At 49.4% G+C, this 71,494-nt stretch overlaps 2 long non-coding RNA genes across 4 annotated transcripts; one reads left to right on the top strand and one right to left on the bottom strand.

Annotated features, from left to right (window-relative positions):
- The first annotated feature begins 47,133 nt into the window (after window positions 1-47,133).
- Window positions 47,134-54,493, top strand: LOC139064770 (uncharacterized). Its single transcript, XR_011517776.1, has 3 exons — window positions 47,134-48,011; window positions 49,491-49,654; window positions 54,269-54,493. It is a non-coding gene; the product is annotated as an uncharacterized lncRNA (long non-coding RNA).
- Window positions 54,494-54,564: 71 nt separating this feature from the next.
- On the bottom strand, window positions 54,565-58,802 carry LOC129166785 (uncharacterized). Of its 3 annotated transcripts, XR_011517774.1 has the most exons (8): window positions 57,398-58,802; window positions 57,270-57,311; window positions 56,986-57,190; window positions 56,594-56,750; window positions 56,430-56,532; window positions 56,202-56,346; window positions 55,663-55,787; window positions 54,566-55,338 (listed from the first exon to the last, which is right to left on the bottom strand). It is a non-coding gene; the product is annotated as an uncharacterized lncRNA (long non-coding RNA). The 3 variants fall into 3 exon arrangements; XR_011517773.1 differs by having other exon boundaries at window positions 54,565-55,338; window positions 56,594-57,190; XR_011517775.1 differs by having other exon boundaries at window positions 54,565-55,338; window positions 56,630-57,190.
- Window positions 58,803-71,494: the final 12,692 nt, after the last annotated feature.

Below are 71,494 nucleotides of genomic sequence, written 5' to 3'. Positions count from 1 at the left end.
AAGACGCTCCTCGGGGCGCATCTTGCTTGGGCTTCTCTCCTGGAGGCCCTCAGTCAGACCCAGTGTTGACATGTGGCAAGACGCTCCTCGGGGCGCGTCTTATTTGGGCCTCTCTCCTGGGGGCCCTCAGTCAGACCCAGAGTTGACATCTGGCAAGACGCTCCTCGGGGCGGGTCTTGCTTGGGCCTCTCTCCTGGAGGCGCTCAGTCAGACCGAGTGCTGACATAAGGCAAGATGCTCCTCACGGCGCGTCTTGCTGGGGCCTCTCTCCTGAAAGTGCTCAATCAGATCCAGTGGTGACACGTGGCAAGACGCTCCTCAGGGCGCGTCTTGCTTGGGCCTCTCTCCTGGAGGAGCTCAGTCAGACCCAGTGGTGACACGTGGCAAGACGCTCCTCGGGGCGCATCTTGCTTGGGCCTCTCTCCTGGAGGCGCTAAGTCAGACCCAGTGTTGACACGTGGCAAGACGCACCTCGGGGCGCGTCTTGCTTGGGCCCCTCTCATGGAGGCACTCAGTCAGACCCAGTGTTGACATGTGGCAAGACAGTCCTCAGGGCGCGTCTTGCTTGGGCCTCTCTCATGGAGGCCCTCTGTCAGACCCAGTGTTGACATGTGTCAAGACGCTCCTCGGGGCGCATCTTGCTTTGGCCTCTCTCCTGGAGGCGGTCAGTCAGACCGAGTGCTGACATGTGGCAAGAAGCTCCTCGGGGCGCGTCTTCCTTGGGCTTCTCTCCTGGAGGCCCTCAGTCAGACCCATTGTTGACATGTGGCAAGACGCTCCTCGGGGCGCGTATTGCTTGGTCCTCTCTCCTGGATGCCCTCTGTCAGACCCAGTGTTGACATGTGGCAAGACTCTCCTCGGGGCGCGTCTTGCTTGGGCTTCTCACATGGAGGCCCTCAGTCAGACCCAGTGTTAACATGTGTCAAGACACTCCTCGGGGCATGTCTTGCTTGGGCCTCTCTCCTGGAGGAGCTCAGTCAGACCCAGTGGTGACACGTGGCAAGACGCTCCTCGGGGCGCATCTTGCTTGGGCCTCTCTCCTGGAGGCGCTAAGTCAGACCCAGTGTTGACACGTGGCAAGACGCTCCTCGGGGCGCGTCTTGCTTGGGCCTCTCTCCTGGAGGCGCTCAGTCAGACCCAGTGTTGACATGTGGCAAGACTCTCCTCAGGGAGTGTCTTGCTTGGGCCTCTCTCATGGAGGCCCCCTGTCAGACCCAGTGTTGACATGTGTCAAGACGCTCCTCGGGGCGCATCTTACTTTGGCCTCTCTCCTGGAGGCGCTCAGTCAGACCGAGTGCTGACATGTGGCAAGAAGCTCCTCGGGGCGCGTCTTTCTTGGGCTTCTCTCCTGGAGGCCCTCAGTCAGACCCATTGTTGACGTGTGGCAAGACGCTCCTCGGGGCGCGTATTGCTTGGGCCTCTCTCCTGGATGCCCTCTGTCAGACCCAGTGTTGACATGTGGCAAGACTCTCCTCGGGGCTTGTCTTGCTTGGGCTTCTCACATGGAGGCCCTCAGTCAGACCCAGTGTTAACATGTGTCAAGACGCTCCTCGGGGCGTGTCTTGCTTGGACCTCTCTCCTGGAGGCGCTCAGTCAGACCCAGTGTTGACATGTGGCAAGACGCTCCTCGGGGCGCTTCTTGCTTGGGCTTCTCTCCTGGAGGCCCTCAGTCAGACCCATTGTTGACATGTGGCAAGACGCTCCTCGGGGCACGTCTTGCTTGGGCCTCTCTCCTGGAGGCGCTCAGTCAGACCGAGTAGTGACACGTGACAAGACGCTCCTCGGGGCGCGTCTTGCTGGGGCTTCTCTCATGGAGGCACTCAGTCAGACCCAGTGTTGACATTTGGCAAGACGCTCCTCGGGGAGTGTGTTGCTTGGACCTCTCTCCTGGAGGCGCTCAGCCAGACCCAGTGTTGACATGTGACAAGACGCTCCTCGGGGCGCGTCTTGCTTGGGCCTCTCTCGTGGAGGCGCTCAGTCAGACCCAGAGGTGACATGTGTCAAGACGCTCCTAGGGCCTCTCTCCTGGAGGCGCTCAGTCAGACCCAGTGTTGACATGTGGCAAGACGCTCCTCGGGGCGCGTCTTGCTTGGGCCTCTCTCCTGGAGGTGCTCAGTCAGACCCAGTGTTGACATGTGGCAAGACGCTCCTCGGGGCGCGTCTTGCTGGTTCTTCTCTCATGGAGGCACTCAGTCAGACCCAGTGTTGACATGTGGAAAGACGCTCCTCGGGGAACGTCTTGCTTGGGCCTCTCTCCTGGAGGCGCTCAGTCAGACCCAGAGGAGAAATGTGTCAAGACGCTCCTCGGGGCGCGTCTTGCTTGGGCCTCTCCCCTGGAGGCGCTCAGTCAGACCGAGTGCTGACATGTGGCAAGACTCTCCTCGGGGCGCGTCTTGCTTGGGCCTCTCTCCTGGAGGCCCTCAGTCAGACCAGGTGTTGACATGTGGCAAGACGCTCCTCGGGGCGTGTCTTGCTTGGGCCTCTCTCCTGGAGGCGCTCAGTCAGACCCAGTGTTGACATGTTGCAAGACGCTCCTCGTGGCGCTTCTTGCTTGGGCTTCTCTCCTGGAGGCCCTCAGTCAGACCAATTGTTGACATGTGGCAAGACGCTCCTCGGGACACGTCTTGCTTTGGCCTCTCTCCTGGAGGCGCTCAGTCAGACCGAGTAGTGACATGTGGCAAGACGCTCCTCGGGGCGCGTCTTGCTGGGGCTTCTCTCATGGAGGCACTCAGTCAGACCCAGTGTTGACATGTGGCAAGACGCTCCTCGGGGCGCGTGTTGCTTGGACCTCTCTCCTGGAGGCGCTCAGTCAGATCGAGTAGTGACATGTGGCAAGACGCTCCTCGGGGCGCGTCTTGCTTGGGCCTCTCTCCTGGAGGCGCTCAATTAGACCCAGTGTTGACATGTGGCAAGACGCTCCTCGGGGCGCGTCTTGCTTGGGCTTCTCTCCTGGAGGCCCTCAGTCAGACCCATTGTTGACATGTGGCAAGACGCTCCTCGGGGCGCGTCTTGCTGGGGCCTCTCTCCTGGAGGCGCTCAGTCAGACCCAGTGTTGACATGTGTAAAGACGCTCCTCGGGCGTTTCTTGCTTGCGCCTCTCTCCTGGAGGCGCTCAGTCAGACCCAGAGGTGACATGTGGCAAGACGCTCCTCGGGCCTCTCTCCTGGAGGCGCTCAGTCAGACCCAGTGTTGACATGTGGCAAGACGCTCCTCGGGGCGCGTCTTGCTGGGGCTTCACTCATGGAGGCACTCAGTCAGACCCAGTGTTGACGTGTGGCAAGATGCTCCTCGGGGCACGTCTTGCTTGGGCCTCTCTCCTGGAGGCGCTCAGTCAGACCCAGTGTTGACATGTGGCAAGACGCTCCTCGGGGCGCGTCTTGCTGGGGCTTCACTCATGGAGGCACTCAGTCAGACCCAGTGTTGACGTGTGGCAAGATGCTCCTCGGGGCACGTCTTGCTTGGGCCTCTCTCCTGGAGGCACTCAGTCAGACCCAGAGGAGACATGTGTCAAGACGCTCCTCGGGGGGCGTCTTGCTTGGGCCTCTCTCCTGGAGGCCCTCAGTCAGACCCATTGTTGACATGTGGCAAGACGCTCCTCGGGGCGCGTATTGCTTGGGCCTCTCTCCTGGATGCCCTCTGTCAGACCCAGTGTTGACATGTGGCAAGACTCTCCTCGGGGCGCGTCTTGCTTGGGCTTCTCTCCTGGAGGCCCTCAGTCAGACCCATTGTTGACATGTGGCAAGACGCTCCTCGGGGCGCGTATTGCTTGGGCCTCTCTCCTGGATGCCCTCTGTCAGACCCAGTGTTGACATGTGGCAAGACTCTCCTCGGGGCGCGTCTTGCTTGGGCTTCTCACATGGAGTTCCTCAGTCAGACCCAGTGTTAACATGTGTCAAGACGCTCCTCGGGGCGTGTCTTGCTTGGGCCTCTCTCCTGGAGGCGCTCAGTCAGACCCAGTGTTGACATGTGGCAAGACGCTCCTCGGGGCGCTTCTTGCTTGGGCTTCTCTCCTGGAGGCCCTCAGTCAGACCCATTGTTGACATGTGGCAAGACGCTCCTCGGGGCACGTCTTGCTTGGGCCTCTCTCCTGGAGGCGCTCAGTCAGACCCAGTGTTGACATGTGGCAAGACGCTCCTCGGGGAGCGTGTTGCTTGGACCTCTCTCCTGGAGGCGCTCAGTCAGACCCAGTGTTGACATGTGTCAAGACGCTCCTCGGGCGTTTCTTGCTTGGGCCTCGCTCCTGGAGGCACTCAGTCAGACCCAGTGTTGACATGTGACAAGACGCTCCTCGGGGCGCGTGTTGCTTGGACCTCTCTCCTGGAGGCGCTCAGTCAGATCGAGTAGTGACATGTGGCAAGACGCTCCTCGGGGCGCGTCTTGCTTGGGCCTCTCTCCTGGAGGCGCTCAATTAGACCCAGTGTTGACATGTGGCAAGACGCTCCTCGGGGCGCGTCTTGCTTGGGCTTCTCTCCTGGAGGCCCTCAGTCAGACCCATTGTTGACATGTGGCAAGACGCTCCTCGGGGCGCGTCTTGCTGGGGCCTCTCTCCTGGAGGCGCTCAGTCAGACCCAGTGTTGACATGTGTAAAGACGCTCCTCGGGCGTTTCTTGCTTGCGCCTCTCTCCTGGAGGCGCTCAGTCAGACCCAGAGGTGACATGTGGCAAGACGCTCCTCGGGCCTCTCTCCTGGAGGCGCTCAGTCAGACCCAGTGTTGACATGTGGCAAGACGCTCCTCGGGGCGCGTCTTGCTGGGGCTTCACTCATGGAGGCACTCAGTCAGACCCAGTGTTGACGTGTGGCAAGATGCTCCTCGGGGCACGTCTTGTATGGGCCTCTCTCCTGGAGGCACTCAGTCAGACCCAGAGGAGACATGTGTCAAGACGCTCCTCGGGGCGCGTCTTGCTTGGGCCTCTCTCCTGGAGGCCCTCAGTCAGACCCATTGTTGACATGTGGCAAGACGCTCCTCGGGGCGCGTATTGCTTGGGCCTCTCTCCTGGATGCCCTCTGTCAGACCCAGTGTTGACATGTGGCAAGACTCTCCTCGGGGCGCGTCTTGCTTGGGCTTCTCTCCTGGAGGCCCTCAGTCAGACCCATTGTTGACATGTGGCAAGACGCTCCTCGGGGCGCGTGTTGCTTGGGCCTCTCTCCTGGATGCCCTCTGTCAGACCCAGTGTTGACATGTGGCAAGACTCTCCTCGGGGCGCGTCTTGCTTGGGCTTCTCACATGGAGTTCCTCAGTCAGACCCAGTGTTAACATGTGTCAAGACGCTCCTCGGGGCGTGTCTTGCTTGGGCCTCTCTCCTGGAGGCGCTCAGTCAGACCCAGTGTTGACATGTGGCAAGACGCTCCTCGGGGCGCTTCTTGCTTGGGCTTCTCTCCTGGAGGCCCTCAGTCAGACCCATTGTTGACATGTGGCAAGACGCTCCTCGGGGCACGTCTTGCTTGGGCCTCTCTCCTGGAGGCGCTCAGTCAGACCCAGTGTTGACATGTGGCAAGACGCTCCTCGGGGAGCGTGTTGCTTGGACCTCTCTCCTGGAGGCGCTCAGTCAGACCCAGTGTTGACATGTGTCAAGACGCTCCTCGGGCGTTTCTTGCTTGGGCCTCGCTCCTGGAGGCGCTCAGTCAGACCCAGTGTTGACATGTGACAAGACGCTCCTCGGGGCGCGTCATGCTTGGGCCTCTCTCCTGGAGGCGCTCACTCAGACCCAGAGGCCACATGTGTCAAGACGCTCCTCAGGCCTCTCTCCTGGAGGCGCTCAGTCAGACCCAGTGTTGACATGTGGCAAGATGCTCCTCGGGGCGCGTCTTGCTTGGGCCTCACTCCTGGAGGTGCTCAGTCAAACCCAGTGTTGACATGTGTCAAGACGCTCCTCGGGCGTTTCTTGCTTGCGCCTCTCTCCTGGAGGCGCTCAGTCAGACCCAGAGGTGACATGTGGCAAGACGCTCCTCGGGCCTCTCTCCTGGAGGTGCTCAGTCAGACCCAGTGTTGACATGTGGCAAGACGCTCCTCGGGGCGCGTCTTGCTTGGGCCTCTCTCCTGGAGGCGCTCACTCAGACCCAGAGGCCACATGTGTCAAGACGCTCCTCAGGCCTCTCTCCTGGAGGCGCTCAGTCAGACCCAGTGTTGACATGTGGCAAGATGCTCCTCGGGGCGCGTCTTGCTGGGGCTTCTCTCATGGAGGCACTCAGTCAGAGCCAGTGTTGACATGTGGCAAGATGCTCGTCGGGGCACGTCTTGCTTGGGCCTCTCTCCTGGAGGCGCTCAGTCAGACCCAGAGGAGACATGTGTCAACACCCTCCTCGGGGCGCGTCTTGCTTGGGCCTCTCTCCTGGAGGCGCTCAGTCAGACCGAGTGCTGACATGTTGCAAGACGCTCCTCCGGGCGCGTCTTGCTTGGGCCTCTCTCCTGGAGGCGCTCAGTCAGACCCAGTGTTCACATGTGGCAAGACGCTCCTCGGGGCGCGTCTTGCTTGGGCCACTCTCCTGGAGGCGGTCAGTCAGACCGAGTGCTGACATGTGGCAAGACGCTCCTCGGGGCGCATCTTGCTTGGGCTTCTCTCCTGGAGGCCCTCAGTCAGACCCAGTGTTGACATGTGGCAAGACGCTCCTCGGGGCGCGTCTTATTTGGGCCTCTCTCCTGGAGGCCCTCAGTCAGACCCAGTGTTGACATGTGGCAAGACGCTCCTCAGGGCGCGTTTTGCTTGGGCTTCTCTCCTGGAGGCCCTAGGTCAGACCCATTGTTGACATGTGGCAAGACGCTCCTCGGGGAACGTCTTGCTTGGGCCTCTCTCCTGGAGGCGCTCAGTCAGACCGAGTAGTGACATGTGGCAAGACGCTCCTCGGAGCGCGTCTTGCTTGGGCCTCTCTCCAGAAGGCCCTCAATCAGACCCAGTGTTGACACGTGGCAAGACGCTCCTCGGGGCGCGTCTTGCTTGGGCCTCTCTCATGGAGGCGCTTAGTCAGAATAAGTAGTGACATGTGGCCTGACGCTAGTCGGGGCGCGTGTTGCTTGGGGCTCTCTCCTGGAGGCGCTCAGTCAGACCAAGTGGTGACATGTGGCAAGACACTTCTCGGGGCGCGTCTTGCTTGGGCCTCTCTCTTGGAGGCCCTCTGTCAGACCCAGTGTTGACATGTGGCAAGACACTCCTCGGGGTGCGTCTTGCTTGGGCCTCTCTCATGGAGGCCCTCTGTCAGACCCAGTGTTGACATGTGTCAAGACGCTCCTCGGGGCGCGTCTTGCTTTGGCCTCTCTCCTGGAGGCGCTCAGAAAGACCCAGTGTTGACATGTGACAAGACGCTCCTCGGGGCACGTCTTGCTTGGGCCTCTCTCCTGGAGGCGCTCAGTCAGAACCAGAGGTGACATGTGGCAAGACGCTCCTCGGGGCGCGTCTTGCTTGGGCCTCTCTCCTGGAGGCCCTCTGTCAGACCCAGTGTTGACATGTGGCAAGACGCTCCTCCGGGCGCATCTTGCTTGGGCCTCTCTCCTGGAGGCGCTCAGTCAGACCGAGTGCTGACATAAGGCAAGACGCTCCTCGGGGCGCGTCTTGCTGGGGGCTCTCTCCTGGAGGCGCTCAGTCAGACCCAGTGCTGACATGTGGCAAGACGCTCCTCGGGGCGCGTCTTGCTTGGGCCTCTCTCCTGGAGGCGCTCAGTCAGACTGAGTAGTGACATGTGGCCTGACGCTCCTCGGGGCGCGTCTTGCTTGGGCCTCTCTCCTGGAGGCGCTCAGTCAGACCCAGTGGTGACATGTGGCAAGACACTCCTCGGGGCGCGTCTTGCTTGGGCCTCTCTCCTGGAGGCCCTCTATCAGACCCAGTGTTGACATGTGTCAAGACGCTCCTCGGGGCGCGTCTTGCTTGGGCTTCTCTCCTGGAGGCCCTCAGTCAGACCCATTGTTGACATGTGGCAAGACACTCCTCGGGGTGCGTCTTGCTTGGGCTTCTCTCCTGGAGGTGCTCAGACAGACCCAGTGTTGACATGTGACAAGACGCTCCTCGGGGCGCGTCTTGCTTGGGCCTCTCTCCTGGAGGCGCTCAGTCAGAACCAGAGGTGACATGTGGCAATACGCTCCTCGGGGCGCGTCTTGCTTGGGCCTCTCTCCTGGAGGCCCTCAGTCAGACCCATTGTTGACATGTGGCAAGACGCTCCTCCGGGCGCATCTTGCTTGGGCCTCTCTCCTGGAGGCCCTCAGTCAGACCCATTGTTGACATGTGGCAAGACGCTACTCGGGGCGCGTCTTGCTTGGGCCTCTCTCCTGGAGGCGCTCAGTCAGACCGAGTGCTTACATAAGGCAAGACGCTCCTCGGGGCGCGTCTTGCTGGGGCCTCTCTCCTAGAGGCGCTCAGTCAGACCCAGTGTTGACATGTGGCAAGACGCTCCTCGGGGCGCGTCTTGCTTGGGCCTCTCTCCTGGAGGCGCTCAGTCAGACCCAGTGTTGACATGTGGCAAGACGCTCCTCCGGGCGCATCTTGCTTGGGCCTCTCTCCTGGAGGCCCTCAGTCAGACCCATTGTTGACATGTGGCAAGACGCTACTCGGGGCGCGTCTTGCTTGGGCCTCTCTCCTGGAGGCGCTCAGTCAGACCGAGTGCTGACATAAGGCAAGACGCTCCTCGGGGCGCGTCTTGCTGGGGCCTCTCTCCTGGAGGCGCTCGGTCAGACCCAGTGCTGACATGTGGCAAGACGCTCCTCGGGGCGCGTCTTGCTTGGGCCTCTCTCCTGGAGGCGCTCAGTCAGACCCAGTGTTGACATGTGGCAAGACGCTCCTCGGGGCGCGTCTTGCTTGGGCCTCTCTCCTGGAGGCGCTCAGTCAGACCCAGTGGTGACACGTGGAAAGACGCTCCTCGGGGCGCGTCTTGCTTGGGCCTCTCTCCTGGAGGCGCTCAGTCAGACCCAGTGTTGACACGTGGCAAGACGCTCCTCGGGGCGCGTCTTGCTTGGGCCTCTCTCCTGGAGGCGCTCAGTCAGACCGAGTAGTGACATGTGCTAAGACGCTCCTCGGGGCGCGTCTTGCTTGGACCTCCCTCCTGGAGGCGCTCAGTCAGACCGAGTAGTGACATTTGGCAAGACGCTCCTCGGGGCGCGTCTTGCTTTGACCTCTCTCCTGGAGGCGCTCAGTTAGACCGAGTAGTGACATGTGGCAAGACGCTCCTCGGGGCGCGTCTTGCTGGGGCCTCTCTCCTGGAGGTGCTCAATCAGACCCAGTGTTGACATGTGGAAAGAAGCTCCTCGGAGCGCGTCTTGCTTTAGCTTCTCTCATGGAGGCCCTCAGTAAGACCAATTGTTGACATGTGGAAAGAAGCTCCTCGGGGCGCGTCTTGCTTTGGCTTCTCTCCTGGAGGCCCTCAGTCAGACCCATTGTTGACATGTGGCAAGACGCTCCTCGGGGCGCGTATTGCTTGGGCCTCTCTCCTGGATGCCCTCTGTCAGACCCAGTGTTGACATGTGGCAAGACTCTCCTCGGGGCGCGTCTTGCTTGGGCTTCTCTCATGGAGGCCCTCAGTCAGACCCAGTGTTGACATGTGTCAAGACGCTCCTCGGGGCGTGTCTTGCTTGGGCCTCTCTCCTGGAGGTGCTCAGTCAGACCCAGTGTTGACATGTGGCAAGACGCTCCTCGGGGCGCTTCTTGCTGGGGCTTCTCTCATGGAGGCACTCAGTCAGACCCAGTGTTGACATGTGGCAAGACGCTCCTCGGGGCGCGTCTTATTTGGGCCTCTCTCCTGGAGGCACTCAGTCAGACCCAGTGTTGACATGTGTCAAGACGCTCCTCGGGCCTCTCTCCTGGAGGCGCTCAGTCAGACCCAGTGTTGACATGTGGCAAGACGCTCCTCGGGGCGCGTCTTGCTGGGGCTTCTCTCATGGAGGCACTCAGTCAGACCCAGTGTTGACATGTGGCAAGATGCTCGTCGGGGCACGTTTTGCTTGGGCCTCTCTCCTGGAGGCGCTCAGTCAGACCCAGAGGAGACATGTGTCAAGACCCTTCTCGGGGCGCGTCTTGCTTGGGCCTCTCTCCTGGAGGCGCTCAGTCAGACCGAGTGCTGACATGTTGCAAGACGCTCCTCCGGGCGCGTCTTGCTTGGGCCTCTCTCCTGGAGGCGCTCAGTCAGACCCAGTGTTCACATGTGGCAAGACGCTCCTCGGGGCGCGTCTTGCTTGGGCCTCTCTCCTGGAGGCGCTCAGTCAGACCGAGTAGTGACATGTGGCAAGACGCTCCTCGGGGCGCGTCTTGCTTGGACCTCCCTCCTGGAGGCGCTCAGTCAGACCGAGTAGTGACATTTGGCAAGACGCTCCTCGGGGCGCGTCTTGCTTGGGCCTCTCTCCTGGAGGCGCTCAGTCAGACCCAGTGTTGGCATGTGGCAAGACACTCCTCGGGGCGCGTCTTGGTTGGGCCTCTCTCCTGGAGGCGCTCATTCAGACCCAGTGGTGACATGTGGCAAGACGCTCCTCGGGGCGCGTATTGCTTGGGCCTCTCTCCTGAATGCCCTCTGTCAGACCGAGTGTTGACATGTGGCAAGACTCTCCTCGGGGCACGTCTTGCTTGGGCTTCTCTCATGGAGGCCCTCAGTCCGACCCAGTGTTGACATGTGTCAAGACGCTCCTCGAGGCGTGTCTTGCTTGGGCCTCTCTCCTGGAGGCGCTCAGTCAGACCCAGTGTTAACATGTATCAAGACGCTCCTCGGGGCGTGTCTTGCTTGGGCCTCTCTCCTGGAGGTGCTCAGTCAGACCCAGTGTTGACATGTGGCAAGATGCTCCTCGGGGCGCGTCTTGCTGGGGCTTCTCTCATGGAGGCACTCAGTCAGACCCAGTGTTGACATGTGGCAAGATCCTCGTCGGGGCACGTCTTGCTTGGGCCTCTCTCCTGGAGGCGCTCAGTCAGACCCAGAGGAGACATGTGTCAAGACCCTTCTCGGGGCGCGTCTTGCTTGGGCCTCTCTCCTGGAGGCGCTCAGTCAGACCGAGTGCTGACATGTTGCAAGACTCTCCTCCGGGCGCGTCTTGCTTGGGCCTCTCTCCTGGAGGCGCTCAGTCAGACCCAGTGTTCACATGTGGCAAGACGCTCCTCGGGGTGCGTCTTGCTTGGGCCTCTCTCCTGGAGGCGCTCAGTCAGACCCAGTGTTGACATGTGGCAAGACGCTCCTCGGGGCGCGTCTTACTTGGGCCTCTCTCCTGGAGGCGCTCAGTCAGACTGAGTAGTGACATGTGGCCTGACGCTCCTCGGGGCGCGTGTTGCTTGGGCCTCTCTCCTGGAGGCGCTCAGTCAGATCAAGTGGTGACATGTGGCAAGACACTCCTCGGGGCGCGTCTTGCCTGGGCCTCTCTCCTGGAGGCCCTCTGTCAGACCCAGTGTTGACATGTGTCAAGACGCTCCTCGGGGCGCGTCTTGCTTGGGCTTCTCTCCTGGAGGCCCTCAGTCATACCCATTGTTGACATGTGGCAAGACGCTCCTCGGTGCGCGTCTTGCTTTGGCCTCTCTCCTGGAGGCGCTCAGTCAGACCGAGTGCTGACATGTGGAAAGACGCTCCTCGGGGCGCGTCTTGCTTGGGCTTCTCTCCTGGAGGCGCTCAGAAAGACCCAGTGTTGACATGTGACAAGACGCTCCTCGGGGCGCATCTTGCTTGGGCCTCTCTCCTGGAGGCGCTCAGTCAGACCCAGTGGTGACATGTGGCAAGACGCTCCTCGGGGCGCGTATTGCTTGGGCCTTTCTCCTGAAACCCTCTGTCAGACCGAGTGTTGACATGTGGCAAGACTCTCCTCGGGGCACGTCTTGCTTGGGCTTCTCTCATGGAGGCCCTCAGTCCGACCCAGTGTTGACATGTGTCAAGACGCTCCTTGGGGCGTGTCTTGCTTGGGCCTTTCTCCTGGAGGCGCTCAGTCAGACCCAGTGTTAACATGTATCAAGACGCTCCTCGGGGCGTGTCTTGCTTGGGCTTCTCTCATGGAGGCACTCAGTCAGACCCAGTGTTGACATGTGGCAAGATGCTCGTCGGGGCACGTCTTGCTTGGGCCTCTCTCCTGGAGGCGCTCAGTCAGACCCAGAGGAGACATGTGTCAAGACCCTTCTCGGGGCGCGTCTTGCTTGGGCCTCTCTCCTGGAGGCGCTCAGTCAGACCGAGTGCTGACATGTTGCAAGACTCTCCTCCGGGCGCGTCTTGCTTGGGCCTCTCTCCTGGAGGCGCTCAGTCAGACCCAGTGTTCACATGTGGCAAGACGCTCCTCGGGGTGCGTCTTGCTTGGGCCTCTCTCCTGGAGGCGCTCAGTCAGACCCAGTGTTGACATGTGGCAAGATGCTCCTCGGGGCGCGTCTTACTTGGGCCTCTCTCCTGGAGGCGCTCAGTCACACTGAGTAGTGACATGTGGCCTGACGCTCCTCGGGGCGCGTGTTGCTTGGGCCTCTCTCCTGGAGGCGCTCAGTCAGATCAAGTGGTGACATGTGGCAAGACACTCCTCGGGGCGCGTCTTGCCTGGGCCTCTCTCCTGGAGGCCCTCTGTCAGACCCAGTGTTGACATGTGTCAAGACGCTTCTCGGGGCGCGTCTTGCTTGGGCTTCTCTCCTGGAGGCCCTCAGTCATACCCATTGTTGACATGTGGCAAGACGCTCCTCGGTGCGCGTCTTGCTTTGGCCTCTCTCCTGGAGGCGCTCAGTCAGACCGAGTGCTGACATGTGGAAAGACGCTCCTCGGGGCGCGTCTTGCTTGGGCTTCTCTCCTGGAGGCGCTCAGAAAGACCCAGTGTTGACATGTGTCAAGACGCTCCTTGGGGCGTGTCTTGCTTGGGCCTCTCTCCTGGAGGCGCTCAGTCAGAACCAGTGTTAACATGTATCAAGACGCTCCTCGGGGCGTGTCTTGCTTGGGCCTCTCTCCTGGAGGTGCTCAGTCAGACCCAGTGTTGACATGTGGCAAGACGCTCCTCGGGGCGCGTCTTGCTGGGGCTTCTCTCATGGAGGCACTCAGTCAGACCCAGTGTTGACATGTGGCAAGATGCTCGTCGGGGCACGTCTTGCTTGGGCCTCTCTCCTGGAGGCGCTCAGTCAGACCCAGAGGAGACATGTGTCAAGACCCTTCTCGGGGCGCGTCTTGCTTGGGCCTCTCTCCTGGAGGCGCTCAGTCAGACCGAGTGCTGACATGTTGCAAGACTCTCCTCCGGGCGCGTCTTGCTTGGGCCTCTCTCCTGGAGGCGCTCAGTCAGACCCAGTGTTCACATGTGGCAAGACGCTCCTCGGGGTGCGTCTTGCTTGGGCCTCTCTCCTGGAGGCGCTCAGTCAGACCCAGTGTTGACATTTGGCAAGACGCTCCTCGGGGCGCGTCTTACTTGGGCCTCTCTCCTGGAGGCGCTCAGTCAGACTGAGTAGTGACATGTGGCCTGACGCTCCTCGGGGCGCGTGTTGCTTGGGCCTCTCTCCTGGAGGCGCTCAGTCAGACCAAGTGGTGACATGTCGCAAGACACTCCTCGGGGGCGCGTCTTGTCTGGGCCTCTCTCCTGGAGGCCCTCTGTCAGACCCAGTGTTGACATGTGTCAAGACGCTCCTCGGGGCGCGTCTTGCTTGGGCTTCTCTCCTGGAGGCCCTCAGTCATACCCATTGTTGACATGTGGCAAGACGCTCCTCGGTGCGCGTCTTGCTTTGGCCTCTCTCCTGGAGGCGCTCAGTCAGACCGAGTGCTGACATGTGGAAAGACGCTCCTCGGGGCGCGTCTTGCTTGGGCTTCTCTCCTGGAGGCGCTCAGAAAGACCCAGTGGTGACATGTGGCAAGACACTCCTCGGGGCACGTCTTGCTTGGGCCTCTCTCCTGGAGGCCCTCTGTCAGACCCAGTGTTGGCATGTGGCAAGACTCTCCTCAGGGCGCGTCTTGGTTGGGCCTCTCTCCTGGAGGCGCTCAGTCAGACCCAGTGGTGACATGTGGCAAGACGCTCCTCGGGGCGCGTATTGCTTGGGCCTCTCTCCTGGATGCCCTCTGTCAAACCGAGTGTTGACATGTGGCAAGACTCTCCTCGGGGCGCGTCTTGCTTGGGCTTCTCTCATGGAGGCCCTCAGTCAGACCCAGTGTTGGCATGTGTCAAGACGCTCCTCGGGGCGTGTCTTGCTTGGGCCTCTCTCCTGGAGGCGCTCAGTCAGACCCAGTGTTGACATGTGGCAAGATGCTCCTCGGGGCGCGTCTTGCTTGGGCTTCTCTCCTGGAGGGCCTCAGTCAGACCCATTGTTGACATGTGGCAAGACGCTCCTCGGGGCACGTCTTGCTTGGGCCTCTCTCCTGGAGGCGCTCAAACAGACCGAGTAGTGACATGTGGCAAGACGCTCCTCGGGGCGCGTCTTGCTGGGGCTTCTCTCATGGAGGCGCTCAGTCAGACCCAGTGTTGACATGTGGCAAGACGCTCCTCGGGGCGCGTCTTGCTTGGACCTCTCTCCCTGAGGCGCTCAGTCAGACCGAGTAGTGACATGTGGCAAGACGCTCCTCGGGGCGCTTCTTGCTTCGGCCTCTCTCCTGGAGGCGCTCAAACAGACCGAGTAGTGACATGTGGAAAGACGCTCCTCGGGGCGCGTCTTGCTGGGGCTTCTCTCATGGAGGCACTCAGTCAGACCCAGTGTTGACACGTGGCAAGACGCTCCTCGGGGCGCGTCTTGCTTGGGCCTCTCTCCTGGAGGCGCTCAGTCAGACTGAGTAGTGACATGTGGCCTGACACTCCTCGGGGCGCGTCTTGCTTGGGCCTCTCTCCTGGAGGCGCTCAGTCAGACCAAGTGGTGACATGTGGCAAGACAATCCTCGGGGCGCGTCTTGCTTGGGCCTCTCTCCTGGAGGCCCTCTGTCAGACCCAGTGTTGACATGTGTCAAGACGCTCCTCGGGGCACGTCTTGCTTTGGCCTCTCTCCTGGAGGCGCTCAGTCAGACCGAGTGCTGACATGTGGCAAGAAGCTCCTCGGGGCGCGTCTTGCTTGGGCTTCTCTCCTGGAGGCCCTCAGTAAGACCCATTGTTGACATGTGGCAAGACGCTCCTCGGGGCGTGTCTTGCTTGGGCCTCTCTCCTGGAGGCGCTCAGTCAGACTGAGTAGTGACATGTAGCCTGACGCTCCTCGGGGCGCATCTTGCTTGGGCCTCTCTCCTGGAGGCGCTCAGTCAGACCAAGTGGTGACATGTGGCAAGACACTCCTCGGGGCGCGTCTTGCTTGGGCCTCTCTCCTGGAGGCCCTCTGTCAGACCCAGTGTTGACATGTGTCAAGACGCTCCTCGGGGCGCGTCTTGCTCGGGCTTCTCTCCTGGAGGACCTCAGTCAGACCCATTGTTGACATGTGGCAAGACGCTCCTCGGGGCGCGTCTTGCTTGGGCCTCTCTCGTGGAGGCGCTCAGTCAGACCGAGTGCTGACATGTGGCAAGACGCTCCTCGGGCCGCGTGTTGCTTGGGCTTCTCTCCTGGAGGCCCTCAGTCAGACCCATTGTTGACATGTGGCAAGACGCTCCTCGGGGCGCGTCTTGCATGGGCCTCTCTCCTGGAGGCGCTCAGTCAGAACGAGTGCTGACATGTGGCAAGACGCTCCTCGGGGCGCGTCTTGCTTGGGCTTCTCTCCTGGAGGCGCTCAGAAAGACCCAGTGTTGTCATGTGGCAAGACGCTCCTCGGGGCGCGTCTTGCTTGGGCCTCTCTCCTGGAGGCGCTCAGTCAGAACCAGAGGTGACATGTGACAAGACGCTCCTCGGGGCGCGTCTTGCTTGGGCCTCTCTCCTGGAGGTGCTCAGTCAGACTGAGTAGTGACATGTGGCCTGACGCTCCTCGGGGCACGTCTTGCTTGGGCCTCTCTCCTGGAGGCGCTCAGTCAGACCCAGTGGTGACATGTGGCAAGACACTCCTCGGGGCGCGTCTTGCTTGGGCCTCTCTCGTGGAGGCCCTCTGTCAGACCCAGTGTTGACATGTGTCAAGACGCTCCTCGGGGCGCGTCTTGCTTGGGCTTCTCTCCTGGAGGCCCTCAGTCAGACCCTTTGTTGACATGTGGCAAGACGCTCCTCGGGGCGCGTCTTGCTTGGGCTTCTCTCCTGGAGGCGCTCAGACAGACCCAGTGTTGACATGTGACAAGACGCTCCTCGGGGCGCGTCTTGCTTGGGCCTCTCTCCTGGAGGCGCTCAGTCAGAACCAGAGGTGACATGTGGCAAGACGCTCCTCGGGGCGCGTCTTGCTTGGGCCTCTCTCCTGGAGGCCCTCTGTCAGACCCAGTGTTGACATGTGGCAAGATGCTCCTCCGGGCGCATCTTGCTTGGGCCTCTCTCCTGGAGGCCCTCAGTCAGACACATTGTTGACATGTGGCAAGACGCTCCTCGGGGCACGTCTTGCTTGGTCCTCTCTCCTGGAGGCGCTCAGTCAGACCCAGTGTTGACATGTGGCAAGACGCTCCTCGGGGCGCGTCTTGCTTGGGCCTCTCTCCTGGAGGCCCTCTGTCAGACCGAGTGTTGACATGTGGCAAGACTCTCCTCGGGGCACGTCTTGCTTGGGCTTCTCTCATGGAGGCCCTCAGTCCGACCCAGTGTTGACATGTGTCAAGACGCTCCTTGGGGCGTGTCTTGCTTGGGCCTCTCTCCTGGAGGCGCTCAGTCAGACCCAGTGTTAACATGTATCAAGACGCTCCTCGGGGCGTGTCTTGCTTGGGCCTCTCTCCTGGAGGTGCTCAGTCAGACCCAGTGTTGACATGTGGCAAGACGCTCCTCGGGGCGCGTCTTGCTGGGGCTTCTCTCATGGAGGCACTCAGTCAGACCCAGTGTTGACATGTGGCACGATGCTCGTCGGGGCACGTCTTGCTTGGGCCTCTCTCCTGGAGGCGCTCAGTCAGACCCAGAGGAGACATGTGTCAAGACCCTTCTCGGGGCGCGTCTTGCTTGGGCCTCTCTCCTGGAGGCGCTCAGTCAGACCGAGTGCTGACATGTTGCAAGACTCTCCTCCGGGCGCGTCTTGCTTGGGCCTCTCTCCTGGAGGCGCTCAGTCAGACCCAGTGTTCACATGTGGCAAGACGCTCCTCGGGGTGCGTCTTGCTTGGGCCTCTCTCCTGGAGGCGCTCAGTCAGACCCAGTGTTGACATGTGGCAAGACGCTCCTCGGGGCGCTTCTTACTTGGGCCTCTCTCCTGGAGGCGCTCAGTCACACTGAGTAGTGACATGTGGCCTGACGCTCCTCGGGGCGCGTGTTGCTTGGGCCTCTCTCCTGGAGGCGCTCAGTCAGATCAAGTGGTGACATGTGGCAAGACACTCCTCGGGGCGCGTCTTGCCTGGGCCTCTCTCCTGGAGGCCCTCTGTCAGACCCAGTGTTGACATGTGTCAAGACGCTCCTCGGGGCGCGTCTTGCTTGGGCTTCTCTCCTGGAGGCGCTCAGAAAGACCCAGTGTTGACATGTGTCAAGACGCTCCTTGGGGCGTGTCTTGCTTGGGCCTCTCTCCTGGAGGCGCTCAGTCAGACCCAGTGTTAACATGTATCAAGACGCTCCTCGGGGCGTGTCTTGCTTGGGCCTCTCTCCTGGAGGTGCTCAGTCAGACCCAGTGTTGACATGTGGCAAGACACTCCTCGGGGCGCGTCTTGCTGGGGCTTCTCTCATGGAGGCACTCAGTCAGACCCAGTGTTGACATGTGGCAAGATGCTCGTCGGGGCACGTCTTGCTTGGGCCTCTCTCCTGGAGGCGCTCAGTCAGACCCAGAGGAGACATGTGTCAAGACCCTTCTCGGGGCGCGTCTTGCTTGGGCCTCTCTCCTGGAGGCGCTCAGTCAGACCGAGTGCTGACATGTTGCAAGACTCTCCTCCGGGCGCGTCTTGCTTGGGCCTCTCTCCTGGAGGCGCTCAGTCAGACCCAGTGTTCACATGTGGCAAGACGCTCCTCGGGGTGCGTCTTGCTTGGGCCTCTCTCCTGGAGGCGCTCAGTCAGACCCAGTGTTGACATGTGGCAAGACGCTCCTCGGGGCGCGTCTTACTTGGGCCTCTCTCCTGGAGGCGCTCAGTCAGACTGAGTAGTGACATGTGGCCTGACGCTCCTCGGGGTGCGTGTTGCTTGGGCCTCTCTCCTGGAGGCGCTCAGTCAGACCAAGTGGTGACATGTGGCAAGACACTCCTCGGGGGCGCGTCTTGCCTGGGCCTCTCTCCTGGAGGCCCTCTGTCAGACCCAGTGTTGACATGTGTCAAGACGCTCCTCGGGGCGCGTCTTGCTTGGGCTTCTCTCCTGGAGGCCCTCAGTCATACCCATTGTTGACATGTGGCAAGACGCTCCTCGGTGCGCGTCTTGCTTTGGCCTCTCTCCTGGAGGCGCTCAGTCAGACCGAGTGCTGACATGTGGAAAGACGCTCCTCGGGGCGCGTCTTGCTTGGGCTTCTCTCCTGGAGGCGCTCAGAAAGACCCAGTGGTGACATGTGGCAAGACACTCCTCGGGGCGCGTCTTGCTTGGGCCTCTCTCCTGGAGGCCCTCTGTCAGACCCAGTGTTGGCATGTGGCAAGACTCTCCTCAGGGCGCGTCTTGGTTGGGCCTCTCTCCTGGAGGCGCTCAGTCAGACCCAGTGGTGACATGTGGCAAGACGCTCCTCGGGGCGCATATTGCTTGGGCCTCTCTCCTGGATGCCCTCTGTCAAACCGAGTGTTGACATGTGGCAAGACTCTCCTCGGGGCGCGTCTTGCTTGGGCTTCTCTCATGGAGGCCCTCAGTCAGACCCAGTGTTGGCATGTGTCAAGACGCTCCTCGGGGCGTGTCTTGCTTGGGCCTCTCTCCTGGAGGCGCTCAGTCAGACCCAGTGTTGACATGTGGCAAGATGCTCCTCGGGGCGCGTCTTGCTTGGGCTTCTCTCCTGGAGGGCCTCAGTCAGACCCATTGTTGACATGTGGCAAGACGCTCCTCGGGGCACGTCTTGCTTGGGCCTCTCTCCTGGAGGCGCTCAAACAGACCGAGTAGTGACATGTGGCAAGACGCTCCTCGGGGCGCGTCTTGCTTGGACCTCTCTCCCTGAGGCGCTCAGTCAGACCGAGTAGTGACATGTGGCAAGACGCTCCTCGGGGCGCTTCTTGCTTGGGCCTCTCTCCTGGAGGCGCTCAAACAGACCGAGTAGTGACATGTGGAAAGACGCTCCTCGGGGCGCGTCTTGCTGGGGCTTCTCTCATGGAGGCACTCAGTCAGACCCAGTGTTGACACGTGGCAAGACGCTCCTCGGGGCGCGTCTTGCTTGGGCCTCTCTCCTGGAGGCGCTCAGTCAGACTGAGTAGTGACATGTGGCCTGACACTCCTCGGGGCGCGTCTTGCTTGGGCCTCTCTCCTGGAGGCGCTCAGTCAGACCAAGTGGTGACATGTGGCAAGACAATCCTCGGGGCGCGTCTTGCTTGGGCCTCTCTCCTGGAGGCCCTCTGTCAGACCCAGTGTTGACATGTGTCAAGACGCTCCTCGGGGCACGTCTTGCTTTGGCCTCTCTCCTGGAGGCGCTCAGTCAGATCGAGTGCTGACATGTGGCAAGAAGCTCCTCGGGGCGCGTCTTGCTTGGGCTTCTCTCCTGGAGGCCCTCAGTAAGACCCATTGTTGACATGTGGCAAGACGCTCCTCGGGGCGTGTCTTGCTTGGGCCTCTCTCCTGGAGGCGCTCAGTCAGACTGAGTAGTGACATGTAGCCTGACGCTCCTCGGGGCGCATCTTGCTTGGGCCTCTCTCCTGGAGGCGCTCAGTCAGACCAAGTGGTGACATGTGGCAAGACACTCCTCGGGGCGCGTCTTGCTTGGGCCTCTCTCCTGGAGGCCCTCTGTCAGACCCAGTGTTGACATGTGTCAAGACGCTCCTCGGGGCGCGTCTTGCTCGGGCTTCTCTCCTGGAGGACCTCAGTCAGACCCATTGTTGACATGTGGCAAGACGCTCCTCGGGGCGCGTCTTGCTTGGGCCTCTCTCGTGGAGGCGCTCAGTCAGACCGAGTGCTGACATGTGGCAAGACGCTCCTCGGGGCGCGTCTTGCTTGGGCTTCTCTCCTGGAGGCGCTCAGAAAGACCCAGTGTTGTCATGTGGCAAGACGCTCCTCGGGGCGCGTCTTGCTTGGGCCTCTCTCCTGGAGGCGCTCAGTCAGAACCAGAGGTGACATGTGACAAGACGCTCCTCGGGGCGCGTCTTGCTTGGGCCTCTCTCCTGGAGGTGCTCAGTCAGACTGAGTAGTGACATGTGGCCTGACGCTCCTCGGGGCACGTCTTGCTTGGGCCTCTCTCCTGGAGGCGCTCAGTCAGACCCAGTGGTGACATGTGGCAAGACACTCCTCGGGGCGCGTCTTGCTTGGGCCTCTCTCGTGGAGGCCCTCTGTCAGACCCAGTGTTGACATGTGTCAAGACGCTCCTCGGGGCGCGTCTTGCTTGGGCTTCTCTCCTGGAGGCCCTCAGTCAGACCCATTGTTGACATGTGGCAAGACGCTCCTCGGGGCGCGTCTTGCTTGGGCTTCTCTCCTGGAGGCGCTCAGACAGACCCAGTGTTGACATGTGACAAGACGCTCCTCGGGGCGCGTCTTGCTTGGGCCTCTCTCCTGGAGGCGCTCAGTCAGAACCAGAGGTGACATGTGGCAAGACGCTCCTCGGGGCGCGTCTTGCTTGGGCCTCTCTCCTGGAGGCCCTCTGTCAGACCCAGTGTTGACATGTGGCAAGATGCTCCTCCGGGCGCATCTTGCTTGGGCCTCTCTCCTGGAGGCCCTCAGTCAGACCCATTGTTGACATGTGGCAAGACGCTCCTCGGGGCACGTCTTGCTTGGTCCTCTCTCCTGGAGGCGCTCAGTCAGACCCAGTGTTGACATGTGGCAAGACGCTCCTCGGGGCGCGTCTTGCTTGGGCCTCTCTCCTGGAGGCCCTCTGTCAGACCGAGTGTTGACATGTGGCAAGACTCTCCTCGGGGCACGTCTTGCTTGGGCTTCTCTCATGGAGGCGCTCAGTCAGACCCAGTGTTGACATGTGGCAAGACGCTCCTCGGGGCACGTCTTGCTTGGGGCACTCTCCTGGAGGCGCTCAGTCAGACCGAGTAGTGACATGTGGCAAGACGCTCCTCGGGGCGCGTCTTGCTTGGACTTCCCTCCTGGAGGCGCTCAGTCAGACCGAGTAGTGACATTTGGCAAGACGCTCCTCGGGGCGCGTCTTGCTTGGACCTCTCTCCTGGAGGCGCTCAGTTAGACCGAGTAGTGACATGTGGCAAGACGCTCCTCGGGGCACGTCTTGCTTGGTTCTCTCTCCTGGAGGCGCTCAGTCAGACCGAGTGCTGACATAAGGCAAGACGCTCCTCGGGGCGCGTCTTGCTGGGGCCTCTCTCCTGGAGGTGCTCAATCAGACCCAGTGGTGACACGTGGCAAGACGCTCCTCTGGGCGCGTCTTGCTTGGGCCTCTCTCCTGGAGGAGCTCAGTCAGACCCAGTGGTGACACTTGGCAAGACGCTCCTCGGGGCGCATCTTGCTTGAGCCTCTCTCCTGGAGGCGCTCAGTCAGACACAGTGTTGACATGTGGCAAGACACTCCTCGGGGCGCGGCTTGCTTGGGCTTCTCTCATGGAGGCCCTCAGTAAGACCCATTGTTGACATGTGGAAAGAAGCTCCTCGGGGCGCGTCTTGCTTTGGCTTCTCTCCTGGAGGCCCTCAGTCAGACCCATTGTTGACATGTGTCAAGACGCTCCTCGGGCGTTTCTTGCTTGCGCCTCTCTCCTGGAGGCGCTCAGTCAGACCCAGAGGTGACATGTGGCAAGACGCTCCTCGGGCCTCTCTCCTGGAGGCGCTCAGTCAGACCCAGTGTTGACATGTGGCAAGACGCTCCTCGGGGCACGTCTTGCTTGGGCCTCTCTCCTGGAGCTGCTCAGTCAGACCCAGTGATGACATGTGGCAAGACGCTCCTCGGGGCGCGTCTTGCTGGGGCTTCTCTCATGGAGGCACTCAGTCAGACCCAGTGTTGACATGTGGCAAGATGCTCCTCGGGGCACGTCTTGCTTGGGCCTCTCTCCTGGAGGCGCTCAGTCAGACCCAGAGGAGACATGTGTCAAGACGCTCCTCGGGGCGCGTCTTGCTGGGGCCTCTCTCCTGGAGGCGCTCAGTCAGACCGAGTGCTGACATGTGGCAAGACGCTCCTCCGGGCGCGTCTTGCTTGGGCCTCTCTCCTGGAGGCGCTCAGTCAGACCCAGTGTTCACATGTGGCAAGACGCTCCTCGGGGCGCGTCTTGCTTGGGCATCTCTCCAGGAGGCGCTCAGTCAGACCCAGTGTTGACATGTGGCAAGACGCTCCTCGGGGCGCGTCTTGCTTGGGCTTCTCTCCTGGAGGCCCTCAGTAAGACCCATTGTTGACATGTGGCAAGACGCTCCTCGGGGCACGTCTTGCTTGGGCCTCTCTCCTGCAGGCGCTCAGTCAGACCGAGTAGTGACATGTGGCAAGACGCTCCTCGGGGCGCGTCTTGGTTGGGCGTCTCTCCTGGAGGCGCTCAGTCAGACCGAGTGCTGACATGTGGCAAGACGCTCCTCGGGGCGCATCTTGCTTGGGCTTCTCTCCTGGAGGGCCTCAGTCAGACCCAGTGTTGACATGTGGCAAGACGCTCCTCGGGGCGCGTCTTATTTGGGCCTCTCTCCTGGGGGACCTCAGTCAGACCCAGTGTTGACATGTGGCAAGACGCTCCTCGGGGCGCGTCTTGCTTGGGCTTCTCTCCTGGAGGCCCTCAGTAAGACCCATTGTTGACATGTGGCAAGACGCTCCTCGGGGCACGTCTTGCTTGGGCCTCTCTCCTGCAGGCGCTCAGTCAGACCGAGTAGTGACATGTGGCAAGACGCTCCTCGGGGCGTGTCTTGCTTGGACCTCTCTCCTGGAGGCGCTCAGTTAGACCGAGTAGTGACATGTGGCAAGATGCTCCTCGGGGCGGGTCTTGCTTGGGCCTCTCTCCTGGAGGCGCTCAGTCAGACCGAGTGCTGACATAAGGCAAGATGCTCCTCGCGGCGTGTCTTGCTGGGGCCTCTCTCCTGGAGATGCTCAATCAGACCCAGTGGTGACACGTGGCAAGACGCTCCTCGGGGCGCGTCTTGCTTGGTCCTCTCTCCTGGAGGAGCTCAGTCAGACCCAGTGGTGACACGTGGCAAGACGCTCCTCGGGGCGCATCTTGCTTGGGCCTCTCTCCTGGAGGCGCTAAGTCAGACCCAGTGTTGACACGTGGCAAGACGCTCCTCGGGGCGCGTATTGCTTGGGCCTCTCTCCTGAATGCCCTCTGTCAGACCGAGTGTTGACATGTGGCAAGACTCTCCTCGGGGCACGTCTTGCTTGGGCTTCTCTCATGGAGGCGCTCAGTCAGACCCAGTGTTGACATGTGGCAAAACGCTCCTCTGGGCGCGTCTTGCTTGGGCTTCTCTCCTGGAGGCCCTCAGTCAGACCCATTGTTGACATGTGGCAAGACGCTCCTCGGGGCACGTCTTGCTTGGGGCTCTCTCCTGGAGGCGCTCAGTCAGACCGAGTAGTGACATGTGGCAAGACGCTCCTCGGGGCGCGTCTTGCTTGGACTTCCCTCCTGGAGGCGCTCAGTCAGACCGAGTAGTGACATTTGGCAAGACGCTCCTCGGGGCGCGTCTTGCTTGGACCTCTCTCCTGGAGGCGCTCAGTTAGACCGAGTAGTGACATGTGGCAAGACGCTCCTCGGGGCGCGTCTTGCTTGGTTCTCTCTCCTGGAGGCGCTCAGTCAGACCGAGTGCTGACATAAGGCAAGACGCTCCTCGGGGCGCGTCTTGCTGGGGCCTCTCTCCTGGAGGTGCTCAATCAGACCCAGTGGTGACACGTGGCAAGACGCTCCTCGGGGCGCATCTTGCTTGGGCCTCTCTCCTGGAGGCGCTAAGTCAGACCCAGTGTTGACACATGGCAAGACGCTCCTTGGGGTGCGTCTTGCTTGGGCCTCTCTCCTGGAGGCGCTCAGTCAGACACAGTGTTGACATGTGGCAAGACACTCCTCGGGGCGCGGCTTGCTTGGGCTTCTCTCATGGAGGCCCTCAGTAAGACCCATTGTTGACATGTGGAAAGAAGCTCCTCGGGGCGCGTCATGCTTTGGCTTCTCTCCTGGAGGCCCTCAGTCAGACCCATTGTTGACATGTGTCAAGACGCTCCTCGGGCGTTTCTTGCTTGCGCCTCTCTCCTGGAGGCGCTCAGTCAGACCCAGAGGTGACATGTGGCAAGACGCTCCTCCGGCCTCTCTCCTGGAGGCGCTCAGTCAGACCCAGTGTTGACATGTGGCAAGACGCTCCTCGGGGCGCGTCTTGCTTGGGCCTCTCTCCTGGAGGTGCTCAGTCAGACCCAGTGTTGACATGTGGCAAGACGCTCCTCGGGGCGCGTCTTGCTGGGGCTTCTCTCATGGAGGCACTCAGTCAGACCCAGTGTTGACATGTGGCAAGATGCTCCTCGGGGCACGTCTTGCTTGGGCCTCTCTCCTGGAGGCGCTCAGTCAGACCCAGAGACATGTGTCAAGACGCTCCTCGGGGCGCGTCTTGCTTGGGCCTCTCTCCTGGAGGCGCTCAGTCAGACCGAGTGCTGACATGTGGCAAGACGCTCCTCCGGGCGCGTCTTGCTTGGGCCTCTCTCCTGGAGACGCTCAGTCAGACCCAGTGTTCACATGTGGCAAGACGCTCCTCGGGGCGCGTCTTGCTTGGGCCTCTCTCCTGGAGGCGCTCAGTCAGACCCAGTGTTGACATGTGGCAAGACGCTCCTCGGGGCGCGTCTTGCTTGGGCGTCTCTCCTGGAGGCGCTCAGTCAGACCGAGTGCTGACATGTGGCAAGACGCTCCTCGGGGCGCATCTTGCTTGGGCTTCTCTCCTGGAGGCCCTCAGTCAGACCCAGTGTTGACATGTGGCAAGACACTCCTCGGGGCGCGTCTTATTTGGGCCTCTCTCCTGGGGGACCTCAGTCAGACCCAGTGTTGACATGTGGCAAGACGCTCCTCGGGGCACGTCTTGCTTGGGCCTCTCTCCTGCAGGCGCTCAGTCAGACCGAGTAGTGACATGTGGCAAGACGCTCCTCGGGGCGTGTCTTGCTTGGACCTCTCTCCTGGAGGCGCTCAGTTAGACCGAGTAGTGACATGTGGCAAGACACTCCTCGGGGCGCGTCTTATTTGGGCCTCTCTCCTGGGGGACCTCAGTCAGACCCAGTGTTGACATGTGGCAAGACGCTCCTCGGGGCGGGTCTTGCTTGGGCCTCTCTCCTGGAGCCGCTCAGTCAGACCGAGTGCTGACATAAGGCAAGATGCTCCTCGCAGCGCGTCTTGCTGGGGCCTCTCTCCTGGAGATGCTCAATCAGACCCAGTGGTGACACGTGGCAAGACGCTCCTCGGGGCGCGTCTTGCTTGGTCCTCTCTCCTGGAGGAGCTCAGTCAGACCCAGTGGTGACACGTGGCAAGACGCTCCTCGGGGCGCATCTTGCTTGGGCCTCTCTCCTGGAAGCGCTCAGTCAGACCCAGTGTTGACATGTGGCAAGACACTCCTCGGGGCGCGTCTTGCTTGGGCCTCTCTCATGGAGGCCCTCTGTCAGACCCAGTGCTGACATGTGGCAAGAAGCTCCTCGGGGCGCGTCTTCCTTGGGCTTCTCTCCTGGAGGCCCTCAGTCAGACCCAGTGTTGACATGTGGCAAGACGCTCCTCGGGGCGCGTATTGCTTGGGCCTCTCTCCTGGATGCCCTCTGTCAGACCCAGTGTTGACATGTGGCAAGACTCTCCTCGGGGCGCGTCTTGCTTGGGCTTCTCACATGGAGGCCCTCAGTCAGACCCAGTGTTAACATGTGTCAAGACGCTCCTCGGGGCGTGTCTTGCTTGGGCCTCTCTCCTGGAGCCGCTCAGTCAGACCCAGTGTTGACATGTGGCAAGACGCTCCTCTGGGCGCTTCTTGCTTTGGCTTCTCTCCTGGAGGCCCTCAGTCAGACCCATTAATGACATGTGGCAAGACGCTCCTCGGGGCACGTCTTGCTTGGGCCTCTCTCCTGGAGGCGCTCAGTCAGACCGAGTAGTGACATGTGACAAGACGCTCCTCGGGGCGCGTCTTGCTGGGGCTTCTCTCATGGAGGCACTCAAGTCAGACCCAGTGTTGACATGTGGCAAGACGCTCCTCGGGGCACGTGTTGCTTGGACCTCTCTCCTGGAGGCGCTCAGTCAGACCCAGTGTTGACATGTGTCAAGACGCTCCTCGGGCGTTTCTTGCTTGGGCCTCGCTCCTGGAGGCGCTCAGTCAGACCCAGTGTTGACATGTGGCAAGACGCTCCTCGGGGCGCGTATTGCTTGGGCCTCTCTCCTGGATGCCCTCTGTCAGACCCAGTGTTGACATGTGGCAAGACTCTCCTCGGGGCGCGTCTTGCTTGGGCTTCTCACATGGAGGCCCTCAGACAGACCCAGTGTTAACATGTGTCAAGACGCTCCTCGGGGCGTGTCTTGCTTGGGCCTCTCTCCTGGAGCCGCTCAGTCAGACCCAGTGTTGACATGTGGCAAGACGCTCCTCTGGGCGCTTCTTCCTTTGGCTTCTCTCCTGGAGGCCCTCAGTCAGACCCATTAATGACATGTGGCAAGACGCTCCTCGGGGCACGTCTTGCTTGGGCCTCTCTCCTGGAGGTGCTCAGTCAGACCGAGTAGTGACATGTGACAAGACGCTCCTCGGGGCGCGTCTTGCTGGGGCTTCTCTCATGGAGGCACTCAAGTCAGACCCAGTGTTGACATGTGGCAAGACGCTCCTCGGGGCGCGTGTTGCTTGGACCTCTCTCCTGGAGGCGCTCAGTCAGACCCAGTGTTGACATGTGTCAAGACGCTCCTCTGGCGTTTCTAGCTTGGGCCTCGCTCCTGGAGGTCAACACTGGGTCTGACTGAGTGCCTCCATGAGAGAAGTGTCACCATAGCTTTCGTCAGCCAACACACTCGATTGCCCTTCGAAACATCGGCGATCAACGTGAGCGTAGAGGTCGCCGTCGCTTTACTGTACGCCAGGATATCCGTGTGTGAGTGCACGCTCGACGTCGATTGACAACCGGTCATGTCAGACCTGATCAGACCTTCCGAACACATGACCATTAGTTGTTGTGTGGCCGAGAGTATCGCGATCATACCGTTGAGATGTGTAGAAAGCGCGTACACGCCAGCTTTCCACGTTTCCAAAGTTTCCAGCAGTCTAGAGGGACTTGTCTTAGCGCGCATGGCTGTGCTGAATTTGCGTTGAGTAGACACAACGGCTTCGACCTCGCTTAGGATCTGTGGGCTCATGTACTCGTGGTAGGCCAAGACGTGTATAGTCGAGCGCGGTGATGCCCCGAACACTTGACCCAGTTTTGTTGTGGCGATATGCGTGTCCAGTAACGCGGCAAAGTCCGCGTGTCTAGCGTGTATTGATTTTACAGCTCGCTCATACCCCAACAGTACGGTCCGTAGAAGTTCGTTCACTTGTTTCCATGCGCTCGTGGAACACAGGACATCGCAACCTCTGTGATACTCAAGTAAAGCGTCAAAGCTGCTTCCACGTTGGAAATACAATCGGTAGTAACTTCTTACTCTACTCTATGTTGAACTCGTATAGTATGTATATGGGCGGTTGCGGCGATTTGCGCATTTTCTATCTACCCTCCGCTAATATGACTCTGTGGTCTGTCTCCTGAGATGGTGCGGTTGGAACTTGCGAGAGTGCACTATCGACAGTCGGCGTTTCCATTTCGTCAACTGTGCCATTTTCAGCCGCTTGCAAACGGCAGTCGACGGTCGATGCGAGACACCAACATAACGTTAGACCGCGACCCTCATGCCAGTTTTCTGTAGTACTGGTTGTAGTTTCTGGTTCACACTCGATACGCCATTAAGATCACAATTACGTTGATTAATAAATCCAGTGTTGTAGCGACTGCAGCCAGCGCAGTCGCGCAACTCGTGTCGGTGTTATCTCTCGATACTTTCATTCGTATCCGAGCGTATGCAGAATCTACGGATCTGGTGAAGTTGCTTGTCACTAGCTTGCGCACGTTTGATATGGCAATTTGCGTGAGACTCACACAACCTGCAGTGGCGACCGTCGCGTCAGTGCAAAGTTTTTCCGATATATCGCTCGCAACATCGTTTGTCATTTGCTGTACACTGCGCACACTGGCCGTGAGGTCGCGGAGAGGGTTTTCGTTACGAGTTGTGTAATATCCGCTGACTTGCCGATTCAATTCTGGTGGCGCTGACCCAAACGAGAACGCTTTTAAGGCGCATGTCGTGGTAACTCTGGTAGCGCCGTGGTTGACGAGGACGATCATCTTTAGCAATAGTTCATCTCGAAGCGCAACGATGGTGAGGGCGACGGGTTGGCCGGTTCCGCCTTCAGGCCACTCGGTTGCCGCTAGATTGCCCAATGCCACACACGCAGACGAACCCTGTACACACTCAATGACCCATGTGCGATCGATGATTTCTGCTAGTACGTTTGCTAGTTCTACGTGCTTCCACGGATCGGGCGTGGGCACGCGCTTGTTTTAGAGGCGTTTTCGCGCAGCCTCTACCCTGCACGACCGCTCGTGGCCGCACTAGCTATATTTATCTTTATTTGTTTCACACACACACACACACACACACACACACACACACACACACACACACACACACACACACACACACACACACACACACACACACACACACACACACACACACACACACACACACACACACACACACACACAGGCCCTTGCGTGCAAACCCCGGTCAGGCCTGCAGTGTACACATCAGAGACATGATGTTCTTTCACAGAACTGAGGTTGTTCATTACTAAATGACTTTTACAGGAATATTGTTATTATACTATTCAACAGGTTGATCATAATAATGTGTATTAAACCCACAACCTAGCACTGAGGACAGAGGGACTTTATTTAAATTAGTACTTAATGGAAACAATACATAATGATACATAAGAGCCATGTCATACATTCAGCCTAGGAATAGTAGCATTGTGCACTATTAAAAATATACACATCAATTGCTCGAATCCCATTGTTGCAAAGTAAAACTCTAATAAAACTCTAGTCTGACATCAACAGAGAAGACTTAGTGTATGTACTACAAATACAGCATTAGGATTTCGAGTGGACCGTGCACCTTGTGAACCATCAGAGGCTTATGACGCAACATATCTTCCAGTTGCTATTAGACAAGTTATAATTCTCGACCATTTTTCGGAACTGGTTTCTTGGGTCCTTGAGTAAATGCCAAATGAGATGATAGTCCTTAAGTAAGTTCCTGGCGATCCCATGTCACGCTCTTGCCCATCAGCCGGTGAACGCTGAGACGGAACTCGACGAGAGCGATGTATTTTTTAAGTGCTCCGAATGTACTTCTAACAAGCGTGCGATTCACTTCATGAGTAAACCGCAGCTGCAGCTGATTCAAACAGTCGAGCCAACTTTCTACATCAAAATATGAGTTTTGTAGTTAGTCGAGTTACCTTTTGTGTGGCAAATGCACGGGTCGTTAGCGTCCAGCTCCCAGCTTATAGAGTCCTGTATTGACACAGACGTCAATACATCTCGATGTCATGCAACACACAAAGTCTGTCATATACAGGTGGGTTAACACATGTACGATACCTTTTGTGTGGCGCATGCACGGGTTGTTAGCGTCCAGCTCCCGGCTTATAGAGAGTCCTGTATTGACACAGACGTCAATACATCTCGATGTCATGCAACACACAAAGTATGTCGCATACAGGTGGGTTAACACACATGTACGATGTGTGCGATGGCGCGCCCGTTTACAATGGGACACGACGATGATCATTGTTAACCAAACTCTTGTTTGTCACGACAGGTGGTAGCGTTGACGCCTGCACCTGGTCTTCGTGCACAGAGGGTGTTGTAATGTGCTCGTCATAGTCGTGATCGTTGTCACTCGAATCCGTTGTTGTCACGACAGGTGGTAGCGTTGTCTCCTGCATGTTGTCTTCGCGTGCGGCAAGCGTTGTGCTGTGCTCGTTATAATGGTTGTCTTCGTACAAAGGGGGTGTTGAATAATCCTTCGCGAGTAGTCTAGGAGGTGGTGTGATGGGACGTATCTCAGAGGCGTTATGTGAGCGTACCACCATGGCCTGAGCAACTGCGACTACTGAGAGTACACCCAGTACAGACAGCGAGATCATTTTTTTTCTTGGGTGTTGTACGTGTGGGTACAGCCGCTTTAATGGCAGTGAGAGCAAGTGGGCAACTGTATTTATAGGTCACTAGCAGAAACTAAGGCACGTGGTCAGAGTGTAATCGTAACCACCGTAGCTCTTGTCATAATTTAATATACATAGAAATCAGAAACGGGCATGTCAGGATAGACATCACGAGTGATAATGCGGCCAGTATCTGTGTGCGCTTGAGAGCACCTTGTTGTTCTACTGTGGTGCCCACGCCGCCGGGTCTGTAAATGTCATCGACCTTCTTTATATACGCATACGCTAAAGACTGTATATTCTCTATGGATTTGAACACGTCCTTTGTTTCGCGTAACGCTTGAGCTGTCTCGAGCGTGATGTTGTGAGTGTACGCCAGTGTTTCGCGTGCACCGAGGTCCGAAAGGGCGTGCGCTACAACTATTAACCTTGGTTTGGGAGTGTGGCGAAACGCTCACTCCGCTGTAATGGGCGGATGCAATGTTATCACCTGGTACGTTTCGTTAGTTGGGTCGTAACACACCGGTCCGTGACACGGACCGTCACATTGTATGGGGCACAGTAAGGACAACACGCCGCCGACCGTGACTTCGCACTCGACCGCGGTGGTGTTGTCGATTTGCAAAGGATCACATACGCCTCTCCAGTCGCAATGAGGCACATTGTAGTTGACCTGACCGTCGGTCACCATAGCTTTCGTCAGCCAACACACTCGATTGCCCTTCGAAACATCGGCGATCAACGTGAGCGTAGAGGTCGCCGTCGCTTTACTGTCCGCCAGGATATCCGTGTGTGAGTGCACGCTCGACGTCGATTGACAACCGGTCATGTCAGACCTGATCAGACCTTCTGAACACATGACCATCAGTTGTTGTGCGGCCGAGAGTATTGCGATCATACCGTTGAGATGTGTAGAAAGCGCGTACACGCCAGCCTTCCACGTTTCCAAAGTTTCCAGCAGTCTAGAGGGACTTGTCTTAGCGCGCACGGCTGTGCTGAATTTGCGTTGGGGAGACACAACGGCGTCGACCTCGCTTAGGATCTGTGGGCTCATGTACTCGTGGTAGGCCAAGACGTGTATAGTCGAGCGCAGTGACGCCCCGAACACTTGACCCGGTTTTGTTGTGGCGATATGCGTGTCCAGTAACGCGGCAAAGTCCGCGTGTCTAGCGTGTATTGATTTTACAGCTCACTCATACCCCAACAGTACGGTCCGTAGAAGTTCGTTCACTTGTTTCCATGCGCTCGTGGAACACAGGACATCGCAACCTCTGTGATACTCAAGTAAAGCGTCACACACCAGCTGCTTGCACGTTGGAAATACAATCGGTAGTAACTTCTTACTCCACTCTATGTTGAACACAGATAGTATGTATATGGGCGGTTGCGGCGGTTTGCGCATTTTCTATCCACCCTCCGCTAATATGACTCTGTGGTCTGTCTCCTGAGATGGTGCGGTTGGAACTTGCGAGAGTGCACTATCGACGGTCGGCGTTTCAATTTCGTCAACTGTGCCATTTTCAGCCGCTGGCAAACGGCCGTCGACGGTCGATGCGAGACACCAACATAATGTTAGACCGCGACCCTCATGCCAGTTTTCTGTAGTACTGGTTGTAGTTTCTCGTGCACACTCGAAACGCCATTACGATCACAATCACGTTTATTAATAAATCCAGTGTTGTAGCGACTGCAGCCAGCGCCGTCGCGCAACTCGTGTCGGTGTTATCTCTCGATACTTTCATTCGTATCCGAGCGTATGCAGAATCTACGGATCTGGTGAAGTTGCTTGTCACTAGCTTGCGCACATTTGATATGGCACTTTGCGCGAGACTCACACAACCTGCAGTGGCGACCGTCGCGTCAGTGCAAAGTTTTTCCGATATATCGCTCGCAACATCGTTTGTCATTTGCTGTACACTGTGCACACTGGCCGTGAGGTCGCGGAGAGGGTTTTCGTTACGAGTTGTGTAATATCCGCTGACTTGCCGATTCAATTCTGGTGGCGCTGACCCAAACGAGAACGCTTTTAAGGCGCATGTCGTGGTAACTCTGGTAGCGCCGTGGTTGACGAGGACGATCATCTTTAGCAATAGTTCATCTCGAAGCGCAACGATGGTGAGGGCGACGGGTTGGCCGGTTCCGCCTTCAGGCCACTCGGTTGCCGCTAGATTGCCCAATGCCACACACGCAGACGAACCCTGTACACACTCAATGACCCGTGTGCGATCGTTGATTTCTGCTAGTACGTTTGCTAGTTCTACATGCTTCCACGGATCGGGCGTGGGCACGCGCTTGTTTTAGAGGCGTTTTCGCGCAGCCTCTACCCTGCACGACCGCTCGTGGCCGTACTAGCTATATTTATCTTTATTTGTTTCACACACACACACACACACACACACACACACACACACACACACACACACACACACACACACACACACACACACACACACACACACACACACACACACACACACACACACAGACACACACACACACACACACACACACACACACACACACACACACACACACAGGCCCTTGCGTGCAAACCCCGGTCAGGCCTGCAGTGTACACATCAGAGACATGATGTTCTTTCACAGAACTGAGGTTGTTCATTACTAAATGACTTTTACAGGAATATTGTTATTATACTATTCAACAGGTTGATCATAATAATGTGTATTAAACCCACAACCTAGCACTGAGGACAGAGGGACTTTATTTAAATTAGTACTTAATGGAAACGATACATAATGATACATAAGAGCCATGTCATACATTCAGCCTAGGAATAGTAGCATTGTGCACTATTAAAAATATACACATCAATTGCTCGAATCCCATTGTTGCAAAGTGAAACTCTAATAAAACTCTAGTCTGACATCAACAGAGAAGACTTAGTGTATGTACTACGAATACAGCATTAGGATTTCGAGTGGACCGTGCACCTTGTGAACCATCAGAGGCTTATGACGCAACATATCTTCCAGTTGCTATTAGACAAGTTATAATTCTCGACCATTTTTCGGAACTGGTTTCTTGGGTCCGTGAGTAAATGCCAAATGAGATGATAGTCCTTAAGTAAGTTCCTGGTGATCCCATGTCACGCTCTTGCCCATCAGCCGGTGAACGCTGAGACGGAACTCGATGAGAGCGATGTATTTTTTAAGTGCTCCGAATGTACTTCTAACAAGCGTGCGATTCACTTCGTGAGTAAACCGCAGCTGCAGCTGATTCAAACAGTCGAGCCAACTTTCTACATGAAAATATGAGTTTTGTAGTTAGTCGAGTTACCTTTTGTGTGGCACATGCACGGGTCGTTAGCGTCCAGCTCCCAGCTTATAGAGTCCTGTATTGACACAGACGTCAATACATCTCGATGTCATGCAACACACAAAGTCTGTCGTGTGAAAACAAGGTCCAATCAGGCTGAAACGTTACAAGAAGGTAGAATCTATTGAGTTGTAAGTGATCTGAACGTTTCATGATGATCGCACATTCCTATAGGGGGTCAAACCATGTCCCAAAGGTCACCGGGTCTGGTGTCACTTTAAAGAAGTAGTCCAGTTACACCTTTGTGGGCTTATAACTTGGCTTCTGAATATCTTGGAGAGGTCAGGTTTGTTTTAGAGTACTCCAATTAACAGCCCCCTTTACCACTAAAAGGAATGGAGTCATTAGCACTTATGGTTTTTAAATGGCACCCAGAATTATGTTGCACGAAGCACAATTTCACATCATTCTGGTTTCATTTGAGTGAAAACAAGGTCCAATCAGGCTGAAACGTTACAAGAAGGTAGAATCTATTGAGTTGTAAGTGATCTGAACGTTTCATGATGATTGCACATTCCTATAGGGGGTAAAACCATGTCCCAAAGGTCACCGGGACTGGTGTCACTTTAAAGAAGTAGTCCAGTTACACATTTGTGGGCTTATAACTTGGCTTCTGAATGTCCTAGAGAGATCAGGTTTGTTTTAGAGTACTCCAATTAACAGCCCCCATTACCACTAAAAGGAATGGAGTCAATAGAACTTATGGTTTTTAAATGGCACCCAGAATTATGTTGCACGAAGCACAATTTCACATCATTATGGGTTCATTTGTGTGAAAACAAGTTCCAATCAGGCTGAAACGTTACAAGAAGGTAGAATCTATTGAGTTGTAAGTGATCTGAACGTTTCATGATGATCCCACATTCCTATAGGGGGTAAAACCAAGTCCCAAAGGTCACCGGGCCTGGTGTCACTTTAAAGAAGTAGTCCAGTTACACCTTTGAGGTCTTATAACTTGGCTTCTGAATGTCCTAGAGAGATGAGGTTTATTTTAGTGTACTCAAATCAACAGCCCCTACAACCTCAAAAAGGAATGGAATCATTAGCACTCATGGTTTTTAAATGGCACCCAGAATTATGTTAAACGAAGCACAATTTCACATCATTCTGGGTTCATTTGTGTGAAAACAAGGTCCAATCAGGCTGAAACATTACAGGAAGGTAGAATCTATTGAGTTGTAAGTGATCTGAACGTTTCATGATGATAGCACTTTCCTAAGGGGGTCAAACCATGTCCCAAAGGTCACCGGGCCTGGTGTCAATTTAAAGAAGTAGTCCAGTTACACATTTGTGGGCTTATAACTTGGCTTCTGAATGGCCTAGAGAGATCAGGTTTGTTTTAGTATACTCCAATGAACAGCTCCTACAACCACAAAAAGGAATGGAGTCATTAGCACTTATGGTTTTTAAATGGCACCCAGAATTATGTGGCACGAAGCACAATTTCACATCATTCTGGGTTCATTTGTGTGAAAACAAGGTCCAATCAGGCTGAAACGTTACAGGAAGGTAGAATCTATTGAGTTGTAAGTGATCTGAACGTTTCATGATGATAGTACTTTCCTAAGGGGATCAAACCATGTCCCAAAGGTCACCGGATCTGGTGTCAATTTAAAGAAGTAGTCCAGTTACACATTTGTGGGCTTATAACTTGGCTTCTGAATGTCCTAGAGAGATCAGGTTTGTTTTAATGTACTCCAATCAACAGCCCCTACAACCACAAAAAGGAATGGAGTCATTAGCACTTATGGTTTTTAAATGGCTCCCAGAATTATGTTGCACGAAGCACAATTTCACATCATTCTGAGTTCATTTGTGTGAAAACAAGGTACAATCAGGCTGTAACGTTACAAGAAGGTAGAATCTATTGAGTTGTAAGTGATCTGAACGTTTCATGATGATAGCACTTTCCTAAGGGGGTCAAACCATGTCCCAAAGGTCACCGGATCTGGTGTCAATTTAAAGAAGTAGTCCAATTACACTTTTGAGGGCTTATAACTTGGTTTCTGAATGTCCTAGAGAGATCAGGTTTGTTTTAGTGTACTCCAATAAACAGCCCCTACAACCTCAAAAAGGACTGGAGTCATTAGCACTTATGGTTTTTAAATGGCACCCACAATTATGTTGCACGAAGCACAATTTCACATCATTCTGGGTCCATTTGTGTGAAAACAAGGTCCAATCAGGCTGAAACGTTACAGGAAGGTAGAATCTATTGAGTTGTAAGTGATCTGAACGTTTCATGATGATAGCACTTTCCTAAGGGGGTCAAACCATGTCCCAAAGGTCACCGGATCTGGTGTCAACTTAAAGAAGTAGTCCAGTTACACCTTTGTGGGCTTATAACTTGGCTACTGAATGTCCTAGAGAGATCAGGTTTGTTTTAGTATACTCCAATCAACAGCCTCTACAACCACAAAAAGGAATGGAGTCATTAGCACTTATGGTTTTTAAATGGCACCCAGAATTATGTTGCACGAAGCACAATTTCACATAATTCTGGGTTCATTTGTGTGAAAACAAGGTCCAATCAGGCTGAAACATTACAGGAAGGTAGAATCTGTTGAGTTGTAAGTGATCTGAACGTTTCATGATGATAGCACTTTCCTAAGGGGGTCAAACCATGTCCCAAAGGTCACCGGGCCTGGTGTCACTTTAAAGAAGTAGTCCAGTTACACATTTGTGGGCTTATAACTTGGCTTCTTAATATCCTAGAGAGGTCAGGTTTGTTTTAGAGTACTCCATTCCAGAGCCCCCATTACCACTAAAAGGAATGGAGTCATTAGCACTTATGGTTTTTAAATGGCACCCAGAATTATGTTGCACGAAGCACAATTTCACATCATTCTGGGTTCATTTGTGTGAAAACAAGGTCCAATCAGGCTGAAACGTTACAGGAAGGTAGAATCTATTGAGTTGTAAGTGATCTGAACGTTTCATGATGATAGTACTTTCCTAAGGGGATCAAACCATGTCCCAAAGGTCACCGGATCTGGTGTCAATTTAAAGAATTAGTCCAGTTACACATTTGTGGGCTTATAACTTGGCTTCTGAATGTCCTAGAGAGATCAGGTTTGTTTTAATGTACTCCAATCAACAGCCCCTACAACCACAAAAAGGAATGGAGTCATTAGCACTTATGGTTTTTAAATGGCTCCCAGAATTATGTTGCACGAAGCACAATTTCAAATCATTCTGGGTTCATTTGTGTGAAAACAAGGTACAATCAGGCTGAAACGTTACAAGAAGGTAGAATCTATTGAGTTGTAAGTGATCTGAACGTTTCATGATGATAGCACTTTCCTAAGGGGGTCAAACCATGTCCCAAAGGTCACCGGATCTGGTGTCAATTTAAAGGAGTAGTCCAGTTACACATTTGTGGGCTTATAACTTGGCTTCTGAATGTCCTAGAGAGATCAGGTTTGTTTTAATGTACTCCAACCAACAGCCCCTACAACCACAAAAAGGAATGGAGTCATTAGCACTTATGGCTTGTAAATGGCACCCAGAATTATGTTGCACGAAGCACAATTTCACATCATTCTGGGTCCATTTGTGTGAAAACAAGGTCCAATCAGGCTGAAACGTTACAAGAAGGTAGAATCTATTGAGTTGTAAGTGATCTGAACGTTTCATGATGATCGCACATTCCTATAGGGGGTCAAACCATGTCCCAAAGGTCACCGGGTCTGGTGTCACTTTAAAGAAGTAGTCCAGTTACACCTTTGTGGGCTTATAACTTGGCTTCTGAATATCCTAGAGAGGTCAGGTTTGTTTTAGAGTACTCCAATTAACAGCCCCCATTACCACTAAAAGGAATGGAGTCATTAGCACTTATGGTTTTTAAATGGCACCCAGAATTATGTTGCACGAAGCACAATTTCACATCATTCTGGTTTCATTTGAGTGAAAACAAGGTCCAATCAGGCTGAAACGTTACAAGAAGGTAGAATCTATTGAGTTGTAAGTGATCTGAACGTTTCATGATGATTGCACATTCCTATAGGGGGTAAAACCATGTCCCAAAGGTCACCGGGCCTGGTGTCACTTTAAAGAAGTAGTCCAGTTACACATTTGTGGGCTTATAACTTGGCTTCTGAATGTCCTAGAGAGATCAGGTTTGTTTTAGTATACTCCAATCAACAGCCCCTACAACCACAAAAAGGAATGGAGTCATTAGCACTTATGGTTTGTAAATGGCACCCAGAATTATGTTGCACGAAGCATAATTTCATATCATTCTGGGTTCATTTGTGTGAAAACAAGGTACAATCAGGCTGAAACGTTACAGGAAGGTAGAATCTATTGAGTTGTAAGTGATCTAAACGTTTCATGATGATAGCACTTTCCTAAGGGGGTCAAACCATGTCCCAAAGGTCACCGGATCTGGTGTCAATTTAAAGAAGTAGTCCAGTTACACATTTGTGGGCTTTTAACTTGGCTTCTGAATGGCCTAGAGAGATCAGGTTTGTTTTAGTATACTCCAATGAACAGCCCCTACAACCACAAAAAGGAATGGAGTCATTAGCACTTATGGTTTTTAAATGGCACCCAGAATTATGTGGCACGAAGCACAATTTCACATCATTCTGGGTTCATTTGTGTGAAAACAAGGTACAATCAGGCTGAAACGTTACAAGAAGGTAGAATCTATTGAGTTGTAAGTGATCTGAACGTTTCATGATGATAGCACTTTCCTAAGGGGGTCAAACCATGTCCCAAAGGTCACCGGATCTGGTGTCAATTTAAAGAAGTAGTCCAATTACACCGTTGAGGGCTTATAACTTGGTTTCTGAATGTCCTAGAGAGATCAGGTTTGTTTTAGTGTACTCCAATCAACAGCCCCTACAACCTCAAAAAGGATTGGAGTCATTAGCGCTTATGGTTTTTAAATGGCACCCAGAATTATGTTGCACGAAGCACAATTTCACATCATTCTGGGTTCATTTGTGTGAAAACAAGGTCCAATCAGGCTGAAACATTGCAAGAAGGTAGAATCTATTGACTTGTAAGTGATCTGTACGTTTCATGATGATAGCACTTTCCGAAGGGGGTCAAACCATGTCCCAAAGGTCACCGGATCTGGTGTTAACTTAAAGAAGTAGTCCAGTTACACATTTGTGGGCTTATAACTTGGCTTCTGAATGTCCTAGAGAGATCAGGTTTGTTTTAGTATACTCCAATCAACAGCCCCTACAACCACAAAAAGGAATGGAGACATTAGCACTCATGGTTTTTAAATTGGCACCCAGAATTATGTTGCACGAAGCACAATTTCACATCATTCTGGGTTCATTTGTGTGAAAACAAGGTCCAATCAGGCTGAAACGTTACAGGAAGGTAGAATCTATTGAGTTGTAAGTGATCTGAACGTTTCATGATGACAGCACTTTCCTAAGGGGGTCAAACCATGTCCCAAAGGTCACCGGATCTGGTGTCAATTTAAAGAAGTAGTCCAGTTACACATGTGTGGGCTTATAACTTGGCTTCTGAATGTCCTAGAGAGATCAGGTTTGTTTTAATGTACTCCAACCAACAGCCCCTACAACCACAAAAAGGAATTGAGTCATTAGCACTTATGGTTTTTAAATGGCACCCACAATTATGTTGCACGAAGCACAATTTCACATCATTCTGGGTCCATTTGTGTGAAAACAAGGTCCAATCAGGCTGAAACGTTACAGGAAGGTAGAATCTATTGAGTTGTAAGTGATCTGAACGTTTCATGATGATAGTACTTTCCTAAGGGGATCAACCCATGTCCCAAAGGTCACCGGATCTGGTGTCAATTTAAAGAAGTAGTCCAGTTACACATTTGTGGGCTTATAACTTGGCTTCTGAATGTCCTAGAGAGATCAGGTTTGTTTTAATGTACTCCAATCAACAGCCCCTACAACCACAAAAAGGAATGGAGTCATTAGCACTTATGGTTTTAAATGGCACCCAGAATTATGTTGCACGAAGCACAATTTCACATCATTCTGGGTCCATTTGTGTGAAAACAAGGTCCAACCAGGCTGAAACGTTACAAGAAGGTAGAATCTATTGAGTTGTAAGTGATCTGAACGTTTCATGATGATCGCACATTCCTATAGGGGGTCAAACCATGTCCCAAAGGTCACCGGGCCTGGTGTCACTTTAAAGAAGTAGTCCAGTTACACATTTGCGGGCTTATAACTTGGCTTCTGAATATCCTAGAGAGGTCAGGTTTGTTTTAGAGTACTCCAATCCAGAGACCCCATTACCACTAAAAGGAATGGAGTCATTAGCACTTATGGTTTTTAAATGGCACCCAGAATTATGTTGCACGAAGCACAATTTCACATCATTCTGGGTTCATTTGTGTGAAAACAAGGTCCAATCAGGCTGAAACGTTACAGGAATGTAGAATCTATTGAGTTGTAAGTGATCTGAACGTTTCATGATGATAGTACTTTCCTAAGGGGATCAAACCATGTCCCAAAGGTCACCGGATCTGGTGTCAATTTAAAGAATTAGTCCAGTTACACATTTGTGGGCTTATAACTTGGCTTCTGAATGTCCTAGAGAGATCAGGTTTGTTTTAATGTACTCCAATCAACAGCCCCTACAACCACAAAAAGGAATGGAGTCATTAGCACTTATGGTTTTTAAATGGCTCCCAGAATTATGTTGCACGAAGCACAATTTCACATCATTCTGGGTTCATTTGTGTGAAAACAAGGTACAATCAGGCTGAAACGTTACAAGAAGGTAGAATCTATTGAGTTGTAAGTGATCTGAACGTTTCATGATGATAGCACTTTCCTAAGGGGGTCAAACCATGTCCCAAAGGTCACCGGATCTGGTGTCAATTTAAAGAAGTAGTCCAGTTACACATTTGTGGGCTTATAACTTGGCTTCTGAATGTCCTAGAGAGATCAGGTTTGTTTTAATGTACTCCAACCAACAGCCCCTACAACCACAAAAAGGAATGGAGTCATTAGCACTTATGGCTTGTAAATGGCACCAAGAATTATGTTGCACGAAGCACAATTTCACATCATTCTGGGTCCATTTGTGTGAAAACAAGGTCCAATCAGGCTGAAACGTTACAAGAAGGTAGAATCTATTGAGTTGTAAGTGATCTGAACGTTTCATGATGATCGCACATTCCTATAGGGGGTCAAACCATGTCCCAAAGGTCACCGGGTCTGGTGTCACTTTAAAGAAGTAGTCCAGTTACACCTTTGTGGGCTTATAACTTGGCTTCTGAATATCCTAGAGAGGTCAGGTTTGTTTTAGAGTACTCCAATTAACAGCCCCCATTACCACTAAAAGGAATGGAGTCATTAGCACTTATGGTTTTTAAATGGCACCCAGAATTATGTTGCACGAAGCACAATTTCACATCATTCTGGTTTCATTTGAGTGAAAACAAGGTCCAATCAGGCTGAAACGTTACAAGAAGGTAGAATCTATTGAGTTGTAAGTGATCTGAACGTTTCATGATGATTGCACATTCCTATAGGGGGTAAAACCATGTCCCAAAGGTCACCGGGCCTGGTGTCACTTTAAAGAAGTAGTCTAGTTACACATTTGTGGGCTTATAACTTGGCTTCTGAATGTCCTAGAGAGATCAGGTTTGTTTTAGTAAACTCCAATCAACAGCCCCTACAACCACAAAAAGGAATGGAGTCATTAGCACTTATGGTTTGTAAATGGCACCCAGAATTATGTTGCACGAAGCATAATTTCATATCATTCTGGGTTCATTTGTGTGAAAACAAGGTACAATCAGGCTGAAACGTTACAGGAAGGTAGAATCTATTGAGTTGTAAGTGATCTAAACGTTTCATGATGATAGCACTTTCCTAAGGGGGTCAAACCATGTCCCAAAGGTCACCGGATCTGGTGTCAATTTAAAGAAGTAGTCCAGTTACACATTTGTGGGCTTTTAACTTGGCTTCTGAATGGCCTAGAGAGATCAGGTTTGTTTTAGTATACTCCAATGAACAGCCCCTACAACCACAAAAAGGAATGGAGTCATTAGCACTTATGGTTTTTAAATGGCACCCAGAATTATGTGGCACGAAGCACAATTTCACATCATTCTGGGTTCATTTGTGTGAAAACAAGGTACAATCAGGCTGAAACGTTACAAGAAGGTAGAATCTATTGAGTTGTAAGTGATCTGAACGTTTCATGATGATAGCACTTTCCTAAGGGGGTCAAACCATGTCCCAAAGGTCACCGGATCTGGTGTCAATTTAAAGAAGTAGTCCAATTACACCGTTGAGGGCTTATAACTTGGTTTCTGAATGTCCTAGAGAGATCAGGTTTGTTTTAGTGTACTCCAATCAACAGCCCCTACAACCTCAAAAAGGATTGGAGTCATTAGCGCTTATGGTTTTTAAATGGCACCCACAATTATGTTGCACGTAGCACAATTTCACATCATTCTGGGTCCATTTGTGTGAAAACAAGGTCCAATCAGGCTGAAACGTTACAGGAAGGTAGAATCTATTGAGTTGTAAGTGATCTGAACGTTTCATGATGATAGCACTTTCCTAAGGGGGTCAAACCATGTCCCAAAGTTCACCGGATCTGGTGTCAACTTAAAGAAGTAGTCCAGTTACACCTTTTTGGGCTTATAACTTGACTTCTGAATGTCCTAGAGAGATCAGGTTTGTTTTAGTATACTCCAATCAACAGCCCCTACAACCACAAAAAGGAATGGAGTCATTAGCACTTATGGTTTGTAAATGGCACCCAGAATTATGTTGCACGAAGCACAATTTCACATCATTCTGGGTTCATTTGTGTGAAAACAAGGTCCAATCAGGCTGAAACGATACAGGAAGGTAGAATCTATTGAGTTGTAAGTGATCTGAACGTTTCATGATGATTGCACATTCCTATAGGGGGTCAAACCATGTCCCAAAGGTCACCGGTCCTGGTGTCACTTTAAAGAAGTAGTCCAGTTACACCTTTGTGAGCTTATAACTTGGCTTCTGAATATCCTAGAGAGGTCAGGTTTGTTTTAGTGTACTCCAATCCAGAGCCCCCATTACCACTAAAAGGAATGGAGTCATTAGCACTTATGGTTTTTAAATGGCACCCAGAATTATGTTGCACGAAGCACAATTTCACATCATTCTGGGTTCATTTGTGTGAAAACAAGGTCCAATCAGGCTGAAACATTGCAAGAAGGTAGAATCTATTGACTTGTAAGTGATCTGTACGTTTCATGATGATAGCACTTTCCTAAGGGGGTCAAACCATGTCCCAAAGGTCACCGGATCTGGTGTTAACAAAGAAGTAGTCCAGTTACACATTTGTGGGCATATAACTTGGCTTCTGAATGTCCTAGAGAGATCAGGTTTGTTTTAGTATACTCCAATCAACAGCCCCTACAACCACAAAAAGGAATGGAGACATTAGCACTCATGGTTTTTAAATGGCACCCAGAATTATGTTGCACGAAGCACAATTTCACATCATTCTGGGTTCATTTGTGTGAAAACAAGGTCCAATCAGGCTGAAACGTTACAGGAAGGTAGAATCTATTGAGTTGTAAGTGATCTGAACGTTTCATGATGACAGCACTTTCCTAAGGGGGTCAAACCATGTCCCAAAGGTCACCGGATCTGGTGTCAATTTAAAGAAGTAGTCCAGTTACACATGTGTGGGCTTATAACTTGGCTTCTGAATGTCCTAGAGAGATCAGGTTTGTTTTAATGTACTCCAACCAACAGCCCCTACAACCACAAAAAGGAATTGAGTCATTAGCACTTATGGTTTTTAAATGGCACCCACAATTATGTTGCACGAAGCACAATTTCACATCATTCTGGGTCCATTTGTGTGAAAACAAGGTCCAATCAGGCTGAAACGTTACAGGAAGGTAGAATCTATTGAGTTGTAAGTGATCTGAACGTTTCATGATTATAGTACTTTCCTAAGGGGATCAACCCATGTCCCAAAGGTCACCGGATCTGGTGTCAATTTAAAGAAGTAGTCCAGTTACACATTTGTCGGCTTATAGCTTGGCTTCTGAATGTCCTAGAGAGATCAGGTTTGTTTTAATATACTCCAATCAACAGCCCCTACAACCACAAAAATGAATGGAGTCATTAGCACTTATGGTTTGTAAATGGCACCCAGAATTATGTTGCATGAAGCACAATTTCACATCATTCTGGGTCCATTTGTGTGAAAACAAGGTCCAATCAGGCTGAAACGTTACAAGAAGGTAGAATCTATTGAGTTGTAAGTGATCTGAACGTTTCAAGATGATCGCACATTCCTATAGGGGGTCAAACCATGTCCCAAAGGTCACCGGGCCTGGTGTCACTTTAAAGAAGTAGTCCAGTTACACCTTTGTGGGCTTATAACTTGGCTTCGGAATATCCTAGAGAGGTCAGGTTTGTTTTAGAGTACTCCAATCCAGAGCCCCCATTACCACTAAAAGGAATGGAGTCATTAGCACTTATGGTTTTTAAATGGCACCCAGAATTATGTTGCACGAAGCACAATTTCACATCATTCTGGGTCCATTTGTGTGAAAACAAGGTCCAATCAGGCTGAAACGTTACAAGAAGGTAGAATCTATTGAGTTGTAAGTGATCTGAACGTTTCATGATGATCGCACATTCCTATAGGGGGTCAAACCATGTCCCAAAGGACACCGGGCCTGGTGTCACTTTAAAGACGTAGTCCAATTACACCTTTGAGGGCTTATAACTTGGCTTCTGAATGTCCTAGAGAGATCAGGTTTGTTTTAGTGTACTCCAATCGACAGCCCCTACAACCTCAAAAAGGAATGGAATCATTAGCACTTATGGTTTTTAAATGGCACCCAGAATTATGTTGCACGAAGCACAATTTCACATCATTCTGGGTTCATTTGTGTGAAAACAAGGTCCAATCAGGCTGAAACATTACAGGAAGGTAGAATCTATTGAGCTGTAAGTGATCTGAACGTTTCATGATGATAGCACTTTCCTAAGGGGGTCAAACCATGTCCCAAAGGTCACCGGGCCTGGTATCAATTTAAAGAAGTAGTCCAGTTACAGATTTGTGGGCTTATAACTTGGCTTCTGAATGTCCTAGAGAGATCAGGTTTGTTTTAGTATACTCCAATCAACAGCCCCTACGGAGACATTAGCACTCATGGTTTTTAAATGGCACCCAGAATTATGTTGCACGAAGCACAATTTCACATCATTCTGGGTTCATTTGTGTGAAAACAAGGTCCAATCAGGCTGAAACGTTACAGGAAGGTAGAATCTATTGAGTTGTAAGTGATCTGAACGTTTCATGATGACAGCACTTTCCTAAGGGGGTCAAACCATGTCCCAAAGGTCACCGGATCTGGTGTCAATTTAAAGAAGTAGTCCAGTTACACATGTGTGGGCTTATAACTTGGCTTCTGAATGTCCTAGAGAGATCAGGTTTGTTTTAATGTACTCCAACCAACAGCCCCTACAACCACAAAAAGGAATTGAGTCATTAGCACTTATGGTTTTTAAATGGCACCCACAATTATGTTGCACGAAGCACAATTTCACATCATTCTGGGTCCATTTGTGTGAAAACAAGGTCCAATCAGGCTGAAACGTTACAGGAAGGTAGAATCTATTGAGTTGTAAGTGATCTGAACGTTTCATGATTATAGTACTTTCCTAAGGGGATCAACCCATGTCCCAAAGGTCACCGGATCTGGTGTCAATTTAAAGAAGTAGTCCAGTTACACATTTGTGGGCTTATAACTTGGCTTCTGAATGTCCTAGAGAGATCAGGTTTGTTTTAATATACTCCAATCAACAGCCCCTACAACCACAAAAAGGAATGGAGTCATTAGCACTTATGGTTTGTAAATGGCACCCAGAATTATGTTGCATGAAGCACAATTTCACATCATTCTGGGTCCCTTTGTGTGAAAACAAGGTCCAATCAGGCTGAAACGTTACAAGAAGGTAGAATCTATTGAGTTGTAAGTGATCTGAACGTTTCAAGATGATCGCACATTTCTATAGGGGGTCAAACCATGTCCCAAAGGTCACCGGGCCTGGTGTCACTTTAAAGAAGTAGTCCAGTTACACCTTTGTGGGCTTATAACTTGGCTTCTGAATATCCTAGAGAGGTCAGGTTTGTTTTAGAGTACTCCAATCCAGAGCCCCCATTACCACTAAAAGGAATGGAGTCATTAGCACTTATGGTTTTTAAATGGCATCCAGAATTATGTTGCACGAAGCACAATTTCACATCATTCTGGGTCCATTTGTGTGAAAACAAGGTCCAATCAGGCTGAAACGTTACAAGAAGGTAGAATCTATTGAGTTGTAAGTGATCTGAACGTTTCATGATGATCGCACATTCCTATAGGGGGTCAAACCATGTCCCAAAGGACACCGGGCCTGGTGTCACTTTAAAGACGTAGTCCAATTACACCTTTGAGGGCTTATAACTTGGCTTCTGAATGTCCTAGAGAGATCAGGTTTGTTTTAGTATACTCCAATCAACAGGCCCTACAACCACAAAAAGGAATGGAGTAATTAGCACTTATGGTTTTTAAATGGCACCCAGAATTATGTGGCACGAAGCACAATTTCACATAATTCTGGGTTCATTTGTGTGAAAACAAGGTCCAATCAGGCTGAAACGTTTCAGGAAGGTAGAATCTATTGAGTTGTAAGTGATCTGAACGTTTCATGATGATAGTACTTTCCTAAGGGGATCAAACCATGTCCCAAAGGTCACCGGATCTGGTGTCAATTTAAAGAAGTAGTCCAGTTACACATTTGTGGGCTTATAACTTGGCTTCTGAATGTCCTAGAGAGATCAGGTTTGTTTTAATGTACTCCAATCAACAGCCCCTACAACCACAAAAAGGAATGGAGTCATTAGCACTTATGGTTTTTAAATGGCTCCCAGAATTATTTTGCACGAAGCACAATTTCACATCATTCTGGGTTCATTTGTGTGAAAACAAGGTCCAATCAGGCTGAAACGTTACAAGAAGGTAGAATCTATTGAGTTGTAAGTGATCTGAACGTTTCATGATGATAGCACTTTCCTAAGGGGGTCAAACCATGTCCCAAAGGTCACCGGATCTGGTGTCAATTTAAAGAAGTAGTCCAGTTACACATTTGTGGGCTTATAACTTGGCTTCTGAATGTCCTAGAGAGATCAGGTTTGTTTTAATGTACTCCAACCAACAGCCCCTACAACCACAAAAAGGAATGGAGTCATTAGCACTTATGGTTTTTAAATGGCACCCAGAATTATGTTGCACGAAGCACAATTTCACATCATTCTGGGTCCATTTGTGTGAAAACAAGGTCCAACCAGGCTGAAACGTTACAAGAAGGTAGAATCTATTGAGTTGTAAGTGATCTGAACGTTTCATGATGATCGCACATTCCTATAGGGGGTCAAACCATGTCCCAAAGGTCACCGGATCTGGTGTCAATTTAAAGAAGTAGTCCAGTTACACGTTTGTGGGCTTATAACTTGGCTTCTGAATGGCCTAGAGAGATCAGGTTTGTTTTAGTATACTCCAATGAACAGCCCCTACAACCACAAAAAGGAATGGAGTCATTAGCACTTATGGTTTTTAAATGGCACCCAGAATTATGTGGCACGAAGCACAATTTCACATCATTCTGGGTTCATTTGTGTGAAAACAAGGTACAATCAGGCTGAAACGTTACAAGAAGGTAGAATCTATTGAGTTGTATGGTGTCAGGTTTCCGCCAAAACCCGTGCAAGCGTAGCCAAAACCCGTGCACGCGTATTGTGCACATCGCGCGTGCGAACGGGACTCGCGCGTGGAGGTTAGAACCTCATGAGTGAAAATATACATGGCGAGGAGGTCATTTGTACACTGAGAGGGAGCAAACTGTGTCTGTGAGCGCACAAGGATGTGCACAAGTGACAAACCTGCGTGCGCTCGTTTGCCAACGAGCACACGGCAGAGGAAAACATGCGCGCGGCAGCCTCACTGCGCGTGTTGCAGCCTTTCTGCGCGCTCGGTTTCTGATTCTGCTCGCTCGGCTGTTGGGAGTTTTGGCACTCTGGAGGCGTGGAAGAATTAAAGTGCCAGAAACTGAGCAGTTGAACTTTCAATTTGAGAGCAGAATTTCATATCAAGAGACCATCTTTTTAATTTCAGAATACTATTTTATATTATTGCTCTCAAAACTTGTAATGCTTGCGCTCAAAATGTCTGCTCTCTTTCAAATTCACTCTGTTCTCCTTCAAATCTTTGTTTTTGCGCTCAGATTTAACCTTCTTACACTGGTATTGTCTTCTCATGTGACAACTTTTTCTCTACACGGATCAAAACTCCTCCCACAAGTCTGTCCCCTGCTCTCACGGATCTTGTCTGCTCTCGCTCAAAACTTAGAAGTACAATCTCCTAGCAACCGCTCAGCCAATAGAAAGACTTGTGGGACTGGGCGGGAACAAACCTCTTTGGGGTGCGCTCGTTTTGCGCTCTGTGGATTTTCCTGTGTGGCTGCCGCATCTGCGCACTAACAGCCTGGCTAATACCCGCTCTGATCTGGAGCGAGAGTTTCACCTGCACCAGCAAAATGGACCAGAACCAACAAGACGCTCAAGTAAGTTATTTTTCAAGGCTACTAGCTGCAGTTTATTCCATAAAATTGTTTTGTTATGCTACTTTTTACGACTCCTCGCATTTAATATTGCAACAGGGGCACATAGCTAGGTGGATTAGGTTATTCACTATAGCTACAACTTTCATAAAATGGCCTTAGCAGATTTGAGTTTTACCCTAACATATCACTCGTCCCCAATGCTAGCTCTGGACCTAGTGTAGATGTTTTTTGTTTAGTATTCCCACCTTTGTTTTTAATAGTTAGCTCTTTGGACATTACAGTAGTTATTCGTTAGCGTTTACTCCATGAACATTGTTTCCTCATCTAACTGCTAACTATCAAAATGTGTTTCATCCATCGACATAAATATATCCCAATGTTTTTCTCGCGCTGTAATGAACAAGATGGGTCATCAAAGTAAGAGAATGTTATTAAAAAGTGGAACTCGTTATAATTGAACGATGGAAAATTTTGACCAAAGCCGTAGGAGAAAACCGTTTTTGATAGGGAAACACATTTTGACACAACACCTGCCCTGACTGGCGCGTCAGCTAGCTTTCAATCTGTTGGTATGTTTCTGAAAATATTAATGCTATGTTAAGTGAGTGTAATCCAGTAGTAATTTCCCCAACAAAATAACAATTTCTATTTTTGCTCAATTCCTGCCTCCTTCCATTTCATTTTGCACTTGCATTATTTCTTTTTGTAATCCTGTCAAACCTAGCCGCTGGTCTTTAAACATAATGAGCCTAACTTACTAATTCTGAGTCTGGGGTTACATAAGCAGTAACAAAACAAAAACAGTTTCTGTTTCTAAGTCTCAGCAATGAGTAAGGTTGTATTTCTGGTGTAAGCGAACTAACATTTGTTTTCTGTGAAATGCGCGAAATGTTGTATTACACAGTCTGTGGTACCATGATGCAGCACAATTCACTGTTGCATGTTAAACCACAGAAGATGTAGAGGAAAATGAATGTAATGGCTGAGGTGGAGGACCTGTAATGACACCAGAAAATAAGAAAATGTGTAAAAGCTTTATTAAAAGTTTAGTCCTGAAATTCTCATGCTAATCCAGGGAAGCAGGTTGGTGCATGGTCAGGGAACAGGCGTGGGTCAGGGCCAGATAAACAGCAGGTTCCATCCCAGCTCCAACCAGAGAGTGCTGCTGTTGTGTCCTTGGGCAAGACACTTAACCAACTTTGCCTGCTGTTGGTGGTCGGAGGGACCGGTGGTGCCAGTGTTCAGCAGGCCCGCCTCTGTCAGTGTGCCCCAGGGCAGCTGTAGCTACTATCTGGCTTATCACCACTGTAAGCATGTGAAAAGGGTGTGGCTGTTGTGTAAAGTGCTTTGTAGGCCTTGGACTTGATAAATTTCAATAAATGTGCAAGCCAATTACAATTTTTTTCAATTTGTAGGTGTTTCCCATTTGCTGTATAACCAAATACAACTTTTTCTGTGTTTTTTGTTGTATTTCTTTAGACTGGTTCCATCCGAGAAGTTACGAGAAACCTTATGGATTTACTGAATGCTCATCTACAAGCAGAGGGCCCGCAACAAACACCAACTGTGCCACAGCGCACAACACCAGCGACAACACCTTAACAGACTATCCCTCGGTCTACAGTTCATCAAGAAATGTCAAGGTAAGTTAAGTGTAGAAATGTAAATATTTGACATCTGCATTGGTCTATTCAGTGGTTTGAAATTAAATTATTCCAATGATGCTTTATTATTCATCTTAGAAAGAGGCTTTCTGCAATTGACTGTATTTTTTTTTTTACATAGTGAAATTAAATTCTGAAATAATGTAAGCAGTGTAGTATAGGCTACAGCTAGGGCTGGGCAATATATAGATATTTTAAAATTATAAATATAATTTTAAACGAGAAACAAGATGACTTTGTATTGATATAACTAGTCAAGCCACATAAGCTAGCAACTAGCTTGCTCCATCTGTAAGCGGTCATTTCATGTATTCTCACAAATCTGCTCAATCAGAAAACCTCTGGGTCAATGTTCTGCCCTAAACTTTGCATTTGGCTTCATGGTTTTTAATTATTTGGGGATATTCGTTCATGTTTCATCAAGCCTGTTCACCGTGGTTACCAACGGAGTTCTGTTTACCCCTCCCTCCCTCGTGTAATTGGGAAACCACTACAGAGAGCCGGAGTGGCCAAATTACCTCAAACATGTTGTAATGGCTTCAACTGTAAACGTTAGGGTTAACATTTAATTTTGAAGGTGAGTTCAGCGCTAAAAGTTTTTCTGGTTCCGTTTTTTGATGCTTTGCTATGGTCGGGGCTCAGCCACGTGAGTTCGGAATAGAACGGGTGGTTTCTTGTTCACATGTGATTCCCAGGACTTCTCAGGAATGCGGAAATCCCCGAGCATGTGGGCGGCGGTAAAGACGCGCGGAAGAAGTCTGCGGTGTCCGCCTATGCTAAACAATAATTCCTCATCAAACCGCTGCACCAACACACACTGCGCTTCTCTAATAATCTGCTCTCCTCTAATCCTTCCTACTTCAGCGCTGTAGTGTCCTCCGCTGCAGACGTGTCCTTATAACCGCTGCTACACACACACACACTGCTGTCCTCCTCTGCTGCGGAGCGGGTGACAGCAGCTCAGTGCTTCATGTGGGCTAAACAGCAACCAGGATGAAAAGTAATCGCATATGCGGAAACCCCCCGGTGTTTGATCCAACTCCCCAATAGGAGGCGGTAGGTGTGAGTTTCAGCTGCCAATCAGTCCATAGTGTCTGCTCGGCACCAGCCGGACCTCCGAGGGAAGTAGTCTGGAAAAAAAAGTCTCCTTAGAACGAAATACACACATGTGAGCCATATGCGAACAAAACATTTGGTTCCGAACGCATCCATGCCGACCCAGATGTGAAAGCGGCTTAAGTGAGGGAAAATACTAACATGGGACGACTGTGAGAATAAGGAGTAAAATAGTTTAGTTTTAAAAATAGTTTCCAGCTCAAAACAGGAGACTTGACAGGTGTGATCCTGGAATTGTGGATGAAGTCTGTCAGTGAAGCTCTTGGGATCACAGCTCCACCTCTCAGTTCAGACTCCACAGAGCTCCTAGTGTGTGAGTTCTTGTTCTCTTCTGTACTTTTAACGTTAACGCAGGAGAGTGTTTGCTGTTGTATTTCAGTTATAATGTGAACAACCACACAAAACATTAAATTTACTCAAAAATTCTGAATGGATTTTTAAGACCTGCCGTGTGAACGTAGCCTTAAGCCTGATTCATGCTTCTCCGTCTGCGTCAGTGCGGAGACACGCGACGTCCTTGCGTGCCTGCCGGAGAGCTCCGCAAGGACGGACGGAGTAAAGCTCTCTTTTCTAAACAGCCGTCAGTCGAGACAGACAACGCAAGCTTGTGATTGGTCAGGATGCCGCTGTTGTTTACAGCGCCGCCATTGCACCCTCAAAAACATAAAGAGAGCCGAGGATAACAAGCAGCAGACACGGAGCAGCTTGAAGAATACCTCGCGAAAAAACTCTAAAAACATGAACTTTTAGTTCCCCCATGACTGGAGGAGAGAGAAGATGCGCAGCAAGCGTTTTATTTGTGGACGGAAATGACAGGAAACGTGGGTTTAGAGGTGGCGAGCGCATGAAGAGGTGGAGGAGAATGAGAGACAAATATGTCCGTGTTAAAAGTCTCTTATATACACAAAAAATACAATATAAACACACTATCTTGGACCAATACATGACAGGATACCACAGAACAGCGCTACGCCCTCTGTTGTCCTGCCGAGGAATTGCTTTGCAACACTCTCCAGGAGACGGAGAAGTATGAGAGCAAAACACTTCCGTCAATCCGTGCGTGTCTGTCCCTTGCGGAGCTGACGGAGAAGCATGAACCAGGCTTTAGACAGCATGTTTCTCTGTACATAAGCCGTACCATAGACATCATTAGCCACGTTTACATGCGCATATTTAATCGGATTGAATGCCCATTCAGATTGAAAATTCTGCATGTAAACATGTCAATCAGAATATTCTGATCCGATTCGGCCCGATCGGATTGAAATTTCAATCCGATTGAGAGAGGTGGTTTATTCCGTTCTTCATTCCGATTGACGTGCATGTGCACAGCCATTCGGATTGTTGGGGTAAAACAATGCCCACTGCGCATGTGTGCAACAGCCAGCGGGCCTCTCCGCTGTCATTTGGACTGCCTGACTTCAAAAATGACGGCGTAATTAACAAGCGGCGGCTTTTAAATCCGACAACAAGCCGTCCCGTTTCAGTAATATTTAATTCAGAACTTGCATTTTGTGGAAGTAAAATAAAAATCTGATTATTGCACAAATCATTCGACAAAGATGTTCAAATCTTTACTGGAAATACGCAGGTTTATCGTGGGGGTTGCAGCGCACGGATCCCCGTTTCTGTCAGCTTTGAACGCAGCAGCTTCTGCAGCAGGTGATGGAGACACGCTTGTAAAGAACACAGGATAATCTGGGTTTTACAGACCTGATTGGAGGCTGATGTTGGGTAGGAAAACGTCCTCGGTTAAATACTCTGGACGACAGTAAAGTCCGTGTTCGTTAAAAGCACGTAAACGCAGATGACCTGAGATGCGGTTCGTTAATGATGAACACAGGCTTCTAAACTTTCTGAACATCTTCTGTTATTTTGTTTGAACAGATTTTTCTCAACAGTTTCAGCTGATCGTCACATGTTATTAATAATAAGCCACAACAGAGCTCAGTAATAAAACATGAGGCTAACCCCCCCACCCCCCCACCCCCCCCCACACACACACACCCCCCCACCCCCGCTCTGTGCCGCAGCGCAGCGCAACAGCTGTCAATTCAGACCTGCGGACCAGCTGATCAAGAGGCAGACATAACCCTCCCTTATTTTAATCAACAATAAAATGCAGCAAAGCATATATGTGCAGTTATTCACTGAAGAAAACGTAACTTCTATGAGCTAAATAAAAATATTAAATTGAATAAATGGATCAGGAAAGCAGGAAGAATAGTTATTTCTGTTTTTACATTTTTCTTTTCGTTTCATGGCGTTTGTTTACAATTTTTCTTTCGTGAAAGGCAACTCTGCGCATGCTCAACCTATTTAATCGGATTAAATGCTTGGTGCGTATGTACGCACGGCATGATCGGATCATTTCAGTTCGTGTCCATGTGAACAGAGATTCGGAAATTCCGATCAACCAAGATTTCAATCGGATTGAGGAAATTAGGCACATGAAAACGCAGCTATTATTGGCTGCTGGAGAGTAACTGCTTCACCGCCATATTGAGTAGGTTTCTAACTCCAAAACCCAATTTGAATCCAGTCATTGGAGCAACTATGCCTGTTTTTGTGCAGCTCACAGTTCCAACAACCAGCAGTTACATCTGCCTGTAAGCTTTGTTTGTTAATAAAGTTATATAAAAATAAAAAAAACTGTTACGTCACGATCTCCTTGCTTTCTACAGGAAGTTTAAAAAATTATTTCAATAAAGATTGAAACACAAACATGAAGCTAAATGAGGAGCTCTATGAACATACTGAACACCGCTTTAAAAGATACTGAATGTGAAATATGGCATTTCTCTACTGCTGACTGATGAAAGGGAGTCCGATGTGCCTGTTGTCATTTTGCAGGAGGTTGAACGATCTGACAAGGTAGTTAGCCCGTAAAAAAATTGTGCTGCAACACTCCCAGTGCTTTTTTTGGTGGCCTTTACGGCTATTCATTGGTAGGCTCATCACGGAACACAAAAACGTAGCTTGTTTGTTATGATTTAGGTACGTACTGCCCCCTAGTGGCAGAAAACTACAGACTGTCGCTTAAAGAAATAGCATAAAATGGCCAGGGATGCAATTCAATATATATTCTCTTCTACGGTTTTAAAATTTTGAAATAATTATCTATCGATCGATTAGATTTTTTTAAATTAATATGCTTTTATTCATCAACCAGCCCCAAAACCTACTAAAGGTTAAACATTTTAAATTGCAAACTGTACTTAATTACGGTGATGCAAGTAAATGACAATTACACCCCTGCAAAATAGTAAAAGTTCTAAATCAAAACCATTTTGAATTTTTGTTATTCTTGTCCCTGCTATTTGTAATTTTTTTTTAAATCTAATTTTGGCATATAGTAATCCTGCACAACAATGTGATAATTTGGTTTCTATTAAAATTTAGGAAATTTTGCTTATTTGTTGACAAATTGCAGCTCAATATAGAAACATCATCATTGTTCTCTTGTTGTAATGTCAGGATTTCCAAGAGCCAGACATCGACTGGGATGTTGCTGCAGAGTACAGCCCAGATGTGGACGGTGCTGCTGTGGTCCCGGAGTTCGACAGTCCCCTCACTGAAGAGCAGCATGCTGAACTGCATCCATGCTTTCGTTCTTTTTTAAACACAGAAACAGTTTTGTTTACCTGTTAGTAGCTACAGTTTCGCCGACGGCTGCCGGCTTCTTCAGGCTGACGCTGTTGGTGGCGCGTCACTTCCTTCTCCGTTTATCTGCGGGCAGTTGTCTCTGCTGCCCGCAGATAAACGGAGGAGGAAGTGACGCGCCACCAACAGCGTCAGCCTGAAGAAGCCGGCAGCCGTCGGCGAAACTGTAGCTACTAACAGGTAAACAAAACTGTTTCTGTGTTTAAAAAAGAACGAAAGCATGGATTTAGAAAGACACAGCAAGAACACACCTAAGATGCTGAACTGCAGTTGCTACTGGCACAAAATTGGGAGCGTTCAAACACTAAGGAACTTTTATCTATTGTGCAGAGAATATGTTAATGCTGCTTTGTCAGATTAATGTGTACTTGAAATAAAAAATCAAGAGATCAGTTCCAGTGCTTTTATTAATGTTACAAAAGAAATACATAACATGTATTTGAAATGGCAATAAGCCTAACTTTATGGATTCATGTAACAATGTCGCTTTCTAGCTCCAAAACATTACATTATTTAACAAAACCATTTGTCTTTTTGGATTCAAAGTTAAATTTGAACCATTATACAGTAACCTGAACCCAGAACAGTGGCCATCTTGTTTTCACTTAATGTCTGCTAAAATCAAATCTATCACAGACTGCCTGAGTAAGCTGACTTTCAAAGTCAGTGTATGTAGTAACGTGCCATGTAGGTAAGGTGATTAAGTGTGGTCCATACCGGGTGGTACTGTCGTGATCAACATTTACAGTTCTCTTGTAAAATTCTCTTTCTGTGTCTGTTAGTGGCAAATGTGCCTGGCCTGAAACCCACTGAAAAAAATCCTTGCACTGACAACTGCTTTGCTCCACAGCCATCTGATGGGCTCCCATCTTGGTCATCTGTTCCTGAAGGGTGAAAAAAAAATCAGTGTGTCACTAACATGATTGAGGTACTGATTACCTCTCTGTAATTAAGGTGTAATGGCTAAATCAGTTTCAAAACAAATATATTTATAATTTATTTTTAAATTTTTTTTATTTGATGGGGGATTGAGTGAAACACAATGGTCTCTCTGACACTTCAAAATTTTCTCAATCAATCAATTTTTATTTATGTAACACCTTCCACTGCCTTTGCAGGAGCCCAAGGCACTGAACATAACAATTTTAAAAAGAGCTAAGCATTATGAGCAGTAAAAGTGGAATAATCCTGCATGGTTCTGTGGCTACCTCCTTCTTCCAGGTTTTGCAAGAGGTCCTGCAAAAAGTTGATCATGTCCACTTCCTTTGTGTCTTACTGATCCATTGTCACTGTACTGAGGAGCCAGTGCCTCCACAACGAAGTCTGCATCCACCTACAAAAGACGTTTTTAAAAATACTGTGAATTAAAAAGATAAAACTGTTAGGGCTGCTTCTGCTTATCCTGCAGAGCTAAATTAATATAAGAAAATGAAGATGTATACCACTAAAAAATATGTAAAACTTCATTGCCATGATATTAGAATAAAAAATACATCTGATAGCTTCCTTAAAGAAAACTTAAAATTGCTGTCTGTAAAAAAAATGATAGCTGTAAAAAATAAATTGGGGCAAACATTGTTAAACAAACAGATTATTGTACTTGTGAATCGATTTGATTCTTAGTATTTTTATAAGAATCGATTAGAACTGTTGATGGAACAAAAACAGCTTCAGCTTCTCTGCATTTCCTATATGTTTTTGTAATGGACATATTTTTTTTGCAGAGGCCTAAAGAATTTGTACTTACCTGTTTAAGGTTCCCAGGAAGAAAGAGGGGCTGAAGTGCCTGGTGGTGTTGTGGCAACAGCTCATCCAAACCCTAGATGGCCAGTCCTTCTCTAAGCTGACTTAGCATCGGTATGAGTCTCATCACCGAATGCAAACTGATGGCCCTAGTAAAAAGAATAATGAACTTGTAATAACTCAATTTTCAAAAATTGCATGACTTGTTTAATGCTACATTAACATAGCCTACTCAATGATGGCCCTTTTGCAATTGCTGTGAATTGACCAGTGTAGCCACATGCTACAATGGCATCAGAAAGGTCTGTCAGTGCGTCTTCTTCGGCACGTTCGACCTTCAATCAGAAACACTTGTTAGTACAATTTACAGAAAATAAATTATTCTGTTTAATTTACCTCCTGAATCAGGTTCTGGATTGCCGTATCAGTCACCTCTGGCACATCTTCATTTGTTATTTGTCCATGACACAAGAAATGGTAAGACCAAGTAGAAAAGAAATTCGGTGCTGGTCCTGCTTGAACCAAGCTGGTGGCAATGATCTCCCCACAGATCCTGAACACAAAACAAGCCAAGTTACACTGCAGAGCAGCATCATACTGTACATACCTGTATCTGTTTTCCTGGTAGTAAGAGATACTATATTTGGGGTTTTGCCTTTGCATGAAACTCCTTCAAATAAGTTCAACTCAAAGCCTCGCATCATTTCTATTGGGAAAAAAGAAATGACAGTTTGCCATTTTCAACTATATTCAAAGTTGGTATGTTGACATTAGCAAGGAATACATACCAGTTAGGAACTCTCGGCGTAGTGCTCCTTCATCAATGTCGTGTTCTCCAATAAAGGAAACAATTAGCTGGTTTTTGGGGGAAGCCTGCTTCTGTCTGGCCCGCTGTTTCAGACCTCTCTGGTAAAGGTCGTCCCTTGTCACATTATGTTAAAGGTTTTAGTGTTGTCAACTCTTTCTTGTAGGAACTTCAGGATGTCTGATAAGCTATTGACAACAACATTGTGTTTATTATTATTTATTTTAAAACCTACACATTAACACAAATGTTTGTAAAAATTCTAACCAGATTAAGTGCTTGGAAGAGTCATCCACATCCAGTATGATGCTGTTCAGATGTGGAAACAAAAAAAAAAAAAAAGATTAAACTCTCATAACATATTGTGTACAACGTGCATGGGTAAAAACATGCACCTGTCCTCTTCCTCCTTCACCACAAAAGCTGGCATGCAGTTGTATAGACTCCTGAGTAAATTCTTATCACACAATGGACAGGAAACCTATTAAAGACATTTTTTTAAATCAGTGACCAACAATCATTGTTAAGTAAACAATAATGATTAACATGAAATGTAATTAAAATATTCTGTATATTGCTAACGTGCATGTTTGAAGTTTGATTTAAAGGGATATTCCACCCTAAGTGAAAATTTGTCTACTGTCTAAATTGGCTCCTGCAAATGTGTTACTTCTTACTTTTCATTTGCAGTCAACATGATTATTGAGCTCAACAGGAATAACTGGTATCATAATTTAGTAATTTTACAGTTTTGCACACAAAATGCTACTACCTCCCATTAAGTTACATGGTTTATTCTCATCTAAAGCAGACAGACTGCTGGCAGATAAGAATTACTGCGCTGGTTAAAACAATCCTTTTTCATTCACTTATCCAACTCTGGGGAATACGGCACTAGAAAACATTTTTGGATCTTTCCCTGACACATATCTAGCCCCTCATAACTCGATCCCCAGTTCCTGGATAAAACACCGGACATTTTATTCCATGTAGGACCCTAATCCACCTAGCTATGTGCCCCTGTTGCAATATTAAATGTGAGGAGTCGTAAAAAGTAGCATAACAAAACAATTTTATGGAATAAACTGCAGCTAGTAGCCTTGGAAAATAACTTACTTGAGCGTCTTGTTGGTTCTGGTCCATTTTGCTGGTGCAGGTGAAACTCTCGCTCCAGATCAGAGCGGGTATTAGCCAGGCTGTTAGTGCGCAGATGCGGCAGCCAAACAGGAAAATCCACAGAGCGCAAAACGAGCGCACCCCAAAGAGGTTTGTTCCCGCCCAGTCCCACAAGTCTTTCTATTGGCTGAGCGGTTGCTAGGAGATTGTACTTCTAAGTTTTGAGCGAGAGCAGACAAGATCCGTGAGAGCAGGGGACAGACTTGTGGGAGGAGTTTTGATCCGTGTAGAGAAAAAGTTGTCACATGAGAAGACAATACCAGTGTAAGAAGGTTAAATCTGAGCGCAAAAACAAAGATTTGAAGGAGAACAGAGTGAATTTGAAAGAGAGCAGACATTTTGAGCGCAAGCATTACAAGTTTTGAGAGCAATAATATAAAATAGTATTCTGAAATTAAAAAGATGGTCTCTTGATATGAAATTCTGCTCTCAAATTGAAAGTTCAACTGCTCAGTTTCTGGCACTTTAATTCTTCCACGCCTCCAGAGTGCCAAAACTCCCAACAGCCGAGCGAGCAGAATCGGAAACCGAGCGCGCAGAAAGGCTGCCACACGTGCAGTGAGGCTGCCGCACCGAGCGCGCAGTGAGGCTGCCGCGCGCATGTTTTCCTCTGCCGTGTGCTCGTTGGCCAATGAGCGCACGCAGGTTTGTCACTTGTGCACATCCTTGTGCGCTCACAGACACAGTTTGCTCCCTCTCAGTGTACAAATGACCTCCTCGCCATGTATATTTTCACTCATGAGGTTCTAACCTCCACGCGCGAGTCCCGTTCGCACGCGCGATGTGCACAATACGCGTGCACGGGTTTTGGCTACGCTTGCACGGGTTTTGGCGGAAACCTGACACCATAGAGTTGTAAGTGATCTGAACGTTTCAAGATGATCGCAGATTCCTATAGGGGGTCAAACCATGTCCCAAAGGTCACCGGGCCTGGTGTCACTTTAAAGAAGTAGTCCAGTTACACCTTTGTGGGCTTATAACTTGGCTTCTGAATATCCTAGAGACGTCAGGTTTGTTTTAGAGTACTCCAATCCAGAGCCCCCATTACCACTAAAAGGAATGGAGTCATTAGCACTTATGGTTTTTAAATGGCACCCAGAATTATGTTGCACGAAGCACAATTTCACATCATTCTGGGTCCATTTGTGTGAAAACAAGGTCCAATCAGGCTGAAACGTTACAAGAAGGTAGAATCTATTGAGTTGTAAGTGATCTGAACGTTTCAAGATGATCGCAGATTCCTATAGGGGGTCAAACCATGTCCCAAAGGTCAACGGGCCTGGTGTCACTTTAAAGACGTAGTCCAATTACACCTTTGAGGGCTTATAACTTGGCTTCTGAATGTCCTAGAGAGATCAGGTTTGTTTTAGTGTACTCCAATCAACAGCCCCTACAACCTCAAAAAGGAATGGAATCATTAGCACTTATGGTTTTTAAATGGCACCCAGAATTATGTTGCACGAAGCACAATTTCACATCATTCTGGGTTCATTTGTGTGAAAACAAGGTCCAATCAGGCTGAAACGTTACAAGAAGGTAGAATCTATTGAGTTGTAAGTGATCTGAACGTTTCATGATGATAGCACTTTCCTAAGGGGGTCAAACCATGTCCCAAAGGTCACCGGGCCTGGTATCAATTTAAAGAAGTAGTCCAGTTACAGATTTGTGGGCTTATAACTTGGCTTCTGAATGTCCTAGAGAGATCAGGTTTGTTTTAGTATACTCCAATCAACAGCCCCTACAACCACAAAAAGGAATGGAGTAATTAGCACTTATGGTTTTTAAATGGCACCCAGAATTATGTGGCACGAAGCACAATTTCACATCATTCTGGGTTCATTTGTGTGAAAACAAGGTCCAATCAGGCTGAAACGTTTCAGGAAGGTAGAATCTATTGAGTTGTAAGTGATCTGAACGTTTCATGATGATAGTACTTTCCTAAGGGGATCAAACCATGTCCCAAAGGTCACCGGATCTGGTGTCAATTTAAAGAAGTAGTCCAGTTACACATTTGTGGGCTTATAACTTGGCTTCTGAATGTCCTAGAGAGATCAGGTTTGTTTTAATGTACTCCAATCAACAGCCCCTACAACCACAAAAAGGAATGGAGTCATTAGCACTTATGGTTTTTAAATGGCTCCCAGAATTATGTTGCACGAAGCACAATTTCACATCATTCTGGGTTCATTTGTGTGAAAACAAGGTACAATCAGGCTGAAACGTTACAAGAAGGTAGAATCTATTGAGTTGAAAGTGATCTGAACGTTTCATGATGATAGCACTTTCCTAAGGGGGTCAAACCATGTCCCAAAGGTCACCGGATCTGGTGTCAATTTAAAGAAGTAGTCCAGTTACACATTTGTGGGCTTATAACTTGGCTTCTGAATGTCCTAGAGAGATCAGGTTTGTTTTAATGTACTCCAACCAACAGCCCCTACAACCACAAAAAGGAATGGAGTCATTAGCACTTATGGTTTTTAAATGGCACCCAGAATTATGTTGCACGAAGCACAATTTCACATCATTCTGGGTCCATTTGTGTGAAAACAAGGTCCAACCAGGCTGAAACGTTACAAGAAGGTAGAATCTATTGAGTTGTAAGTGATCTGAACGTTTCATGATGATCGCACATTCCTATAGGGGGTCAAACCATGTCCCAAAGGTCACCAGGCCTGGTGTCACTTTAAAGAAGTAGTCCAGTTACACCTTTGTGGGCTTATAACTTGGCTTCTGAATATCCTAGAGAGGTCAGGTTTGTTTTAGAGTACTCCAATCCAGAGCCCCCATTACCACTAAAAGGAATGGAGTCATTAGCACTTATGGTTTTTAAATGGCACCCAGAATTATGTTGCACGAAGCACAATTTCACATCATTCTGGGTTCATTTGTGTGAAAACAAGTTCCAATCAGGCTGAAACGTTACAAGAAGGTAGAATCTATTGAGTTGTAAGTGATCTGAACGTGTCATGATGATCCCACATTCCTATAGGGGGTAAAACCATGTCCCAAAGGTCACCGGGCCTGGTGTCACTTTAAAGAAGTAGTCCAGTTACACCTTTGAGGGCTTATAACTTGGCTTCTGAATGTCCTAGAGAGATCAGGTTTGTTTTAGTGTACTCCAATCAACAGCCCCTACAACCACAAAAAGGAATGGAGTCATTAGCACTTATGGTTTTTAAATGGCTCCCAGAATTATGTTGCACGAAGCACAATTTCACATCATTCTGGGTTCATTTGTGTGAAAACAAGGTACAATCAGGCTGAAACGTTACAAGAAGGTAGAATCTATTGAGTTGTAAGTGATCTGAACGTTTCATGATGATAGCACTTTCCTAAGGGGGTCAAACCATGTCCCAAAGGTCACCGGATCTGGTGTCAATTTAAAGAAGTAGTCCAGTTACACATTTGTGGGCTTATAACTTGGCTTCTGAATGTCCTAGAGAGATCAGGTTTGTTTTAATGTACTCCAATCAACAGCCCCTACAACCACAAAAAGGAATGGAGTCATTAGCACTTATGGTTTTTAAATGGCTCCCAGAATTATGTTGCACGAAGCACAATTTCACATCATTCTGGGTTCATTTGTGTGAAAACAAGGTACAATCAGGCTGAAACGTTACAAGAAGGTATAATCTATTGAGTTGTAAGTGATCTGAACGTTTCATGATGATAGCACTTTCCTAAGGGGGTCAAACCATGTCCCAAAGGTCACCGGATCTGGTGTCAATTTAAAGAAGTAGTCCAGTTACACGTTTGTGGGCTTATAACTTGGCTTCTGAATGGCCTAGAGAGATCAGGTTTGTTTTAGTATACTCCAATCAACAGCCCCTACAACCACAAAAAGGAATGGAGTCATTAGCACTTATGGTTTGTAAATGGCACCCAGAATTATGTTGCACGAAGCACAATTTCACATCATTCTGGGTTCATTTGTGTGAAAACAAGGTACAATCAGGCTGAAACGTTACAAGAAGGTAGAATCTATTGAGTTGAAAGTGATCTGAACGTTTCATGATGATAGCACTTTCCTAAGGGGGTCAAACCATGTCCCAAATGTCACCGGATCTGGTGTCAATTTAAAGAAGTAGTCCAGTTACACATTTGTGGGCTTATAACTTGGCTTCTGAATGTCCTAGAGAGATCAGGTTTGTTTTAATGTACTCCAACCAACAGCCCCTACAACCACAAAAAGGAATGGAGTCATTAGCACTTATGGTTTTTAAATGGCACCCAGAATTATGTTGCACGAAGCACAATTTCACATCATTCTGGGTCCATTTGTGTGAAAACAAGGTCCAACCAGGCTGAAACGTTACAAGAAGGTAGAATCTATTGAGTTGTAAGTGATCTGAACGTTTCATGATGATCGCACATTCCTATAGGGGGTCAAACCATGTCCCAAAGGTCACCGGGCCTGGTGTCACTTTAAAGAAGTAGTCCAGTTACACCTTTGTGGGCTTATAACTTGGCTTCTGAATATCCTAGAGAGGTCAGGTTTGTTTTAGAGTACTCCAATCCAAAGCCCCCATTACCACTAAAAGGAATGGAGTCATTAGCACTTATGGTTTTTAAATGGCACCCAGAATTATGTTGCACGAAGCACAATTTCACATCATTCTGGGTCCATTTGTGTGAAAACAAGGTCCAACCAGGCTGAAACGTTACAAGAAGGTAGAATCTATTGAGTTGTAAGTGATCTGAACGTTTCATGATGATCGCACATTCCTATAGGGGGTCAAACCATGTCCCAAAGGTCACCGGGCCTGGTGTCACTTTAAAGAAGTAGTCCAGTTACACCTTTGTGGGCTTATAACTTGGCTTCTGAATATCCTAGAGAGGTCAGGTTTGTTTTAGAGTACTCCAATCCAGAGCCCCCATTACCACTAAAAGGAATGGAGTCATTAGCACTTATGGTTTTTAAATGGCACCCAGAATTATGTTGCACGAAGCACAATTTCACATCATTCTGGGTTCATTTGTGTGAAAACAAGTTCCAATCAGGCTGAAACGTTACAAGAAGGTAGAATCTATTGAGTTGTAAGTGATCTGAACGTGTCATGATGATCCCACATTCCTATAGGGGGTAAAACCATGTCCCAAAGGTCACCGGGCCTGGTGTCACTTTAAAGAAGTAGTCCAGTTACACCTTTGAGGGCTTATAACTTGGCTTCTGAATGTCCTAGAGAGATCAGGTTTGTTTTAGTGTACTCCAATCAACAGCCCCTACAACCACAAAAAGGAATGGAGTCATTAGCACTTATGGTTTTTAAATGGCTCCCAGAATTATGTTGCACGAAGCACAATTTCACATCATTCTGGGTTCATTTGTGTGAAAACAAGGTACAATCAGGCTGAAACGTTACAAGAAGGTAGAATCTATTGAGTTGTAAGTGATCTGAACGTTTCATGATGATAGCACTTTCCTAAGGGGGTCAAACCATGTCCCAAAGGTCACCGGATCTGGTGTCAATTTAAAGAAGTAGTCCAGTTACACATTTGTGGGCTTATAACTTGGCTTCTGAATGTCCTAGAGAGATCAGGTTTGTTTTAATGTACTCCAATCAACAGCCCCTACAACCACAAAAAGGAATGGAGTCATTAGCACTTATGGTTTTTAAATGGCTCCCAGAATTATGTTGCACGAAGCACAATTTCACATCATTCTGGGTTCATTTGTGTGAAAACAAGGTACAATCAGGCTGAAACGTTACAAGAAGGTATAATCTATTGAGTTGTAAGTGATCTGAACGTTTCATGATGATAGCACTTTCCTAAGGGGGTCAAACCATGTCCCAAAGGTCACCGGATCTGGTGTCAATTTAAAGAAGTAGTCCAGTTACACGTTTGTGGGCTTATAACTTGGCTTCTGAATGGCCTAGAGAGATCAGGTTTGTTTTAGTATACTCCAATTAACAGCCCCTACAACCACAAAAAGGAATGGAGTCATTAGCACTTATGGTTTTTAAATGGCACCCAGAATTATGTGGCACGAAGCACAATTTCACATCATTCTGGGTTCATTTGTGTGAAAACAAGGTACAATCAGGCTGAAACGTTACAAGAAGGTAGAATCTATTGAGTTGTAAGTGATCTGAACGTTTCAAGATGATCGCAGATTCCTATAGGGGGTCAAACCATGTCCCAAAGGTCCCCGGGCCTGGTGTCACTTTAAAGAAGTAGTCCAGTTACACCTTTGTGGGCTTATAACTTGGCTTCTGAATATCCTAGAGACGTCAGGTTTGTTTTAGAGTACTCCAATCCAGAGCCCCCATTACCACTAAAAGGAATGGAGTCATTAGCACTTATGGTTTTTAAATGGCACCCAGAATTATGTTGCACGAAGCACAATTTCACATCATTCTGGGTCCATTTGTGTGAAAACAAGGTCCAATCAGGCTGAAACGTTACAAGAAGGTAGAATCTATTGAGTTGTAAGTGATCTGAACGTTTCAAGATGATCGCAGATTCCTATAGGGGGTCAAACCATGTCCCAAAGGTCACCGGGCCTGGTGTCACTTTAAAGACGTAGTCCAATTACACCTTTGAGGGCTTATAACTTGGCTTCTGAATGTCCTAGAGAGATCAGGTTTGTTTTAGTGTACTCCAATCAACAGCCCCTACAACCTCAAAAAGGAATGGAATCATTAGCACTTATGGTTTTTAAATGGCACCCAGAATTATGTTGCACGAAGCACAATTTCACATCATTCTGGGTTCATTTGTGTGAAAACAAGGTCCAATCAGGCTGAAACGTTACAAGAAGGTAGAATCTATTGAGTTGTAAGTGATCTGAACGTTTCATGATGATAGCACTTTCCTAAGGGGGTCAAACCATGTCCCAAAGGTCACCGGGCCTGGTATCAATTTAAAGAAGTAGTCCAGTTACAGATTTGTGGGCTTATAACTTGGCTTCTGAATGTCCTAGAGAGATCAGGTTTGTTTTAGTATACTCCAATCAACAGCCCCTACAACCACAAAAAGGAATGGAGTCATTAGCACTTATGGTTTGTAAATGGCACCCAGAATTATGTTGCACGAAGCACAATTTCACATCATTCTGGGTCCATTTGTGTGAAAACAAGGTCCAATCAGGCTGAAACGTTACAAGAAGGTAGAATCTATTGAGTTGTAAGTGATCTGAACGTTTCATGATGATAGCACTTTCCTAAGGGGGTCAAACCATGTCCCAAAGGTCACCGGATCTGGTGTCAATTTAAAGAAGTAGTCCAGTTACACATTTGTGGGCTTATAACTTGGCTTCTGAATGTCCTAGAGAGATCAGGTTTGTTTTAATGTACTCCAACCAACAGCCCCTACAACCACAAAAAGGAATGGAGTCATTAGCACTTATGGTTTTTAAATGGCACCCAGAATTATGTTGCACGAAGCACAATTTCACATCATTCTGGGTCCATTTGTGTGAAAACAAGGTCCAACCAGGCTGAAACGTTACAAGAAGGTAGAATCTATTGAGTTGTAAGTGATCTGAACGTTTCATGATGATCGCACATTCCTATAGGGGGTCAAACCATGTCCCAAAGGTCACCGGGCCTGGTGTCACTTTAAAGAAGTAGTCCAGTTACACCTTTGTGGGCTTATAACTTGGCTTCTGAATATCCTAGAGAGGTCAGGTTTGTTTTAGAGTACTCCAATCCAGAGCCCCCATTACCACTAAAAGGAATGGAGTCATTAGCACTTATGGTTTTTAAATGGCACCCAGAATTATGTTGCACGAAGCACAATTTCACATCATTCTGGGTTCATTTGTGTGAAAACAAGGTCCAACCAGGCTGAAACGTTACAAGAAGGTAGAATCTATTGAGTTGTAAGTGATCTGAACGTTTCATGATGATCGCACATTCCTATAGGGGGTCAAACCATGTCCCAAAGGTCACCGGGCCTGGTGTCACTTTAAAGAAGTAGTCCAGTTACACCTTTGTGGGCTTATAACTTGGCTTCTGAATATCCTAGAGAGGTCAGGTTTGTTTTAGAGTACTCCAATCCAGAGCCCCCATTACCACTAAAAGGAATGGAGTCATTAGCACTTATGGTTTTTAAATGGCACCCAGAATTATGTTGCACGAAGCACAATTTCACATCATTCTGGGTTCATTTGTGTGAAAACAAGTTCCAATCAGGCTGAAACGTTACAAGAAGGTAGAATCTATTGAGTTGTAAGTGATCTGAACGTGTCATGATGATCCCACATTCCTATAGGGGGTAAAACCATGTCCCAAAGGTCACCGGGCCTGGTGTCACTTTAAAGAAGTAGTCCAGTTACACCTTTGAGGGCTTATAACTTGGCTTCTGAATGTCCTAGAGAGATCAGGTTTGTTTTAGTGTACTCCAATCAACAGCCCCTACAACCACAAAAAGGAATGGAGTCATTAGCACTTATGGTTTTTAAATGGCTCCCAGAATTATGTTGCACGAAGCACAATTTCACATCATTCTGGGTTCATTTGTGTGAAAACAAGGTACAATCAGGCTGAAACGTTACAAGAAGGTAGAATCTATTGAGTTGTAAGTGATCTGAACGTTTCATGATGATAGCACTTTCCTAAGGGGGTCAAACCATGTCCCAAAGGTCACCGGATCTGGTGTCAATTTAAAGAAGTAGTCCAGTTACACATTTGTGGGCTTATAACTTGGCTTCTGAATGTCCTAGAGAGATCAGGTTTGTTTTAATGTACTCCAATCAACAGCCCCTACAACCACAAAAAGGAATGGAGTCATTAGCACTTATGGTTTTTAAATGGCTCCCAGAATTATGTTGCACGAAGCACAATTTCACATCATTCTGGGTTCATTTGTGTGAAAACAAGGTACAATCAGGCTGAAACGTTACAAGAAGGTATAATCTATTGAGTTGTAAGTGATCTGAACGTTTCATGATGATAGCACTTTCCTAAGGGGGTCAAACCATGTCCCAAAGGTCACCGGATCTGGTGTCAATTTAAAGAAGTAGTCCAGTTACACGTTTGTGGGCTTATAACTTGGCTTCTGAATGGCCTAGAGAGATCAGGTTTGTTTTAGTATACTCCAATTAACAGCCCCTACAACCACAAAAAGGAATGGAGTCATTAGCACTTATGGTTTTTAAATGGCACCCAGAATTATGTGGCACGAAGCACAATTTCACATCATTCTGGGTTCATTTGTGTGAAAACAAGGTACAATCAGGCTGAAACGTTACAAGAAGGTAGAATCTATTGAGTTGTAAGTGATCTGAACGTTTCAAGATGATCGCAGATTCCTATAGGGGGTCAAACCATGTCCCAAAGGTCCCCGGGCCTGGTGTCACTTTAAAGAAGTAGTCCAGTTACACCTTTGTGGGCTTATAACTTGGCTTCTGAATATCCTAGAGACGTCAGGTTTGTTTTAGAGTACTCCAATCCAGAGCCCCCATTACCACTAAAAGGAATGGAGTCATTAGCACTTATGGTTTTTAAATGGCACCCAGAATTATGTTGCACGAAGCACAATTTCACATCATTCTGGGTCCATTTGTGTGAAAACAAGGTCCAATCAGGCTGAAACGTTACAAGAAGGTAGAATCTATTGAGTTGTAAGTGATCTGAACGTTTCAAGATGATCGCAGATTCCTATAGGGGGTCAAACCATGTCCCAAAGGTCACCGGGCCTGGTGTCACTTTAAAGACGTAGTCCAATTACGCCTTTGAGGGCTTATAACTTGGCTTCTGAATGTCCTAGAGAGATCAGGTTTGTTTTAGTGTACTCCAATCAACAGCCCCTACAACCTCAAAAAGGAATGGAATCATTAGCACTTATGGTTTTTAAATGGCACCCAGAATTATGTTGCACGAAGCACAATTTCACATCATTCTGGGTTCATTTGTGTGAAAACAAGGTCCAATCAGGCTGAAACGTTACAAGAAGGTAGAATCTATTGAGTTGTAAGTGATCTGAACGTTTCATGATGATAGCACTTTCCTAAGGGGGTCAAACCATGTCCCAAAGGTCACCGGGCCTGGTATCAATTTAAAGAAGTAGTCCAGTTACAGATTTGTGGGCTTATAACTTGGCTTCTGAATGTCCTAGAGAGATCAGGTTTGTTTTAGTATACTCCAATCAACAGCCCCTATAACCACAAAAAGGAATGGAGTAATTAGCACTTATGGTTTTTAAATGGCACCCAGAATTATGTGGCACGAAGCACAATTTCACATCATTCTGGGTTCATTTGTGTGAAAACAAGGTCCAATCAGGCTGAAACGTTTCAGGAAGGTAGAATCTATTGAGTTGTAAGTGATCTGAACGTTTCATGATGATAGTACTTTCCTAAGGGGATCAAACCATGTCCCAAAGGTCACCGGATCTGGTGTCAATTTAAAGAAGTAGTCCAGTTACACATTTGTGGGCTTATAACTTGGCTTCTGAATGTCCTAGAGAGATCAGGTTTGTTTTAATGTACTCCAATCAACAGCCCCTACAACCACAAAAAGGAATGGAGTCATTAGCACTTATGGTTTTTAAATGGCTCCCAGAATTTTGTTGCACGAAGCACAATTTCACATCATTCTGGGTTCATTTGTGTGAAAACAAGGTACAATCAGGCTGAAACGTTACAAGAAGGTAGAATCTATTGAGTTGAAAGTGATCTGAACGTTTCATGATGATAGCACTTTCCTAAGGGGGTCAAACCATGTCCCAAAGGTCACCGGATCTGGTGTCAATTTAAAGAAGTAGTCCAGTTACACATTTGTGGGCTTATAACTTGGCTTCTGAATGTCCTAGAGAGATCAGGTTTGTTTTAATGTACTCCAACCAACAGCCCCTACAACCTCAAAAAGGAATGGAGTCATTAGCACTTATGGTTTTTAAATGGCACCCAGAATTATGTTGCACGAAGCACAATTTCACATCATTCTGGGTCCATTTGTGTGAAAACAAGGTCCAACCAGGCTGAAACGTTACAAGAAGGTAGAATCTATTGAGTTGTAAGTGATCTGAACGTTTCATGATGATCGCACATTCCTATAGGGGGTCAAACCATGTCCCAAAGGTCACCGGGTCTGGTGTCACTTTAAAGAAGTAGTCCAGTTACACCTTTGTGGGCTTATAACTTGGCTTCTGAATATCCTAGAGAGGTCAGGTTTGTTTTAGAGTACTCCAATTAACAGCCCCCAATTACCACTAAAAGGAATGGAGTCATTAGCACTTATGGTTTTTAAATGGCACCCAGAATTATGTTGCACGAAGCACAGATTCACATCATTCTGGTTTCATTTGAGTGAAAACAAGGTCCAATCAGGCTGAAACGTTACAAGAAGGTAGAATCTATTGAGTTGTAAGTGATCTGAACGTTTCATGATGATTGCACATCCCTATAGGGGGTAAAACCATGTCCCAAAGGTCACCGGGCCTGGTGTCACTTTAAAGAAGTAGTCCAGTTACACATTTGTGGGCTTATAACTTGGCTTCTGAATGTCCTAGAGAGATCAGGTTTGTTTTAGTATACTCCAATCAACAGCCCCTACAACCACAAAAAGGAATGGAGTCATTAGCACTTATGGTTTGTAAATGGCACCCAGAATTATGTTGCACGAAGCACAATTTCACATCATTCTGGGTTCATTTGTGTGAAAACAAGGTACAATCAGGCTGAAACGTTACAAGAAGGTAGAATCTATTGAGTTGAAAGTGATCTGAACGTTTCATGATGATAGCACTTTCCTAAGGGGGTCAAACCATGTCCCAAATGTCACCGGATCTGGTGTCAATTTAAAGAAGTAGTCCAGTTACACATTTGTGGGCTTATAACTTGGCTTCTGAATGTCCTAGAGAGATCAGGTTTGTTTTAATGTACTCCAACCAACAGCCCCTACAACCACAAAAAGGAATGGAGTCATTAGCACTTATGGTTTTTAAATGGCACCCAGAATTATGTTGCACGAAGCACAATTTCACATCATTCTGGGTCCATTTGTGTGAAAACAAGGTCCAACCAGGCTGAAACGTTACAAGAAGGTAGAATCTATTGAGTTGTAAGTGATCTGAACGTTTCATGATGATCGCACATTCCTATAGGGGGTCAAACCATGTCCCAAAGGTCACCGGGCCTGGTGTCACTTTAAAGAAGTAGTCCAGTTACACCTTTGTGGGCTTATAACTTGGCTTCTGAATATCCTAGAGAGGTCAGGTTTGTTTTAGAGTACTCCAATCCAGAGCCCCCATTACCACTAAAAGGAATGGAGTCATTAGCACTTATGGTTTTTAAATGGCACCCAGAATTATGTTGCACAAAGCACAATTTCACATCATTCTGGGTCCATTTGTGTGAAAACAAGGTCCAACCAGGCTGAAACGTTACAAGAAGGTAGAATCTATTGAGTTGTAAGTGATCTGAACGTTTCATGATGATCGCACATTCCTATAGGGGGTCAAACCATGTCCCAAAGGTCACCGGGCCTGGTGTCACTTTAAAGAAGTAGTCCAGTTACACCTTTGTGGGCTTATAACTTGGCTTCTGAATATCCTAGAGAGGTCAGGTTTGTTTTAGAGTACTCCAATCCAGAGCCCCCATTACCACTAAAAGGAATGGAGTCATTAGCACTTATGGTTTTTAAATGGCACCCAGAATTATGTTGCACGAAGCACAATTTCACATCATTCTGGGTTCATTTGTGTGAAAACAAGTTCCAATCAGGCTGAAACGTTACAAGAAGGTAGAATCTATTGAGTTGTAAGTGATCTGAACGTGTCATGATGATCCCACATTCCTATAGGGGGTAAAACCATGTCCCAAAGGTCACCGGGCCTGGTGTCACTTTAAAGAAGTAGTCCAGTTACACCTTTGAGGGCTTATAACTTGGCTTCTGAATGTCCTAGAGAGATCAGGTTTGTTTTAGTGTACTCCAATCAACAGCCCCTACAACCACAAAAAGGAATGGAGTCATTAGCACTTATGGTTTTTAAATGGCTCCCAGAATTATGTTGCACGAAGCACAATTTCACATCATTCTGGGTTCATTTGTGTGAAAACAAGGAACAATCAGGCTGAAACGTTACAAGAAGGTAGAATCTATTGAGTTGTAAGTGATCTGAACGTTTCATGATGATAGCACTTTCCTAAGGGGGTCAAACCATGTCCCAAAGGTCACCGGATCTGGTGTCAATTTAAAGAAGTAGTCCAGTTACACATTTGTGGGCTTATAACTTGGCTTCTGAATGTCCTAGAGAGATCAGGTTTGTTTTAATGTACTCCAATCAACAGCCCCTACAACCACAAAAAGGAATGGAGTCATTAGCACTTATGGTTTTTAAATGGCTCCCAGAATTATGTTGCACGAAGC

This window comes from Nothobranchius furzeri, unplaced genomic scaffold (assembly GCF_043380555.1).
Source record: "Nothobranchius furzeri strain GRZ-AD unplaced genomic scaffold, NfurGRZ-RIMD1 Scf051, whole genome shotgun sequence".
Classification (NCBI taxonomy): Eukaryota; Metazoa; Chordata; class Actinopteri; order Cyprinodontiformes; family Nothobranchiidae; genus Nothobranchius; species Nothobranchius furzeri.
This window is presented reverse-complemented; position numbering and strand designations above follow the sequence as displayed.